Source organism: Ranitomeya imitator, chromosome 1, assembly GCF_032444005.1.
Source record: "Ranitomeya imitator isolate aRanImi1 chromosome 1, aRanImi1.pri, whole genome shotgun sequence".
Lineage (NCBI taxonomy): Eukaryota > Metazoa > Chordata > Amphibia > Anura > Dendrobatidae > Ranitomeya > Ranitomeya imitator.
In genome coordinates, this window is record NC_091282.1 from 993,601,909 (window position 1) to 993,673,997 (window position 72,089).

Here is a 72,089-nt window from a genome sequence, read left to right on the forward strand (position 1 = left end):
TTGCATCCTGGTAAAGTATTATACTGGGTGTTAGCTTTAGGGTAGGTTGCTGTATAGCTGTTTTAGCTACTTGGTCATTTTGCCGGTGTAATCTATAATTCTTCTGCTGGATAGAAACCTGTCTTATTATAGGCCTGGTGTGGTACTGGGGGGGTATTGATTATTTTTGGGATCCAATTTTTGATAATGTAACATAGTAACATAGTAACATAGTTAGTAAGGCCGAAAAAAGACATTTGTCCATCCAGTTCAGCCTATATTCCATCATAATAAAAACCCAGATCTACGTCCTTCTACAGAACCTAATAATTGTATGATACAATATTGTTCTGCTCCAGGAAGACATCCAGGCCTCTCTTGAACCCCTCGACTGAGTTCGCCATCACCACCTCCTCAGGCAAGCAATTCCAGATTCTCACTGCCCTAACAGTAAAGAATCCTCTTCTATGTTGGTGGAAAAACCTTCTCTCCTCCAGACGCAAAGAATGCCCCCTTGTGCCCGTCACCTTCCTTGGTATAAACAGATCCCCAGCAAGATATTTGTATTGTCCCCTTATATACTTATACATGGTTATTAGATCGCCCCTCAGTCGTCTTTTTTCTAGACTAAATAATCCTAATTTCGCTAATCTATCTGGGTATTGTAGTTCTCCCATCCCCTTTATTAATTTTGTTGCCCTCCTTTGTACTCTCTCTAGTTCCATTATATCCTTCCTGAGCACCGGTGCCCAAAACTGGACACAGTACTCCATGTGCGGTCTAACTAGGGATTTGTACAGAGGCAGTATAATGCTCTCATCATGTGTATCCAGACCTCTTTTAATGCACCCCATGATCCTGTTTGCCTTGGCAGCTGCTGCCTGGCACTGGCTGCTCCAGGTAAGTTTATCATTAACTAGGATCCCCAAGTCCTTCTCCCTGTCAGATTTACCCAGTGGTTTCCCATTCAGTGTGTAATGTGTCTTATTCTATGAGGGCTCTTTCAGATTGGCAGCACAGTGTATTGAATATACATGCTTATTATTGCATTAACCTGCCTATCTGTTTAGGGGTTCCTTGTATCACTTGTATCATTTGTATATTGCTATATACTGTCATGTGGATCCTTGTTACTGCATTTGGGGGGATGTGGGTAGGTCCTATTTGTTTTTAAATGTTTTTAAATGTTTGTCTTTCCCTTTCTTGCTTTTGTATATGGTGGATTGTTATAATATAATAAAATTTATTAGGTTGATCCCACTGTGTGCATATTCTCTTTTTTTTTCTTTTCTTAACTCTGAATGATCAAGCGCAATAGGTTAGTCAGCCCTTTTACATGGGTCAACAATTGTCCAAACTAGATTTTGTAAAACGGCTCATTTATGATAGTCCCAACATTAACTCTCTCTGACCCTGCAGTCTGTTGCTGGGCAGTCTTAACCTTTCACCTACATTCTATGCAAATGACGCCAGGGCCGTGGGGTACCCAGAATCGGACTGGACAGTTCTATGGGGGAGGTCATGGGGCCTTGATCCGTTTCTGTGGCCCTGGCTGTGTAATAAAAAGGAGGATAATTATGTGGTGTTTGGTTGTGATGGCACCCATGGTTTAGGTCCACTGGGGCTGATGGTGACGCAGCAAAGATGGTTCAGCTCCCCACGGGTAGAGCTGGGTCCCAGGGCAAATATATTTGATTGATCAGATGGTGGTGAACGTTGTTGTGCAGAGAATAAGTGAAGGACACAGAGAGGTGCAGTCTACCTTTTCCTTGAAAGTAGATGCAATCTTGGGTACCAATTGCAGATGATGGATTGAGTCCGGTTTGCTTGCAGGCTTTTCAGGGGATCCACCCTGCCAGGTGGGGTTGGGGACTTTCCTTCTGCGCTCTCTTTTAGGGTCCCTGCTGCTTGTAGCTGCTTGTGTGATGATTTCTAACCTGTATTGCAGACAGCGTGAGCCTATTTCACGGGCACTGTCCTTTTCACTGTCAACCCCGGGCTCTTGGTCTGCTACCGTGCCTTCAGGTGTTCGGAGTGGCCAGGGAACTTGCAGTCCCCTGCCCTCCAGATTCGGCTGTCAGGGCATACAGCACCCACCCAACCAAGGACTCTGCTGTTTCTTTTTATCAGTGCTTTGCTCTGGGGTCAGCTCTATGCAGTATTTATTCCCTTGAGCTCTTGTCTCTGCTCCGGTCACTTCTCTCTCCACAGACGAGCTGCCAAATCTCCTCTCTCACTGTCCTGTCACGGGCTCCGGCTGGCTCCCGTTTCCATGACAACTCCCCCGTTTATGCTCTCAGCTGACTTCTTTCTGACTCAATGTCACCGTGGCAACCGGACTCTGGGGTGCCACATATCTACCTCCTCTTCTGCATATGGTACTCCCCTATTGTGTGTGCTTTTGTCCCTATCTAGATTTCTTCATTTCTGATCATTAACACTTGCAACCGTGGCAGTTATTAGCCAAAAAATGACCAAACTGATGGAATCCTTTGTATGGTCTCAAAAAAGTTTATATGTAAACATGATGTATATTGATAACAATGTGCAAACTGCAAGTTGTCAGAACTACTGAACGCCCTCCCCTTAGTGAAATCTTAGGGGGGGCACATGATAACACGGCCACCAGGTTATTTTATGTATGTGTTTTTATGAACAGTTTTGGACCCCTTCAAGGGTTAATTTTATTGCCCTGGTAAGCTGTGCCATGCATGAGCAGGTTTGTTGCTGGGCAAATTTGTGTTTATGCCAGATATGCTTCCCGCAATTTTTATGGACTTTCATTGGTGGATGACCCTGAGCGGGGGGGGGGTCATTTTCCTATAAATCAGCTGTTTTGGGTGCGCTCAGCACAGTTACCTCAAGAAACTTTTGAAGATAAGAAGATACAAGAGGACAGAGGATGGAGGAGCTGTTACAGCAGCTGCTCCGAAGGGCAGAGGATGAGGGTGGAGTAGAGTGGCTGCGGAGCTGTTTAGCTGATAATCCGGCTATAAAACCTACCTCCTCCCTGGAGGCTTTATCAGCTCCTGCGCCGCAATCTCCGCTCTGTCCTCCAGTCTCTTGTGAGCTGCTACCTCCGCCGCCTCCTTGCCGCAGCTCAACCAGGAGTCGCCGACCCAGGAACTCCTATTCACCGCCGACGGCATCGAGAGCTCCTGACCGGACGCCGGAGCCACGCAGAGGAAGTAGAAGCTCACCGGAAGTCCCGCAGCCCATCGCGGGAGCCCGGGTAAGCTTGTCGCATCCGGCCGGCGCCGTCGATACCTCCTGCCGGAACCTCCGCTAGGTGTCGCTCTCCATTTTCGGTGGCACCGGGTGCGGATCATCCTGCGCAAGGCTCATCTAGCCACCGCGGCCATAAAAGAGCTGCTGTGGCCCAGGGAGCTCCAGCGACAGCCTGCCGACAGTCTAGGAGTTCGCGTCCAACCGAGGTGAGCGCAGCTGCCGCTGCAGCAGCATCCTGGAGGTCGGGGTCTCCGGCCTCTGAATATGATGTCGACTACAGCCCGCATTCACGTCACCGGTCACCAGCTCATGGGGTCCCGAATGCCAAAGTCTCCATGGAGCATGAGGTCGTCCAGCAAGAAATGGGTGAGGTTATTACTGTCCCCCCGTCTGTCTCTTCCTCAAACTTTAAGACTTTTATCAGAGATGTTATCTTAGAATGCTTTTCTAGCAGTTCGCTCACTTCAATGCCTAACCTTGCTTCTTGCAACGATCCTGCCTCAGGGAGTGTTGTTATGAAGCCCGGTTTACCTGAGGTGCTGCTGAAGGAGTCACTGACATGTGATGTATCCCCTCTGGGATTTCATCTGAGTCCCTCCGTGAAAGAACAAATTTGGAAAAGAGATTATGTTGACATTTTCTCCTTGTTACCTTCTGTTAAGGAACAGCAGCATAGATTTGACAAAAAGGAGGAGTCTGAGTAAAAGAAAAAGGTTGTTAACAGTAAATCATTTAACAATTGGCTCCAAGCGTTTTCCATCTATGCTGCTGTTTTAGGGGAAAAACATCCCAATGTGTGTTCAGGCCTTTTCCAACACCTAGATGCAATTTTGGAAGCTTATAGGAATTTTGGAGGGATGGCATGGCTGCAGTACGATGAATCTTTTAGGCAAAAATTAGCTATGTATCCTAATTTAGCTTGGGGTAAGAAAGATATTGGTCTTTGGATAAATTTAATGTTGCCTCAGAGAGTCACAACATCTCGGCAGAATGTGAATGCCCCTCTCAAGAAAGGTTTCTGCTTTGCTTTTAATGAAGGTAACTGTAAGTGGGCTCTTAATTGCCGCTTTCGGCATGAATGTTCCTTTTGTGGGGGCAGTCACCCAATGTCATAGTAACATAGTAACATAGTAACATAGTTAGTAAGGCCGAAAAAAGACATTTGTCCATCCAGTTCAGCCTATATTCCATCATAATAAATACCCAGATCTACGTCCTTCCACAGAACCTAATAATTGTATGATACAATATTGTTCTGCTCCAGGAAGACATCCAGGCCTCTCTTGAACCCCTCGACTGAGTTCGCCATCACCACCTCCTCAGGCAAAAAATTCCAGATTCTCACTGCCCTAACAGTAAAGAATCCTCTTCTATGTTGGTGGAAAAACCTTCTCTCCTCCAGACGCAAAGAATGCCCCCTTGTGCCCGTCACCTTCCTTGGTATAAACAGATCCTCAGCGAGATATTTGTATTGTCCCCTTATATACTTATACATGGTTATTAGATCGCCCCTCAGTCATCTTTTTTCCAGACTAAATAATCCTAATTTCGCTAATCTATGTCGAAATGTTACAGAAAACAATTTCAGTCTGGACAACAGGGGGCTATTAAGGAGCCAATGGCAAAAAGCGCAGACTCCAGTGAAGCTCCAAAACATGGTCCCATGGCTAGAGGCTTTTCCAAATCAGGAGATTAGTTCTCTGCTATTTCAAGGGTTTAGTGAGGGATTTTTTGTTCCTCAATTTAAAGGTGAGGGGTGTCAATTGGTTCGTAATTTGCCCTCTGCAGCAGAATATCCTTTGATTGTCAAAGAGAAACTTCTAAAAGAGCTGGAGTTAGGTAGATTGGCTGGGCCATTTGATTCCCCTCCATTTAGAAACTTTAGGATCTCCCCGATTGGGGTGGTGCCTAAAAAAGAGCTGGGCTCATTTCGGTTAATACACCATCTGTCTTATCCGAAGGGAGCTTCCCTGAACGATGAAGTCAACACGGAGGTATGCTCAGTTAAATATTCTTCTTTTGATGAGGCCATTGAAATCCTTCAGAGGTTCGGTAGAGATGCTCTTATGTCTAAATCTGACATAAAGTCTGCTTTTAGATTGTTACCAGTTAATCCCTTAGGTTTTAATTCTCTCGGTTTAGTTTTTGATAATGAATTCTTTTTTGACAAGTGCCTTCCTATGGGGTTTTCACTGTCATGTTTTTATTTTGAAGCATTTTCTTCATTTCTGCATTGGGTTGTTGAATTTTCCGTTGCTAGAGGGGGAGTTTTACATTATTTGGATGACTTTTTATTTATTGGCCCTTCGGGTTCGGACGCGTGTTCTTCTCTACTATCTACTTTTTTGAAAATTTGCGAGTTTTTTGGAGTTCCGATTTCAGAGGAGAAGACGGTTTGTCCCTGTTCTTCTCTGGAATTTCTTGGTATTCGCATTGACTCTGTCTCGATGACGTGCTCTTTACCAGACGATAAAATTGCTAGGCTGCGTTCTTTAATTCTTAGTTTTTTAACTAGGGATAAGGTTACTCTCAAAGAGCTCCAGTCGTTGTTAGGAATGTTGAATTTTGCCCTAAAAGTGATACCTATGGGCAGGGTTTTTTCTAAGCGACTTTATGATCTTACTGCTGGTCACTCCTCTCCTCACGCTCATCTGCGTCTCGGCAAGGATACGAAGGACGATTTACAAATTTGGTGGCAGTTTCTTTCAGATTTTAATGGTAAGACCCTTTGGCAGTCTCCCTTCGTATCCTCTGAGGAGCTGAATTTATCATATTTCACTAGCAAAACCCTCGGTATGGCTTTGTCATTGTCTTCCAATTGGGCTTTTGAGTCTTGGCCTCAATTTTGGATTGATGCCAACATTACTAGGAATGTAGTATTTTTAGATCTTTTTTCCATTTTTCTAGCTGTCAATTTTTGGAGTGTGCACTTAGCCGACAAGCGCATTGTTTTCCGGTCAGATAAGCAGGGCCTTGTGTTCATGATAAATACTCTCTCGTCCAAGAACCAGTTCTGTGCAATAATTCTAAGGCAACTAATTTTTCTTTGTTTGAAACATAACATTTGGCTCAAGGCCGTTTTTTCTTCAAATGTCAAGAATGATGATGCACGGCTTATTTGTCACCGTCAGGCATTTCAGTCCTCGGACCGACTGGCAGAATTAAACGACGGAAGATCAATTTGTCCTATTCAGATATGGGAACTAATCCGAGTGTGATTCATTCGTTTGTGGAGAATTCTTTAGCACATAAAACATGGGCCGATTACTCGGCCGCATGGAATATATGGGTCAGATTCTGTCATGTGAATAATTATTCTTATCAGGATGTGAATCCAGCTGTTGCCATCTGTTTTGCTGAGCATTTAGTTAGAAACGGCCTATCCTTCTCAGCTCTCTCAAAAAGTCTTGCGGGTGTTTCATTCTTTCTAAAAATTTTGGGTAGAAAAGGTCTAACTGAAATTTTTGTCGTGAAGCAGTTTTTAAAAGGTTTTCGGAGAGCTACATTTTTACCTGACAAGCGTCGTCCTATTTCGGTGCATTTACTAAGGGACATTTGTCTTTCTCTTACCTCGGTTTGTAATGACCTTTTTGAGGCGTCTCTGTTTTCCGCTGCGTTTTCGTTCGCGTTTTTTGCAGCTTTGAGAGTGAGTGAAATTGTTTCTTCCAAAAAAGCCGCCCCGGCGGGTTTGTTTATAGAAGATGTTTCATGTGTCGGGAATCATCTGATTCTATTTATCAGGAAATCTAAAACTGATCAGTTGGGCAGAGGTTCTTCGATCAAACTTAATGCTATTTCTGACCCGGTCATCTGTCCTCTTGCCAATGCTAAGAGATGGCTGTCCGTTCGTCCTAGTTTTAGGGGCTCGTTCTTTTTACATATGAATTTAGAGCCAGCAACGGTTTTTCAATTTAATTTCATTCTCAAGAAATCTTTAAATTATCTGGGTCTGGGAGATCTAAAAATATCATCCCATTCGTTTCGGATTGGGGCAGCTACTGAGGCTGCTAGAGTTGGCCTCAGTGACTCCTCAATAAAGAAAATTGGTAGATGGGAGTCGAATCGCTTTAAATTATACATTTGTCCTGAATTATATGATTAACTTGTTATTCATCTTTCAGGTATTTCCACTATTTGGATCGTTGGACATTCCTTTGTGCATTGGGCTGAGAAGAGGGCATCCGTACGATGCTATACAGAGAATTTGTCATTTGATAATTCCATCATCCAGATTTTTTGGCATAGTAAGAGGGGGATGTTATGGCGGAACCTGATTTTTGAGTTTCGTGAGTTAGTTAAGAAGAGGCCTTATCCGAATTTAGTAATTATCCATCTAGGTGGCAACGATCTTGGTAAAGTGAAAACTCTTGACCTCCTTTCTTCCATTAAGAGGGATTTGTGTTTTTTGAAAACTGAGTTTGCTAAAACTACATTTGTTTTTTCGGAAATTGTTCCTAGGCTAATATGGTTCCAGAAGAGTTCTTCGTTCTTGGAACGTATTAGGAAACGGGTTAATAGGAATATGCAGAATTTTATGCCATTAATTCACGGCTTTTCTTTCAGGCATGTTAATCTTGAAGACGGAGTTCCGGGATTGTATAGGCGGGACTTGGTTCATCTGTCTGATATTGGCCTGGATATCTTCAATTTAGATCTCCAGGCCATTATTGAGAACTGGCTGGGGCGTTTGGGGGTGCCTTGCCTCGATGAGGCTTGGCGTTTGGGAATATCGCCCTGATTTTGGGTGGATTTGGACTTTATATGGTGAAGTTTATTCTGTCTATGGAAATTTTACACAAAAGAATGTATTGGTTATTATTATCAAATTAAATTATTTGTTTAGTTACTCAAAAAATAAACGCCACGGCCAATTTATATTCCAAAGTAAATGCTGTGTTTGTGTCTTATTTTATTGGGAAAGGTGGGGATTGTGTTACCATGAACGCCCTCCCCTTAGTGAAATCTTAGGGGGGGCACATGATAACACGGCCACCAGGTTATTTTATGTATGTGTTTTTATGAACAGTTTTGGATCCCTTCAAGGGTTAATTTTATTGCCCTGGTAAGCTGTGCCATGCATGAGCAGGTTTGTTGCTGGGCAAATTTGTGTTTATGCCAGATGTGCTTCCCGCAATTTTTATGGACTTTCATTGGTGGATGACCCTGAGCGGGGGGGGGGGGTCATTTTCCTATAAATCAGCTGTTTTGGGTGCGCTCAGCACAGTTACCTCAAGAAACTTTTGAAGATCCCACCCGCCCTCCCCCTTTTTCTGTATTCCCTTGTTCTAGTCGTGCGTTTATTTTTGTGGGAATATCGCCCTGATTTTGGGTGGATTTGGACTTTATATGGTGAAGTTTATTCTGTCTATGGAAATTTTACACAAAAGGATGTATTGGTTATTATTATCAAATTAAATTATTTGTTTAGTTACTCAAAAAATAAACGCCACGGCCAATTTATATTCCAAAGTAAATCCTGTGTTTGTGTCTTATTTTATTGGGAAAGGTGGGGATTGTGTTACCATGTAATTAATCGGGTGGTCTGGCACTAAAATTTATTTTCTAAATATCTATCCTTCTACCCTATCCACTTTTGTTATTTTGCTTTTACACAATACCCTACACTTTTTTTTATCTAGCTAATCCCTAAATGTGTTTTTTTTTTCTTTACTTCCTGTGGCAATTCATTTGAGAGTAGCCTCAAACGTGATAGCACAGGAAGCAGGGGTTGTGCTCTCTGCAGTGTCCATTGCTCCTCCTGGAACAGGACATAATTTGGGCAGCACTGCAGTTACTTACTGGTTTCTTGCATTGCTGACCTCTGAAAACATATTGGATCCTGGGTGACACATGCTGCAGGAGAGATAAGTGCAGCACCGGCACTCTGCTTCTATCTCCTCTGCCACTGTAGCTTCAAACTGAAAGAAGATCAGCAGGAATAGAAGCAGTGAGTGGCACCAGCACCACCCCACAGCTTCTAGCACAACCCTCAAATGAATAGCCATAAGGAGAAGATAATAAAATCAGTTAAGTGACTCTAGTGTCACACCCTAATTACTATTTGTATACGGGCTAGAAGCAAGGAGCCGTTGCTGTACTCACCACTCCCACATCTTCCATCACCATGGATCCACGATCTTCAGAGAGGACTGCAATGCATGATACTAGACAGTAGCCGCAGCACAATGTAAGCTGCGGGTAGTGAGTGTAGTCCCAGCCACCTGTGACGTCACATTTGAGATTCCTTTCAAATGAAACATCACAGGAAGTATAGAAAAAAAACACATTTCTGGTTTGATATATATTGAAACATGTACATTATTGTGTAATACAGCAAATTACAAAATTGGTTAGGGTATAAGGATACATATTTAGAAAATTCATTTTAGGTGCTGGAACAACACTTCAACTAGAGTGGACCCAATAAAATGTGCATCTTTCAACTAGCATCAATCAACTTCATATATCGTTGATCGGTGATCAATATGAATAGAAACCTGACTGTGTAATGTGCCTTTAAAAACATGCAATAAGAAGTTGGAAAAAGAAGGATGAAGGTATGATTTGGCAGGACATAGAGTACTATCTTAGGCCTCTTTCAGACGTCAGTGTTTCCGGTACTTGTGGTGACAGTTTTAACGTGAAGAGACACTTACACACGTAGACCCATTCAAGTGATTGGGTCGGTACACATGTCAGTGTGTTTCCACGGACCGCGTGTCTGTTGGCAAAATACGCTGACATGTCCATTGTTTAACAGCAGCACAGGCTGCAAAATGTCCAGCACAGGTGCACATGGATGGCACACGGATGACATCTATGTGTCACCAGTGTTACACGAACCGGCACCTGGGAAGCAGCGGAACAGTTAGCGATATGCTCTATTTATTTATAGCACAGGCAGCCGCTCATGAATACTCCCCTGCTCTCACTGTTATTATCGGAAGCAGGTGTAGGCTGATGGGAGTAGTGTACTCCCATGAATACAGCTGTTTCACAGTCACAACACATGCATGGAGAACCCAACAAACAGGCTCTCCATTTATGTGTTGTGACTATGATACAGCTGCGACACGTGCAGCTGTGGCACCAGACAGCTCATCAGAAACAGCGATCCAGGTATCCAGGTTCCCTCTGCATCTTATTAGGTAAATGCTATAGCTTGCCAAATAAGGAGGAACCTGAACATATTCGCTCATCTCTAATCATAAGGTGAACTCAGTGACTTTTTCTCACAGTTGATGAGGTCAACGCTGCTCATTGATGCTGCTCTCGCAGCAGCTCATTCATCAGTGATTCTCTGTTTATCACCAGACATGAATTACAGCATTGGATAGAATGTCTGACAGGTGAGACATACTGATTTTTTTATTTTTGTATTATTACAGGAAAGGAGGGCTTCCATGAACTGTGCGTTAGGTGAGTATAACTGTGTTTGTTATTTTAAAATAGAAATGGAAACGTGTTTTATTTTTATTTCAAGCAAAAGACTTTATACTTGTTGTCTGTTTATTTATACAACTATAGGATTAATAATGGATAGGTGTCTTATAGATGCTTCTCCATTACTAATCCATGGGCTTGATGTCACTAGACAATGCAAGGTGACATCAAACCCACAAATATTACCCCATTTGCCACTGCCACACTGCAAATGGAAAGAGCTTGGCCAAGTGCTACAATTGGCGTATCTAATAGATGTGCCTTTTCTGGGTGGCTGTGGGCTGCTATTTTTAGATTGGGGGGGTCAAAATCCATGGCCCCTTACCAGCCTAAGAATACAAGCCCCCAGGTGTCTGCTTTAGCAAAGCTGGTTGTCAAAAATGGGGGGGCCCCAAGCCTTTTTTATTATAATTTATTTAAGTAATTCAAAAAAACAGCATGGGGACCCCTCCATTCTTGATAACCAGCCTTGCTGAAGCTGACAGCTGAGAGTTTCAGTCTGTCATGTGTGGAGAAAACCAGGCACTGATCAGTACCTGCCCAATACAATCCCAACAGTGAAACATGGTGGTAGCAGCATCATGCTATGGGGGGTGGTTTCAGCTGCAGGGACAGGACGACTGGTTGTCATTGAAGGAAACATGAATGCGGCCAAGTGCAGAGATATCCTGGATGAAAACCTCTTCCAGAGTGCTCTGGACCTTAGACTTGGCCGAAGGTTCACCTTCCAACAAGACTATGACCCGAAGTACACAACTAAAATAACAAAGGAGTGGCTTCAGAACACCTCTGTGACCATTCTTGACTGGCCCAGCCAGAGCCATGACCTAAACCCAACTGAGCATCTCTGGAGAGACCAACGTTCACCATCCAACCTGATGGAACTGGAGAGGATCTGCAAGGAAGAATGGTAGACGATGTCCAAATCCAGGTGTGAAAAAATTGTTGCATCATTCCCAAGAAGACTTATGGCTGTACTAGCTCAAAAGGGTGCTGCTACTCAATACTGGCCAAAGGGTCTGAATACTTATGACCATGTGATATTTCAGTTTTTCTTTTGTAATACATTTGCAAAAATCACAACATTTATGTTTTTTCAGTCAAGATGAGGTGCAGAGTGTACATTGATGAGAAAAAAATGAACTTTTTTTGAATTTACCATATGGCTGCAATCAAACAAAGAGTGAAAAATTTAAAGGGGTCTGAATACTTTCTGTGCCCACTGTATATATATATAGGGGAACACAGCCTCAGTGACCAGACGTAACCTCAATTATGTTCATTCCCCAGTGGTTCTCAACCTGCACAGTTGCATCTTTGCACTGTCCAGGTTGAAAACTATTAATCCCCTAGACATGGATTACGGTGTGGGACAGAATGACAGAAAGGTATGGTATATTGTTGTTTTTATTTTAGTTTTATTACTGGATAATGAGAGCTTCTGTGGAATTAGGCATTAGATGAGTATAACTGTGCTTGTTGTTTTTAAATAAAATGGAAAACTGTGTTTAGTCTTATTTCTAACAAAAAAGGACTTTATTCTGGCTGTGTCTTATTTACCATGTAACTATAGGATTAGTAATGGATAGGTGGCTTATAGACATTACTAAGATGTGGGCTTGATGTCACCTGATAATACAAAGGTGACATCAACCCCACAATCATGAACCCCACTTAACACCGCTACAGAGCAAGTAGGAAGAACTGGGCAAAGTGCCAGAATTGGCGAGTCTAATAAATATGCCTTTTCTGGGCAGCTGCAGATGCTATTTTTAGGCTGAAGGGACAATATCCATGGCCACTTGCCAGCCTGAGAATACCGGCCCCCAGATGTCTGCTTTAGCAAGGCTGGTTGTCAAAAATGGGGACCCCATGATGATTTTTTAAATTATTTAATAATTAAAAATACGGCATGTGGAACCTTCTATTCTTGATAACTAACCTTGCTGAAGCTGACAGCATAGGGTTGCAGCCCCCAGCTCTGAGTATTGCATGGCTGGTTATCAAAACTACAGGGGAACCCATGCAGGGTTTTTTTTTAATTATTTATTTACAGCGCAGGAGCGGCTCCCATTCGCCACTCCTGCTCTCACTGTTATTAGTGGCAGCTGATGGGAGCTGTAGTCCCATCAGCTGACACCAGTGACCGGAGGTAAACTTTTTACCTCCAATCACAGCTGAGCGCTCACGCTGTCTTCGGACAGCGTGAGAACCGTGGCTCTCAGAAGCGCTATGCAGGTGTTTCCAACGCTGTCACACAGCTTGGGAAACACTGGCTTTTGTGCTGTGTATGTTCAGCTATATTCGGCGATTTAATCGACAATTAAATTGACAAATATTGCAAATTAACGATCGTGAGCCAATCCGAATATTGAAATATTCGCTCATGTCTGTTTCGTAACTACAAGATTATCTTGTTTTTCACACTGAGAGCTGAGAGCATTATTTTTTCAACTGGCTAACACGGTACCAACCCCCTTTTTTTCTTTTAACTATATATTGCAATAAAACAGCATTGCAGTATATCGATGAATTCATGACATGGCAACTTTGAGGGACTTCATCAGGCCCAAGGTAACTTGTCAGCAACCCTTGTTTACTTTTCAGGGTCTTATGTGCAGCAAGAACAGAGCATCCTTAGGACCGCATACCTTAAATGCTGCTGTCATACTGTACATTGACTGCGGTATTTAAGAGATTAACAACAGTGATTGGAACTTAGCTTCAAACGCTGATGTTACATGCAGATGCTGGCTGTATAATACAGCTGGGATAGAGAGATGGGAGCAAAAGTGTCTGATAAGTGGAGAAAAAATATTTCTTTGATTATATACTTTTCATTGATGCAAAGTTTGTTGAAAGTACAGTTCCCTTTTGAACATTTACAAGATTTTTTTAACCCCAAAAATGCTGTATACTCATAATTACGCCGATTTTTATGATTTTGACTCTTTTTCTAGACACATTGCAAGTGGCTAGTAACCCCTTTCCAAGTTTAGACATATAGGTATGTCTAAGGTTACCTCCCTGTATGCTGCAGCCTCCGACGATGAGCCCGCAACTTTTCTGGCTCATGTCAGCTGATTTAATTAGCTGACATGTGCCCTTAATAGCTGAGGGTGGAAGCGCGATCCACCCGTGGCTGCAACATTCTAAATGCCGCAGTCAATCTCCAACAGTGACACTTAACATATGCGTGCTGGAAGTGCATCACTAATCCTGCCCATTGGCGCCCATGTCTCATGATGGAGGGTCGCCGAAGGGTTGGCATGACAATTTGGGATCTGCAGGAAACAAATGAAAAATGGAGCCCTGCTCTGTGTAGCACAAGCGATCAGATGATCACAGCTTCTAGTCTCCCATGGAGAGTATTGAAGCAAGTGTAAAGTAAACAAAAATGTTTTTAAAAATATAAAAAAATATATATACAGCTCTGGCAAAAATTAAGAGACCACCACATCAAAACCCTGTCATGAGCAGCCCAATCTCCAGACCTGAACCCCATTGAAAACCTCTGGAATGCAATCAAGAGGATGATGGATAGTCACAAGCCATCAAACGAAGAAGAACTGCTTAAATTCTTGCACCAGGAGCAGTGTGAAAGGCTGGTGGAAAGCATGCCAAGACGCATGAAAGCTGTGATTAAAAATCATGGTTATTCCACAAAATATTGATTTCTGAACTCTTCCAGAGTTAAAACATTAGTATTGTTGTTTCTAAATGATTATGAACTTGTTTTCTTTGCATTATTTCAGGTCTGGAAGCACTGAGTTTTTTTTTTAATTTTGAAGATTTCTATTTTTCAGAAAAAAAATACAAAATTTATTGCTTGGAAATTTATAGACATGTTGTTAGTAGTTTATAGAATATATAAAAAAAATTACATTTTACTCAAAAATATACTTATAAAGAGAAAAATCAGACAAACTGAATATTTTGCAGTGGCCACTGGTCTCTTAATTTTTGCCAGAGCTGTATATATAAAAGTTTATATAAAATCACCCCCATTCGCCCCATGCAAAATAAAGCAATACAAATTTAAAAAAAGACCCATGTTTGGTATCTCCGTGTTCAGAAACGCCAGATTTATCAATATATTAAAAGAAATAATCCGATCTGTAAACGTCGTAACGAGAAACAAAATCGAAACGCCAGAATTAAATTTTTTTGGTCGCCGCAACATTGCATTAAAATGTAATCACAGGCGATCAAAAGATTGTATCTACACCAAAATGGTATCAATAAAAACATCAGCTCGGTACTAACAACATAAGCCCTCACCCAGCCCCAGATCATGAAAAATGGAGACGCTACGGGTCTCAGAAAATGGCAACTTTTTGGGGGGGCAGAAACTTTGAATTTTTTTTTTCACCACATAAATAAAAAATAACCTATACATGTTTTATATCTATGAACTCATAATGACCTAGAGAATCATAATGTCAGGTCAGTTTTAGCATTTAGTGAACATGGTAAAAGAAACAAAAAACAATTGTGGAATTGCACTTTTTTTGCATATTCACTGCTCTTTTAATTTTTGTTTCCCATTTTCCAGTACACTATATGAGAAAACCAATGCTGTCATTCAAAATTACAACTCGTTGATGGAAAAATAAAAAGTTATGGCTGGCTCTGAGAAGTAGGGGTCCAAAAAATGGAAACTGAAAAATGGAAAAACCCAAGGTGGTTGAAGGGGTTAATGAACAAGACGTGTTTTAAGCCATTAACAAGAAATTGTCAGCATGAAAATACAGTCCAACATGCAGGCACCATGTTATAGAGCGGAGTGAGCAGTGTTTATTGATAGATTGTTTTCTGAGAAAAGATTCAGTGTAACTTGTGTTTTATTAATTTAAACCACTTTATGGGATTTTTTGTTCAGTGGGCGGTCCTATTAGTGATTGACAGCTATATCTGTATGCACACCTACAGAGAAACCTGTCATTCACTGAGAGGACCTCCTACGGGACCAAAAACCATAGCTCTAAATGATAAAAATACAGGTTATACTAAACCTTTTTGCATAAAATTATATATCAATCTGCTCAGCTCCAACTGCTCTATAACCTGGGGCCTGCAGATTAGACTGCATCTTCAGGGTGACAGGTTCCCTTTAACCATCGTGGTGCCCTACATGTGCACTAAATTCCCAGCTTATTTTTATTAGGACATCTGCCCCTATGTTTGTGAGCATCTGAGGTAATAGGTAATAATGCAGAAAAATGCAGAAATGGGCATTTTGTACATTGCACATGGACTGCCCAAAGATCACTTACAGGTTTTTGCCATTGTATTTTAGCTAGTGTTTTGATCATAAATTCTGAAACATCTGGTACATATTAACAGATGTGGCATGCATATTAATGAGCACTCAGGTTTTATTACAAGTCATTGTGCACTTGGTTTAAATTTCAGGAAATTCGCTTTAATTGAGGAACAGTTTATCTTCATTTACATTCTATTTTCTTAATTTACAGTCTTGATTGGCAACAAGAACTCAGTATTACCTTACGTCTATTTCTTGGTCGGCTGCTGTAGACATCCTTTTGTGGTGGAATTATTCCATCTTATGATAATATAGAACTACTTGCCTGCACAGTACTATGCTTGCTAGAGCTGTAGCCGATGCTCCACAGCTTTAAGGGTGGACAGGTCAATGTTACCTTCATCTGACACGCAATAACATCCGTCAAATGATATAAGAATACAAAATATGGTATTGTAAGCCAATTTACATTTCTAGTATCTTGAGAAATTCTGAATAAAGAGCTCAAAATGATACTGGGCTCAAATTATAAAAATGAAAAGTACCTCATTACCTAATATTTGCATACTGTATAACAGTTTGTGGTATACAGAGGTAAAAGGTGAGGTGCAGACGTAAAAATGGCACCCAGACACTGCAGTGTATGAAAATACCAGTATAAATGGCCAATCCTCTACACCAATATTTGTATCATGGGCATACATTGTGGTGGGAAAGATTTTGAACCTGTGACGCCAACTACACCCATACTGGTATCCTGCTAATTTCCATGAATACTGATTTTTAGATTGTGAGCCCCATCGGGGACAGCGATGATAATGTGTGCATAAACTGTAAAGCGCTGCGGAATATGTTAGCGCTATATAAAAATAAAGATTATTATTATTATTATTATTATTAATTACATAGCATTTCCCCTGCAGCAGGAACAGACATACCATTGGTGCAACTGGGCAGTCATACAAGGCCCCCCAAGTAAGTGGGTCCACATCCACCTCCAAAGCAGATGCAGCTGTGCATTATGATGAGCTATGAGACTGCAATGGGTCCATATGCTGATTGGTACTTGGACAGGGGCCCTCTTCTGTCTGTGTCTGCTTCTACTCCGCAGCATCATTGCAAGGGAAATCTGCAGGTGCCAATAGCTAGCCCCAGAAAGAAAAGTCAGGGATTTCCAATTACAGGACCCCTTACATACAATCACTTCACGATAGGAGAAACTCTAACAAGGATTCACTACATGGAACAACCCCTTAGACTGCTGATAAGGTAAAGCAAGTTTTCCTGTAATAGAATGTACAATAGCATTCTGGTTACAATGAAGTGCTGGAAAGTCTTAAGTTGCAAAGCAAGCCTGGATAACCTCCCTGCAGATGTAACAGCAGCAGTTATTTCCCGACATATGTCTCCACACAAGTCATTTATGCATTCAGGTAAATTAGGGACAGTTGTCTGTCAGTAATCACCCTAGAATTTTAAGTCATACTGAAATTAGTTGTTCCATTTCTATGTTCTGTTGTTTTCTACATTTATTTATTGTAACCGTTGCCTTGTTTGAGAGCGCGCACTTGTCTCTTCTACTAAAGTCCTCAAACTTTAACAGCATCCTGACAGCTATTTAATCAAAAGCAGTAATTGTAACTATCTACTAATGCTTTGTGTATTCTCAGACTTTCCAGCCCTATTAGACAGACCTCAGAAGAGACTTTGTGGCCAGATCCAAAAAAAAATCAGTGCAACGAGAGTTGGTTCTTGCTCCTTTGTCTTAGTCACTCAGTGGTGAGCACTATTGGTCTGTAACCCCAGGGTTCTGGGAGAAAATCCCACCAACGACAACAACAGCAAGGAATCTGTATGTTCTCCCCGAGTTTGCACGGGTTTCCTCCGGGTTCTCCATTTTCCTCCCACACTCCCAAGACATACTGAAAGGGAATTTAGATTGTGTATCGCAATGGAGACAGTGATGATAATATCTGTAAAGCGCTGTGGAATTAATGGCGCTGTATAAGTAAGTTTAAACCCTTAATGACCAGGGGTATGTTTGGTTTTCCATTTTCATTTTTTGCTCTCCTTCTTTCCAGAGCCATAACTTTTTTTATTTTTTTTTGTCAAAATGGCCATGTGAGGGCTTGTTTTTTGCTGTACGAGTTGCACTTTTGAAGGACACCATTGGATTTTCCATGTTATGTAATAGAACTTATATTTTAAAAAAAAAATTTAATATTTTTAAAAACATTTCTTTTACTTTTTACTTGCGTCAATAGTCTTCATGGGAGACTAGAAGCTGCATTTGGTCAATTGCCTCTGCTACATAGGGCTGTAGTCCTGCTCAATTTAGCAGATATGCTCACTTGCTACTTGCTATGACCCGCCAACCACCAGGCGATGCTCATAGCGATCCAGCAATGACAATGACAGGGGTATCCTGCTGACCCCGAGTTGTCATGCCAACCCATAGTCGACCCGCTGTCATGTGACATGGGCGCTGATGGGAGGAGGTAATGAAGCGCTTCCTGGGCGTGCGTGTTAAATGCCGCTGTCAGCGTTTGACAGCATCATTTAACATGTTAACAGCCGTGAGTGAATCACGATTCCACCCGCGGCTGTTTCAGGCACATGTCAGCCGCCCGACCTTTCTGCTCCAAATTGGAGGAAGAAGACAACATTCCAGCTCAGCCTTTGGCCTGAGGACAGGCCATACACCTCAAAGCCTTGTTGGGCCAGTGTCCTGTGAGTCCCCCACCCAGGCTGGACATTCCATCTCTGACTGCAAAGGTCTCCCCTCCAACATCAGAAGCACCTTGCCCAAAATTGGAGGTAATACTCAGCCATCATGTCGCTAGAGGAATGGATTGTGAGAGTGACCCAGGCTAAAAAGGAGGGATCAGGGGGTCTAGTCCTGAAGGAGAGGAGCTTGCCTAACAGATTACCGAAGGCAGAGTGAGGCATTATGATGATGAACAGGGTGTCAGATATGTCATGGAGGAATGGACCAGACACAAGGTCTACATCAATGCCAGCTCCCTCTAGTAGGGGCCAAGCCTACAGAAAGGAGAACGCCTTCAGTTCCTCCAAGAAGATGACCAGAGGAGCTGATTCACAATTGCAGGCTCCAGGACCCAGTCTCAGGCAGAGGAGGCACCTGTGGATATGCCACCTCGTCGGGAGGCAGACGTACCTAGGGCCGCCCAATTCTGGTGAGTCAGAGTATGGAATGACAAAGAGTAAAATGTTTCAAGTTCCTACAGGCCCTCAGGAGTATGGGACTGTCAGAAATGGCGACCAATCCAGCCATATTATATATGGTCCAGAGAGCCCATTCGGCCATGTACGTAAAGAGGATGGAAGCCAAGGAAACCTAGGAGTGAACACAGTCTCCTGAGACAAAAGAAAAGAGTCAAAGCCTCGCCCACGGCCACTGTCCTGCACTGTGCTATAAGTACTCAAAGCACTAAAGGTTGGGTTTGTATCCCAAATCAGTAGAGACCAATTGCTAAGGATGTCTATTACCAAATAATGATTGATATGTTTGATATCTTCATAAATTATAATACAAGGCAGTTTGTTATGGGCTCACCAAGAAACGTTGCATTACTAAACTGTAAGGCTGGCCATACACATTAGATGACTGTCGGCCAAATAATAGTAATAATTTTCTTTTAAATTGATTATTAATATACTCTGTATTTTTACCTCCATTCTGGTTGGAATCACTTCTTGTCTGGTGGCAATTGCACCACAACAGACACCTTGTTGATGTATCATCTCTTGATTATCTATCAGCACACCAATCACACCAGGCTGAAACATCCTTTTGGGAATATTTAATGTTAATCAATTACACTTTTGCTTCTTTTGAAAATTGTATATTGAGTTTTGTGTATTTCTACAACCAGAAAAGCTTATAAAGAGATGAATGTTAAGATGCTCCAGTCATTTGGCTGAAAAGTAAACACGCCTCATAGATTTTCATCTGGGATCCACAATGTGAAGGAAATGGTTTAAGGCCAGATGCAGGATGAGGAGACTGTCTACATGTGGTTTGTGTTGGATTTGTGGCTCCATTCATACAGTCAGACAGTCATTGCAGTGTCTGTCCTCTATTACCATATTCCTTCTTAATCAGACTATTATCATAAACAATGTAATATGAAGGCCCTGAGGTGACAGAATATTACAAGCCAGACAGTAAGATATCTCTAATCTTGCTATATGTCAGTGCTGTATGACAGAACACTCAGAGTCAATAATCATCACAGTTATGGTGCTCCAAACAAAAACTAGTGCATTGCTTTGTTCCTTAACTGAAAAGAAAAAAATTCTGAAAACTTACATTTTAATTATCATTGAGACGTAGACTAAAATAATTCCAAAGGAAATATAAACCATCATGAGATAAATTTTAATCTTAAACAGTGAGAACTCTATCGATCAAGTCGAGCTGGGAAAAGCCATTCAATGGGCCTTTCTACCCTCGCCCGGACTCTTCTCTTAAGCTGGAGTCACACATAACAATATCATTAACGATATCGTTGCAACGTCACGCTTTTGGTGACGTAGCAATGATCCCGCTAACGATCTGGTTATGTGTGACAGCGACCAACGATCAGGCCCCTGCTGGGAGATCGTTGGTCGTTGTGGAATGATCAGAACCATTTTTTGGTCGCTGATCACTCGCTGTCATCACTGGATCGGCTTGTGTGACTGGATTGCCTGGATTCCTCACAAATTACACTTAAAGGGAGCCTTTCATGTCCCCCAACTCAGCAGCATGCTTATGTGTATTACTAAATTCCCACCAGCCCATTCAAAAGTTAGTCACTTAAATTGATGTTTTAAAAAAAGTATTTATAAGCTCATTGTTTCTTATGTTAAATAGGGCTTTGACTAGTCAATGGGGCGTTAGTTTCCCCAGACTAGATGGCCCTCTTTGCATGTTATCATGTCCCTAAGGGGTTGATATAACATGATTTTCGAGAGACGACATCATCACCAGCTACCTGCAAATCTGATGTGGTTCTATTTGGCAACATCATTGTGCCTCTGATGCTGGGTGCACGCTTCCCAGCTTCAGAGGCGCACTGCGCATGACCAAAAGTGCACAAGATGTGCGTGAGCTGTCATCTGCACTTCTAGTCATGCACAGAGCACCTTTGAAGCCGGGAAGTGATGAGGTTGAGTCTTGCAAATCATGTTATCACTCCCACAGGGACGTGCTAATATGCAAAGAGGGCAGATTAGTCTGAGAAAACTAATGCCCCATCAACTTGTCAAAAGTCTAATTAACATAAGAAAAATGGAGCTTTTAAATACTTTTTTAAACATGGATTTATGTGACTAATATTATAAAAGGCTGGTGAGGCAGGGAATTTAGTAATGTATATGTGAATTCTGCTCAATTGAAGGGTATGGGGGACTTGATAGGTTCTCTTTAATTAATTGTAATCAGCCAAGGAACCTTTCTAATAGATAGGGATAGCATATGTGTAATATAAAGGAAAGTCTGGTGCACCAACTTGAAAACTCTCTTTGAAGATGCTCTCTCTTCCATTGGATAAAGAGGATCTCCAGACATCCCTTTATTAACAAGATTTACCTTCAGAGGTTGTAAAAAAATATATGTGGAACAACCCCATAACATTCATAAAGCTAGTTAAAGGGAACCTGTCACCTGAATTTGGCGGGACTGGTTTTGGGTCATATGGGCGGAGTTTTCGGGTGTTTGATTCACCCTTTCCTTACCCGCTGGCTGCATGCTGGCTGCAACATTGGATTGAAGTTCATTCTCTGTCCTCCATAGTACACACCTGCACAAGGCAAGATTGCTTTGCGCAGGCGTGTACTACGGAGGACATAGAATGAACTTCAATCCAATATTGCAGCCAGCATGCAGCCAGCAGGTGAGGAAAGGGTGAATCAAACACCCGAAAACTCCGCCCATATAACCCAAAACCAGTCCCGCCAAATTCAGGTGACAGAGTCCCTTTAAAAGAAAATGAAATATAAAATAGATGAATGATACAAGTCACTGCAGCTTCTTTGAAGAAATAAAAAAGTAAAAACATTTTCCACAAAAAGAAAAATAGAATATCATTGTTAATCTTTGTGGGGGGAAATGAATATTATAAACTTTAGGGTTATTTTAATGTAATTTTTAACAGCTGTTGTAGTCTTTTCAAAATTAGTGTATCTCATGAGTTGTGAGGTATCTTGGTATATAATAAAATAGGTCAGGAATCCAACATGTTATACGTTCCGGAAATTAAAATTATGTATGATTCAATGTACTTCAATCTATTAAATTAATTGGATATGAAAATGTAAGCATACTAGACTTCTTATAGCTTAAAAATTTCAAACAAGCATGCCAATGCTCTCATTTAATGTGCTCATTTATCTCACACCTAATATATTTGCCTAGATATACATTATACTTTAGTGTACTGTATCATTAGAGAATAGTATGAAGCAATTTCTTTTATATTTAGTTATGCCTATGTATATTTTTTATATTTAAAAGGGTTATCTGTTTAAAAAATTATAGCAAAAGGGCTCCACCTCTTCTCTGCTGCTCTTGGTCTAAGGGGTTAATGGTATTTTTGTATTGAGTGCCATGTTGTAGGCCACACAATGTTCCCTAAAGAATTTAAATAGGCAAACAGCTACTTCAGAGAGATAGAGGACAGGAACTATAGTGCCAACTATTGGACATAGCAATTCAAAAGTCAATATAGACCCTTTAAGAACATAGTCACATGATTTAGAATAAGAAGTCAAACCAGAAACTCCATTTGCGAATATGCGTTTGGAGTTGTTTGTCTCTCATCGGTGCAAAGCAAAAGAACTGGTTTAGTTGGGTGAAAGGCCACTGACAAGCAGTCAAAGAGGTAATATTTCTACTTTTGGCTTCTGCCTGTAACATCCATTGCCATTCCATAGCTCTCTGCATGCAGGAATGCCTACATGCTCACCGCCTCTGCAGTAGCAGCATTCTTTTGCTCCCACCCCCCTCCTTCCCCTGTGCATGCCACACAGGCTTCCCGTGGCACTTGCAATGATTTCCCCAGCCAATTGCTGGGAGGCATCTTGTATAAAAAGCTCCTCCCCAAGAGGAAGGTGCCTTGATAACCCCTATAGTTACTTAGTGGTAGTTTGTATGTGCAACTGTATTTTGCCAGGTCCCTCATCCTCAGCCTATTATAGTTATTCCCCATCCAGTTTTGTCCCTTTAGTCTTGTGTAGTGTGTATGTGATCCTGAAGCTGCTCCAGCGAACCTGAATCCTGAAGCCACGTCGGCTGTACCTGAACCTTTTTCCTAGACCTGTGAGTCTGAATATGAACCAATCCCGAAGTCCACATTGAACTTGTCTTATTTATGGACTGTGAATACCCGTTAGATGACCTGACCATGGCTGCTTCTTCTGCTCCAGCTCAAGTTACAGCAGCTGTGGCTGAGTCTACTCTGCCTGCAAACTATGCTCCGGGAGTTAATCTTCATTTTTCAGCTTCACCACGATTCAACGGAGACTCCAAGCAGTATTGTGGATTCTTGAACCAATGCACTGTGCACTATAAACTTTTGGCCCATCAGTTTCTGTCTGATCGGGCAAAAGTGGGACTCCTGATGTCCCACCTTGATTGAGAAACCATAGCATGGCTCAACACCTTGTGGGAGGGATGGGACCCTGTGATCACGGATCTAGAGGCCTGCCAGGTTGTCTTCCTAAAAGTCTTTGATTTTGATACAGGAAATAAATATATCTTGGCACCGTGTTAGCCAGTGGATAGAAAAATATTTAGAATTGAGAGTCCTCAGTGGTTGATTTTCAGAAGTGGTTTTAGTTCCATAAAGATGCGGTACATTCTGGTATCCTCCATTTTGATACAGGAAAGAAATATATCTTGGTACCGTGTTAGACCAACCACTGAGGACTCTCAATTCTAAATATTTTTCTAAAAGTCTTTGATGAGCCTAATCATGTAGCCACTACTGCATCTTCCCTTCTCAGACTGTTTAATGGAAATCTGTCAGTATGTCAATATGCCGTACAGTCCGCACCGTGTCTTCCAAACGAGGTTGGAATTATGAAGCATTGGTAGCCACATTCTTAAAGGGAAGGTGCCATCAAAAAAAATTTTTTCCAGCAATTGAAAAATTGTAAAGAATTAGTGTTTACATTTTCTTAAAAAATATTATCATTTGTTTATAACTTAGTAAAATATGAAAAATAATTTGAAAAGGTTTGGCATTTCCACTTTTAAACACTAGGGGGAGCAGGGATCCACCCCCCCACGCTCCGATCCACCCCCCCATTCTCCGATCCCCCCCCGTGCTCCCCCCCACCCCATCATACTTACCGATCCTGCCGGGGTCCGTCCGTCTTCTCCCTGGGCGCCGCCATCTTCCAAAATGGCGGGCGCATGCGCAGTGCGCCCGCCGAATCTGCCGGCCGGCAGATTCGTTCCAAAGTGCATTTTGATCACTGAGATATAATCTATCACAGTGATCAAAATAAAAAAAATAATAAATGACCTCCCCCCCTTTGTCACCCCCATAGGTAGGCAAATGAAAAAGAAATGGGGGCGCACCAATATCCTATGTAAGCTAATAAGCATAAGGGGGTGCAATACCGAGTCTGTATGTCACAACAGGTCAAGAGCCGAGAAAAGGACAGACTCATATGGTATGCACAACCGCACAAAAAACATATTAAAAACATTTAAAACAGGATATACACATCTATACATACACTATACCCCAAGGCAAATAGAAGCCTAATAAATGTGCCACTGGCATAATAAATACCTCCAAATCAATCTATATACTCCATATACAAGATCCCACATGGAAAGACCCTAAAGGCTGTGTCTGAACAAGCCATCCATGCAGGACAGGTGCCCTTACTGCCCGTATATATGTACAGCGTGGTGAAGTTTAGGTAATAATACCCAGGGCCATCAAAATATATACAACCTGTCGATGGTCAGATGACGGCATGAATGAAGCTGATAGAAAAGAGCAATATTGGTGGTACAGGGTAATCAGCCAAAATTAAGTCTCCATGTGGCAAGTGGAGGAATCGGTAAGATAGCCCAAAGAGATACAGGGGGTATGGTGAGAGCAGGCACCACGCGTATCGCTGCCGCAGCAGCTTCGTCAGGGGAAGTGACCAAAGGTGTACTGAACAGGTATATGTAGAACACAAAATCGCAATCATTACATACCGCTGTGTGTGGAACATCAGGAGGCGCCAGGAAGAGCGGGGGAAAGGAGCACCGCACGCGCCATGTCGGATACACAGGCATAATGCCGGAAGTAGTGCAGCGTCCATCGGGTACACTGCGCGTGCGCACACCGCGATTCCTGATAGGATCGCGTTGCGCATGCGCTGTCCCAGGCCGGCCGGACGAAGCAAAAAGTAAAGGGAACATAAGATGTAATCGGTGGTGAGGGAGTAGAGCTGAGGGGATAAATATAGCGGCTAACCCAAGGGAAATATGCTGATCTAGCAAAGGGAAGAGAGAACGCTCATAGGAGGTTTAGAAGGGAGCAGAAAAAAGTATATTAGTATAAGCTATGGTAACACCAAATGGAGCACCAATGAAACCATATCACCTGAAGGGGAAAACCTGTTAATAGGCAGAGGATATATACATAGCAGTAATCCATAGATGTACATAGACATATATATGCATACAGTGCATGATATTGTGCCCATCAAAATCCATAATAAGATAATGATTAGTAATTGATTATTGACCCACCACGGTGTATCTAAGTCCATAATAAGGTGGTAATAAACCCACCACGGTGTGTCCCAAAAAGGGAACGCCACATACATTAATGAAAAGCATATATAATTTATTTATTTGAAATGACTCATTTACACATACATGCACAGTTAGTTAAATCGATGTATATCCTCCTGCTACAATAGCCCCAAAGTGCTAAGACACCCACGCATTCAGGCCCCGATAGTAAAGGAACCTCTCCCGTGAAGGTCCTTCGTAAGACTCTATTAATGTAGGTCAGACTAAATCAGTCCTTGAACTGTCCAAATGAAGGATGAATATGGCTATAATTGCCATATTGTAGAAACTGGAACTAGTTCCATCCGCTTCCAATGTGCTTCTGTTCTCCTAAGTCACCATCCACATCCACCATCCATCAGTTTGTCTGTGATCCAATGTCTTGAAGCGCTGTGGGTCGATACTGGCCTCCAGGATTGAACAGTAGTTCCCAAAGTGATGGTGTCCATTATGCGTTCACGTCATCTCATTCCATGTGCCATCAATTTCCCTGGGAGAAATAAAGGGCAAGTAATCAGGAGAGGAGGCAAATATCCACAAGATCACATACGCCCAGGTTCGTGCTGATAATCTATCCAAGGAATCCCGTGAAGAGAAGCTCTTCATTGAGTCCCAGTGGTGTAACCACCTGAAGGTCAAAAATCCACCTGGATTCCATGCGCAAAAGATGGCTGTGTATATTGCCACCCCTTTCACCACAAAAGACTCTCTGTAACCCCACAATTTTGATATTAGTGGGGGAGCCCCTGTGAGTCGATAAAAAGTGTGCTGCCACAGGGGTAAGTATTTTACCTTTAGCTTGATCTGTGGCTGCCAAACGTATGGTGGAAATGTGCTTCTGTGATCTTTTTCGTAATTCTTGAGACGTTTGCCCCACGTAGATCCTGTTACAAGGGCATACAAGAGCATAAATAACATTCCTGGTCTTACAGTTAATGTATGCTTTTAGGGCATGTGTACTGGAGTTGGTAGGATGAATAAATACGTCTTGGGTGGGCACCATAAAGGGACAGACATTACATTCCCCACAAGGGAATGACCCCTTCAGAATGATGCCCCTATTTAATCTAACCGTGGGCCTAGAAAAATGACTCCTGGTCAGCAGCTGTCTCAAGTTCGGGGCCCTTCTAGATGTCAAGAGTGGCCTGCTAGTGATGATTTGTGTTGTTTGAGTATCTGTTTGTAGCACCGGCCAGTGTCTAGTAAGGATGGCTCTTACCTGTCCCCAATTGTCGTTGAACTCCGTGATGAATCTTGTTTGTCGTTGCCAAGGGCGTCCAACCGAGGTCAGCAGGGAAGCCTGGTCCCTTTGTCTTGCACGCTGAAAAGCCGTGGAAACCACACGTTTCGGGTAGCTCCTCTGTCTAAAACGATCCGTCAATTCGCGAGCTTGTGTTAGGAAATCCTGATCCAACGTACAGTTGCGTCTAATGCGCAGAAATTGCCCCGTAGGGACACCCACCTTGGTATGCCAGGGATGGAAGCTGTTAAATTCAAGAAGCGCATTCATCGCTGTAGGTTTCCGAAACAAGTCCGTCGCCAGTCGATTACCCCTCACAAAAATCTTCAGATCTAAAAAGTTAATCGAACTGTTAGAGATCGAATGGGTGAGAAAGATGTTATGGGAGTTGGAGTTAAGCATAGGTAGGTAGGGACAATAAAAAAATAAAGAATTTTTTTTTCCACTAAGGTTAGAATAGGGTTAGGGTTAGGGTTAGGGTATGGTATGTGCACACGTACTCTGTTCCTCTGTGGATTTTTCCGCTGCGGATTTGATAAATCCGCAGTGCTAAACCGCTGCGGAATTATGGCGGATTTACCGCGGTTTTTCTGCGCATTTCACTGCGGTTTTACAACTGCGATTTTCTATTGGAGCAGTTGTAAAACCGCTGCGGAATCCGCAGAAAGAAGTGTCATGCTGCAGAATGTAAACCGCTGTGTTTCCGTGCAGTTTTTCTGCAGCATGGGTACAGCGATTTTTGTTTCCCATAGGTTTAGATTGAACTGTAAACTCATGGGAAACTGCTGCGGATCCGCAGCGTTTTCCACAGCGTGTGCACATACCTTTAGAATTATGCTATGTGCACACGGTGCGGATTTGGCTGCGGATCCGCAGCGGATTGGCCGCTGCGGATTCGCAGCAGTGGTCCATCAGGTTTACAGTACCATGTAAACCTATGGAAAACCAAATCCGCTGTGCCCATGGTGCGGAAAATACCGCACGGAAACGCTGCGTTGTATTTTCCGCAGCATGTCAATTCTTTGTGCGGATTCCGCAGCGTTTTACACCTGCTCCTCAATAGGAAGCCACAGGTGAAATCCGCACAAAAAACACTGGAAATCCGCAGGTAAAACGCAGTGCCTTTTACCCGCGGATTTTTCAAAAATGATGCTGAAAAATCTCACACGAATCCGCAACGTGGGCACATAGCCTTAGGGTTAGGGTTGGAATTAGGGTTGTGGTTAGGGTTGTGATTAGGGTTATGGCTACAGTTGCGATAAGGGTTTGGGGTGTGGGGGGGGTTAGTGTTGGAGTTAGAATTGAGGGGTTTCCACTGTTTAGGCACATCAGGGGTCTCCAAACGCAACATGGCGCCACCATTGATTCCAGCCAATCTTGTATTCAAAAAGTCAAATGGTGCTCCCTCACTTCCGAGCCCCGGCGTGCGCCCAAACAGTGGTTTACCCCCACATATGGGGTATCAGTGTACTCAGGACAAACTGGGCAACAAATATTGGGGTCCAATTTCTCCTGCTACCCTTGTGAAAATAAAAAAAATGCTTGCTAAAACATCATTTTTGAGGAAAGAAAAATGATTTTTTATTTTCACGGCTCTGCGTTTGTAAACGTCTGTGAAGCACTTGGGGGTTCAAAGTGCTCACCACATATCTAGATAAGTTCCTTTGGGGGTCTAGTTTCCAAAATGGGGTCACGTGTGGGAGGTTTCTACTGTTTAGGCACACCAGGGGCTCTGCAAACGCAACGTGACGCCCGCAGACCATTCCATCAAAGTCTGCATTTCAAAAGTCACTACTTCCCTTCTGAGCCCCGACGTGTGCCCAAACAGTGGTTTACCCCCACACATGGGGTATCAGCATACTCAGGAGAAACTGTACAACAACCTTTGGGTTCCAATTTCTTCTGTAACCCTTGGGAAAATAAAAAATTCTGGGCTAAATAATTATTTTTGAGGAAAGAAAACGTATTTATTATTTTCACGGCTCTGCATTATAAACTTCTGTGAAGCACTTGGGGGTTCAAAGTGCTCACCACACATCAAGATAAGTTCCTTTCGGGGTCTAGTTTCCAAAATGGGGTCACTTGTGGGGGGTTTCTACTGTTTAGCCACATCAGGGGCTCTGCAAACGCAACGTGAAGCCTGCAGAGCATTCCATCAAAGTCTGCATTTCAAAACGTCACTACTTCAATTCCGAGCCCCGGCATGTGCCCAAACAGTAGTTTACCTCCACATATGGGGTATCACCGTACTCAGGAGAAACTGGACAACAACTATTGGGGTCAAATTTCTCTTGTTACCCTTGGGAAAATAAAAAATTGCAGGCTAAAAGATCATTTTTGAGAAAATATTTTTTTTTTTTCATGGCTCTGCGTTATAAACTTCTGTGAAGCACTTGGGGGTTCAAAGTCCTCACCACACATATAGATTAGTTCCTTTGGGGGTCTAGTTTCCAAAATGGGGTCATTTGTGGGGGATCTCCAATGTTTAGGCACACAGGGGCTCTCCAAACGTGACATGGTGTCCGCTAATGATTGAAGCTAATTTTCCATTTAAAAAGCCAAATGGCGTGCCTTCCCTTCCGAGCCCTGCCGTGCACCCAAACAGTGGTTTACCCCCACATATGGGGTATCAGTGTACTCAGGACAAACTGGACAACAATATTTGGGGTCCAATTTCTCCTATTACCCTTGGCAAAATAGGAAATTCCAGGCTAAAAAATAATTTTTGAGGAAAGAAAAATTATTCTTTATTTTCATGGCTCTGCGTTATAAACTTCTGTGAAGCACCTGGGGGTTTAAAGTGCTCAATATGCATCTAGATAAGTTCCTTGGGGGGTCTAGTTTCCAAAATGGGGTCACTTGTGGGGGAGCTCCAATGTTTAAGCACACAGGGGCTCTCCAAATGCGACATGGTGTCCGCTAACAATTGGAGCTAATTTTCCATTCAAAAAGTCAAATGGCGCGCCTTCCCTTCCGAGCCCTGCCGTGTGCCCAAACAGTGGTTTACCCCCACATATGAGGTATCGGCGTACTCGGGAGAAATTGCCCAACAAATTTTAGGATCCATTTTATCCTATTGCCCATGTGAAAATGAAAAAATTGAGGCAAAAATAATTTTTGTGTGAAAAAAAGTACTTTTTAATTTTTACAGATCAATTTGTGAAGCACCAGAGGGTTTAAAGTGCTCACTAGGCATCTAGATAAGTTCCTTGTGGGGTCTACTTTCCAAAATGGGGTCACTTGTGGGGGAGCTCCAATGTTTAGGCACACAGGGGCTCTCCAAACGTGACATGGTGTCCGCTAACGATGGAGATAATTTTTCATTCAAAAAGTCAAATGGCGCTCCTTCCCTTCCGAGCATTACCATGTGCCCAAACAGTGGTTTACCCCCACATGTGAGGTATCGGTGTACTCAGGAGAAATTGCCCAACAAATTTTAGGATCCATTTTATCCTGTTGCCCATGTGAAAATGAAAAAATTGAGGCTAAAATAATTTTTTTGTTAAAAAAAAGGACTTTTTCATTTTTACGGATCAATTTGTGAAGCACCTGCGGGTTCAAACTGCTCACTATGCATCTAGATAAGTTCCTTGGGGCGTCTAGTTTCCAAAATGGGATCACTTGTGGGGGAGCTCCAATTTTTAGCCACACGGGGGCTCTCCAAACGTGACATGGTGTCCGCTAAAGAGTGGAGCCAATTTTTCATTCAAAAAGTCAAATGGCGCTCCTTCCTTTTCAAGCCCTGCCGTGCGCTCAAACAGTGGTTTACCCCCACATATGAGGTATCATCGTACTCAGGACAAATTGGACAACAAATTTCGTGGTTCAGTTTCTCCTTTTACCATTGGGAAAATAAAAAAATTGTTGCTAAAAGATAATTTTTGTGACTAAAAAGTTAAATGTTCATTTTTTTCTTCCATGTTGCTTCTGCTGCTGTGAAGTACCTGAAGGGTTAATAAACTTCTTGAATGTGGTTTTGAGTACCTTGAGGGGTGCATTTTTTAGAATGGTGTCACTTTTGGGTATTTTCAGCCATATAGACCCCTCAAACTGACTTCAAATGTGAAGTGGTCCCTAAAAAAATGGTTTTGTAAATTTCGTTGTAAAAATGAGAAATCGCTGGTCAAATTTTAACCCTTATAACTTCCTAGCAAAAAAAAAATTTGTTTCCAAAATTGTGCTGATGTAAAGGATACATGTGGGAAATGTTATTTATTAACTATTTTGTGTCACATAACTCTCTGGTTTAACAGAATAAAAATTCAAAATGTGAAAATTGCGAAATTTTCAAAATTTTCGCCAAATTTCCATTTTTATCACGAATAAACGCGGAATTTATTGACCTAAATTTACCACTAACATGAAGCCCAATATGTCACGAAAAAACAATCTCAGAACCGCTAGGATCCGTTGAAGCGTTCCTGAGTTATTACCTCATAAAGGGACACTGGCCAGAATTGCAAAAAACGGCAAGGTCTTTAAGGTCAAAATAGGCTGGGTCGTGAAGGGGTTAAAGTAATTAATTTAATTTTGTGTTAAAAATAATTGATTGTATAATCAATAATTATTAATACAAATATTAAAATCACGGCACCTTCCCTTTAAAGGGATTATCCAGAAGGATCAAGGACAAATTGGCTAGTCGTAACATCCCTGCTAGTCTAGACAAATTGATTTCACTTGCAATCTGGCTCAACCTAAGGTTCCATGAGCCGAACAGAGAGCTGACACGCGAGAGGAAATCATTGCGTTTGGCTCTGTCTTTCCAGGGACCACATGTTTCCCCTTTCCCGAGATTGCTATCTACTCTGAGCCCTTGCAGGTCGATCGTGTAAGGCTGGTGGTGCAGCAGCCGGAATGTGATCATGCCAATGGAGTGTGCTTCTGCTGTTGTAGCATGGAACATTTCATTCCTTGCTGTCCAGAGAGGTCTGAAAAATTCCAAAACCTAGGACCAGAAGGTGAAGCTTCCCTGAGTGGGAGTGGAAATACTTCCCCAATGACTCTGAACGTGTCCGTTTCCTGTGGAAGTATCCAGTTCATCAAGACTCTGGTTCAGCGGGAAATTTACTGCAGCAGGCCATAGTGGATTGCTACCAGATTCCAGTCTGAAACCTCTAGCATCATCTGTAGAAGCAAAGGACCTATCCAAAGTCGTTCAAGTCATCACAGAATAAGTAGAGCTCCAGATAGGAGCATTGCATAAGAAGAAAATTGCCTGCATTAGACCTTATTCTACTATAGTTGTTGTTCCCTTATTCAGTTTCGTCCCTTTAGTCTTGTGTAGTGTGTATATGATCCTGAAGCTGCTCCAGAGGAACCTGAACCCTGAAGACCCGTCGGCAGTACCTGAACCATTTTCCAAGACCTGTGTGTCTGAACAAAAACCAATCCCTGAAGTCCACGTTGTCCACAATGTCTGTCAGTCTCCGAATCCTTCCTGCCTGTGACTCAACTCCTGTCCAGAGAACCAGAACACCAGCTGACTGTCAGTGACAGAGCAATCTTCAATGACCAAGCCTGAGTGAGGAGCCCTCTGGGTGCGGTGGTGCTTCTGCTGAGTTCATTATCCTGGTGCTTTGCAGCAGAGAAAGCTAAGTGTTTATTTCCTCTTCCATTTCGTGTTTGTCACTATCCCTCGTGTAGTAAGATCTGCAGTGGTGAGGCAAGCGCCCCTCGTCGGCCAGTGCACTAGCCAGGGCAGAGTTAGGTGGCAGTTAGGGATGAGGTATCCTGCCGGTGGTGGGGGAAGGACCCATTTAGGGCATTAGGAGAGTGCAGGGACAGGCTCAGGCTTGAGCTCAGTGGTGTCCCTTCCTTCATTTCACTCTTGGTAGGGCCTTCCTCCCCCCTTTTCCATCCCGGGGTTGGTGTGTTGTGCTGTATGCTTACTGACCCCTCCATAGGGGTCGCTTTGTATACCGTGACATATATCCTCAATTAATCCATGAGGGTTCACTTGAGCACATGAAGTTTCACACACATATACAGTAGGGGAAATAAGTATTTATAAGTATTTATTAAGTATCCCTTCCTGATTTTGTAAGTTTTCCCACTGACAAAGACATGAACAGTCTATCATTTTAAGGGTAGGTTAATTTTAACTTTGAGAGATACAATCTCAAAAATAAAATCGAGAAAATCACTGCTCAAAAAAATAAAGGGAAGACTAAAATCCCACATCCTAGATATCACTGAATGAAATATTCCAGTTGTAAATCCTTATTCATTACATCGTGGAATGTGTTGAGAACAATAAAACCTAAAAATTATAAATGTAAATCACAACTAATATCCCACGGAGGTCTGGAGTTGAAATGATTCTCAAAATTAAAGTGGAAAATGAAGTTACAGGCTGATCCAACTTCAGTAAAAGTGCCTCATAACAAGGAAATGATGCTCAATAGTGTGTGTGGCCTCCCTACAATGCCTGGGCATGCTCCTGATAAGGCGGCGGATGGTCTCCTGAGGGTTCTTCTCCAGACCTGGACTAAAGCATCCACCAACTCCTGGACAGTCTGTGGTGCAACATGATGTTGGTGGATGGTGTGAGACATGATGTCCCAGATGTTTTCAATTGGATTCAGGTCTGGGGAACGGCGAGCCAGTCAATGCCTTCATCTTGCAGTAACTGCTGACACACTCCAGCCACATGAGATCTGGCATTGTCCTGCATTAGGAGGAACCCAGGGCCAACCGCACCAGCATATGGTCTCACAAGAGGTCTGAGGATCTCATCTCGGTACCTAATGGCAGTCAGGCTACCTCTGGCAAGCACATGGAGGGCTGTGCGGCCCTCCAAAGAAATGTCACCCCACACCATTACTGAGCCACTGCCAAACCGGTCATGCTGAAGGATGTTGCAGGCAGCAGATCTCTCTCCACAGCATCTCCAGACTCTGTCACGTCTGTCACATGTGCTCAGTGTGAACCTGCTTTCATCTCTGAAGAGCACAGGGCGCCAGTGGCGAATTTGCCAATCCTGTTGTTTTGTAGCAAATGTCAAGAGTCCTGCACGGTGTTTGGCTGTGAGCACAACCCCCATCTGTGGACTTCGGGCACTCAGACCATCCTCATGGAGTTGTTTTCTAACCGTTTGTGCAGACACATGCACATTTGTGGCCTGCTGGAGGTCATTTTGCAGGGCTCTGGCAGTGCTCCTCCTTTTCCTCCTTGCACAAAGGCTGAGGTAGCGGCCGGTCCTGCTGCTAGGTTGTTGCCCTCCTACAGCCCCCTCCACATCTCCTGGTGTACTGGCCTATCTCCTGGTAGCGCCTCCAACCTCTGTACACTACACTGACCCGGGGAAAGGCCTGGCTATTCACTGCTTGCGTCGAGAAACACGTGATGGTGTCTCCGCAGCTTCTTTACATGCACTACACTGACAGACAGCAAACCTTCTTGCCACAGCTCACATTGATGTGCCATCCTGGATGAGCTGCACTACCTGAGCCACTTGTGTGCGTTGTAGAGTCGGTCTCATACTACCATGAGTGTGAAAGCACAACCAACACTCAAAAGTGACCAAAACATCAGCCGGATAGCATTGAGATGTGGTCTGTGGTCCCCACCTGCAGAACCACTCCTTTATTGAGTGTGTCTTGATAATTGCCAATAATTTCCATCTGTTGTCTATTTTATTTGCACAACAGCATGTGAAATTGATTGTCAAACAGTGTTGCTTCCTAAGTGGACAGTTTGATTTCACAGAAGTTTGATTTACCTGGAGTTATATTCTGTTGTTTAAGTGTTCCCTTTATTTTTTTGAGCAGTGTATAAATTTATTTGCAGTTTGCAGTGAGAAATAAGTATTTGATCCCCTGCCAACCATTAACAGTTTTGGCTCCTACAGACCAGTTAGACACTCCTAATCAACTCCTTACCTGCATTAAAGACAGCTGTCTTATATAGTCACCTTTATAAAAGACTCCTGTCCACAGACTCAGTTAATCAGTCAGAATCTAAGCTCTACACATGGGCAAGACCAAAGAGCTTTACAAGGATGTCAAGGACAAGATCATAGACCTGCACAAAGCTGGAATGGGCTACAAAACCATAAGTAAGACACTGGGTGAGGAGACAACTGTTGGTCAAATAGTAAGAAAATGGAAGAAATACAAAATGACTATCAATCAACATCGAACTGGGGCTCCATGCAAAATCTCACCTCATAGGGTATCCTTGATCATGATGAAGGTGAGAGATCAGCCTAAAACTGCATGGGGGAACTTGTTAATATTCTCAAGGCAGTTGGGACCACAGTCACCTAGAAAACCATTGGTAACACATTATGCCCTAAAGTTTTAAAATCCTGCAGTGCCAGCAAAATCCCCCTGCTCAAGAAGGCACAGGCCCATCTGAAGTTTGCCAGTGAACATCTGGATGATTCTGTGAGTGATTGTGAGAAAGTGCTGTGGTCAGATGGGACACAAATTGAGGTCTTTGGCATTAACTCATGTCGCCATGTTTGGAGGAAGAGAAATACTGCCTATGACCCAAAGAACACCATCCCCTCTGTCAAACATGAAGGTGAAAACACTATGTTTTGGGGGTGTTTCTCTGCTAAGGGCACAGGACTAATTCACGGCATCAATGGGACAATGGATGGAGCCATGTACCGTAAAATCCTGAGTGACAACCCCTTTGCCTCCGCCAGGACATTAAAAATTGGTCATGGCTGGGTCTTCTGGCAAGACAATGACCCAAAACATACAGCCAAGGCAACAAAGGAGTGGCTCAAAAAGAACCACATTAAAGTCATGGAGTGGCCTAGCCAGTCTCCAGACCTTAATCCCATAGAAAACTTATGGAGGGAGTTGAAGCTTCAAGTTGGCAAACAGCAGCCTCAAAATCTAAATGATTTTGGCGATGATCTGCAAAGAGGAGAGGACCAAAATTCCTCCTGACATGTGCGTAAACTTCATCATCAACTACAAAAAGTGTCTGACTATTGTGCTTGTCAACAAAGGTTTTGCGACCAAGTAATAAGTCTTGTTTGCCAAAAGGATCAAATACTTATTTCTCACTGCAAAATGCAAATACATATATTTAATTTATGCAATGTGATTTTCTGGATTTTATTTTTTATATTCTACCACTCAATGTTAAAATTAACCTGCCCTTAAAGTTATAGACTGTTCATCTCTTTGTCAGTGGGTAAACTTACAAAATCAGCAAGGGATCAAATACTTATTTCCCTCACTGTATATATGACCTGTAAATCACCCTTTTCAAACTACATATATCTATAACTCTTTAGCCTAAAATGACGTACATGGATGCCAGCACTGGGAGTGTGTGAGAGGCTCAGGAGTTAATCTCCCTCCACATGGGGTAGATGCTAGCTATGTTACACAGCCACCATCTGTCTGCAACAGTAGTGCCGGAAGCTGAGCTCTAAACTTTGATGTTAACCTTTTGGATGCTGTTGTCAATCTCTGCCAGTCTCTGGCACTAATGGTTTACCATGGCATCCAAGGTTAGCTTTTGCCCAGCCGAGACAGTTGGGCATGTATCTGTTGTGTTGTGTAACCTATTTCTAGTGCTTTCTGGGAAGAGAGAATGAACAAACAGATATGATAGGAAGGGTCCCTGCGTTAGGAGTTCAGACAGGTGCAGAAGTAAGTCTCATTACAGCTAAATTGAGAGGTGCAATGGGTCTGACAAAAAGAACATGATAGTAAGAAAGGGCCCGGAAGAAAAATTAAGAGGTAAGTGTGAGAATCAAACTATTAAATCAGACATAAACTGCCAGCACAGTCCATCATACAATTGTTACATATATAGTAAATGCAATAAAATTGTTACATGCTGTATGTTCAATCAAATGTCTAAAAAGAAAAGATTCCTAAAAATAATAATTTACCAGAAATCCAGAGCTCAGTAAATATCCTTAATAAAGTAATGGCTTGTTGTGACAGTATAGCTGAAGATCTTTTTGAATGCAATGACGATTTCATTAAGTCAGTTTATACCAGCAGTCTATTAAACCATGCGTCATATCTCTTCATCCAAACAGTTAAAACACATGTTGAACATCCCTCATTTATCCTGAGGTGTCCTTTCTATTTCAGTACATATCCTACAAGACTGGCATTGTGAATCAGGAATGTTTATGAGAAAGTGCCAAATTCCTCAAAGATTCCTATGGTGCTACTTGTGTGTTAACGGTAGAGTATTGCACCCAAAGGCCAACATCTATAGACAACTCAATGTTTAGTATGTTTACTGAAAGTCTATAATGTTCAGTAGACAACCATGGTGTTTTTGAAATTTGATTTCATATGCCATAAAGCTATACAAATAGCAGTCTGTCTTCAGATTACCTCTGGAGGTTAAGACTTAAGTTGGCACTTGAGGATTCAAGTGATGATATAGAGAAAATTCAGAAAATTAATGGCTAACCTAATGCTTAAGCAGGAATATTGGATACATTCCTTGAAAGAAACAAGGTAAAATACATTTTGTGTTTAAGATGATCGTTCAGATGATGGGTACAGATGATGAAGGTATTGCAGAATTAACTATGGACACAGAATGAAAATGGTGGCACTAATGCAAAAGGATACATTGCATCCTGTTACAGTGACTTGCGAAAGTATTCAAGCTCTTGGATTTTTAACTATTTTGTTACATTAGTACCTGTGTCTAAATATTTTTGTAATCCACTTGGTGTGAAATGCATCAGCACTAAATAGTCTAAGCTGATGAAGTAATAAAAATATAGGCATAAATTAAATTTATCGGTTTTACTAAATGAAATTTTCACTGCACAATCGGTAATAATCCCAAAACGAAGGAAGAATTGGAAGCATTGAAAGAGACAAGGATGGATGAACACAGAACTTAATCACTTCTTAAAAAAAGAAAAAAGAACTGTATATTAAATGGATAGAGGGGGGCATATCTAAAGAAGAATACAATGCTGTTTGCAAGGAATGCAGCGCAAGTGATAGAAGAGCTAAAGCCAGTAATGAAGTGAGGCTTGCAAGGGAGACCAATAGCAGGAAAAAGGACTTTAGGGGTATGTCAAAAGCAAAAGAAAAGTCAAATGCTATAGGATTTTTACAGGATGAAAAGAGTGAAAGGGTCAAAAAAGATGTTGAAAAGGCCGAACTTTTAAATTCCTATTTTGCATCTGTGTTCTCTAAGAAAGCAAATGTAACATTGAAGGAATAAAAGAATCCACACTATCTATAAACAAAGAGAAGGTGAGGGAACACTTAGCTAATTTAAATGAACTTAATTCAGATCAATTACATCTTAGGGTACTGAAAGAGTTAACAGAGGAAATTACAGAACAACTAGCAGAATCTTTGAGAAATCCTGGGGAACAAGAGGAGTCCTAAAAAATTGGAGAAGGGCAATTGTTGTCCCTATCTTCAAAAAACAAAAGAAGATGAAGCCAGGAAATTGCAGGCCAGTGAGTCTTACTTCTATACCAGGAAAGATCTTTGAAAAATTATTAAACAGCATGAATGCAAGTACTTGGATAAGAATGCGGTAATTAACTACAGTCAGCATAGGTTTGTAGCAAACAAGTCATGGCAGACTAATCTAATTTCCTTCTGTGATGGAATCACTGACTGCGTGGATCGGAAAAAGTGGTAGATATAGTATATTTTGAAATCAGCAAAGCATTTCATAAAGTATCTCATACTATCCTTATTGAAAAAAATGACCAAGTATGGGATTAACGAGGCTACGGTTATGTGGATTCGTAACTGGCTCACTAATCGTACTCAAAGACTGGTAATAAATGCTTGCATGTCCAGTTGAAAGAGTGTTTCAAGTGGGGTCCTGGCCCCAGTGTTGTTCAACATTTTTATACATTATCTAGATAAAGGAATTGAAGGTAAACTAATCAAATTTGCAGATGATACAACGCTAGGAGGGATTGCTAACACTAGAGAAGACAGTGAAATGATTCAGAAGGATCTAGATAAGCTTGAACAATGGAAAGCCACTAATAGAATGGTATTTAACAGAGAGGAATGCAGGATTCTGCATCTGGGCAAGAAAATCAAAATACATCTACAGAATGGGAGGAATAGAACTAAGCAACAGCATGTGTGAAAAAGACTTTGGTATACTAATAGACCACAGACTGCACATGAGTCAAAAGTGTGTTACAGCAGCAAAAAAGGTAAACACAGTTCTAGGATATATTAAGAGAAGCATAGATTCTAGATAACATGAAGCAATTATCCCCTTATGTATCCTTTGTCAGGCTTCATCTGGAATACTGTGTCCAGTTCTGGGCACCACATTTTTAAAAAAGACATTGAAAAACTGGAGCAAGTTTAGAGAAGAGCTACCAGGATGGTGAGCGGACTGCAAAGTGTTTCATACAAGGAACAGTTAAAGGATCTGGGAATCTTTACCTTGCAATAAAAGAAGGCTAAGAGGATACTAAATATCGTTCTACAAATATCTGAAGGGATGTTACAGTGTAGAGGGATCATCCTTATTCTCATTTGCACATGGAAACATGAGAAGCAATGGAATGAAACTGAAAGGGAGAAGAGACAAATTAGATATTAGAAAAAACTTTTTGACAGTGAGGGTGATCAATGAGTGGAACATGCTGCCAGGAGAGGTGGTGAGTAGTGTTGAGCGATCCCTTCCGATACTCAAAGGTATCGGTATCGGATGGGATCGGCTGATATTCAAAAAATATCGGATATCGCCGATACCGATGCCCGATACCATTGCAAGTCAATGGGACACGAGTATCGGAAGCTATCCTGGATGGTTCCCTGGGTCTGAAGGAGAGGAAACTCTCCTTCAGGCCCTGGGATCTATATTCATGTAAAAAATAAAGAATAAAAATTAAAAAATCACCTGACCGCGACGTCATCGAAGGTCCTTTACTCTCTGCATTCTTAGGAACGGAGGCAGACACTTGCAGCGGTGACAGCCAGGGTTCGTTGGAGGGGTGAGTATATCCATATTTTTTATTTTAATTCTTTATTTTTTACATGATTATGGATCCCAGGGCCTGAAGGAGAGTTTCCTCTCCTTCAGACCCTGGGAACCATACACACCGCACACGCCAAAGATGACTGGGAACACTTCCGATTCCGATTTCCGATATCGCAAAAATATCGGAACTCGGTATTGGAATTCTGATACAGCAAATATCGGCCGATATCCGATATTTGCAGTATCGGAATGCTCAACACTAGTGGTGAGTTTTCCTTCAGAGGCAGGACAGACATCTGTCTGACATGGTTTAATGAATCCTGCGCTGCATTAAGCAGGGGGTAGGATATGATGACTCCTGAGGTCCCTTTCAACTCTAACATTCTATGATTCTATGAGGTTTGGATTGTAAAAAAAAATCCCAATTTCTGATGATTACCTGGAGCACCATCAAATCCATGATTATCAAATGGTAAGAATATGGTACCACAACAAACCTGCCAAGAGAGGGCCCCCCACTAAAACTCTCAACCTGGGTAAGAAAAGCATCAAGCAGACAGACAGCACAGAGACCAAAGGTAACCATGAAGGAGCTGCAGAGTTCCCAAGCAGAGAATGGAATATCTGTCCATATGACCACAATAAGCCATACACTCCATAAAGGTGGCCTTCATGGAACACTGGGCAGAAAAAAAGCCTTTACTTACACACAAAAATTGTAAGGCTCATTTTGAGTTTGCCAAAAGACATGTGAGAGACTCCCTAAATGTATGGAAGAAGGTGCTGTGGTCAGATGAGACCAAAATTGAAATGACCAAAGATGTGATAACTTAAGCCACAGTTAATTTATGTTTTAACGGGGGGGAAACAGTTTTTCACACAGGATTTGGTCTTCATTTTCCCTTAATAATAAAGACCTTCATTTAGAAACTGCATTTTGTGTTTGCTTGTATTATCTTTGTCTAATATTTAATTTTTTGGGGTAACATAGTAACATATAGTAACATAGTTAGTAAGGCCGAAAAAAGACATTTGTCCATCCAGTTCAGCCTATATTCCATCATAATAAATACCCAGATCTACGTCCTTCTACAGAACCTAATAATTGTATGATACAATATTGTTCTGCTCCAGGAAGACATCCAGGCCTCTCTTGAACCCCTCGACTGAGTTCGCCATCACCACCTCCTCAGGCAAGCAATTCCAGATTCTCACTGCCCTAACAGTAAAGAATCCTCTTCTATGTTGGTGGAAAAACCTTCTCTCCTCCAGACGCAAAGAATGCCCCCTTGTGCCCGTCACCTTCCTTGGTATAAACAGATCCTCAGCGAGATATTTGTATTGTCCCCTTATATACTTATACATGGTTATTAGATCGCCCCTCAGTCGTCTTTTTTCTAGACTAAATAATCCTAATTTCGCTAATCTATCTGGGTATTGTAGTTCTCCCATCCCCTTTATTAATTTTGTTGCCCTCCTTTGTACTCTCTCTAGTTCCATTATATCCTTCCTGAGCACCGGTGCCCAAAACTGGACACAGTACTCCATGTGCGGTCTAACTAGGGATTTGTACAGAGGCAGTATAATGCTCTCATCATGTGTATCCAGACCTCTTTTAATGCACCCCATGATCCTGTTTGCCTTGGCAGCTGCTGCCTGGCACTGGCTGCTCCAGGTAAGTTTATCATTAACTAGGATCCCCAAGTCCTTCTCCCTGTCAGATTTACCCAGTGGTTTCCCGTTCAGTGTGTAATGGTGATATTGATTCCCTCTTCCCATGTGTATAACCTTACATTTATCATTGTTAAACCTCATCTGCCACCTTTCAGCCCAAGTTTCCAACTTATCCAGATCCATCTGTAGCAGAATACTATCTTCTCTTGTATTAACTGCTTTACATAGTTTTGTATCATCTGCAAATATCGATATTTTACTGTGTAAACCTTCTACCAGATCATTAATGAATATGTTGAAGAGAACAGGTCCCAATACTGACCCCTGCGGTACCCCACTGGTCACAGCGACCCAGTTAGAGACTATACCATTTATAACCACCCTCTGCTTTCTATCACTAAGCCAGTTACTAACCCATTTACACACATTTTCCCCCAGACCAAGCATTCTCATTTTGTGTACCAACCTCTTGTGCGGCACGGTATCAAACGCTTTGGAAAAATCGAGATATACCACGTCCAATGACTCACCGTGGTCCAGCCTATAGCTTACCTCTTCATAAAAACTGATTAGATTGGTTTGACAGGAGCGATTTCTCATAAACCCATGCTGATATGGAGTTAAACAGTTATTCTCATTGAGATAATCCAGAATAACATCCCTCAGAAACCCTTCAAATATTTTACCAACAATAGAGGTTAGACTTACTGGCCTATAATTTCCAGGTTCACTTTTAGAGCCCTTTTTGAATATTGGCACCACATTTGCTATGCGCCAGTCCTGCGGAACAGACCCTGTCGCTATAGAGTCCCTAAAAATAAGAAATAATGGTTTATCTATTACATTACTTAGTTCTCTTAGTACTCGTGGGTGTATGCCATCCGGACCCGGAGATTTATCTATTTTAGTCTTATTTAGCCGGTTTCGCACCTCTTCTTGGGTTAGATTGGTGACCCTTAATATAGGGTTTTCATTGTTTCATTGGGGTGATATGAAACATTTACGTGTGACACACATGCAAAATAGGAAATCAGGAAGGGGGCAAACACTTTTTCACACACTCCAGCGTGTTGCATCCAGCAGTACCAGCTAACCTCAAGGGTCTAAGCCATTAATCCAGATTTTTAGACATGGCAGGACAGGTCCAGCCTGTGCAGACAGGACAGCCACCTGGGACAGGTTCAGACACACAGGTCTCAGTTACAGTTTAGGTACCAATACGGTCACAGGGTACAGATACTGCAAATGCATTTTCAGGATACAGACACCACTGAAGCGGTCACAGGAAACAAGGACAACGTATACTGGACTAACGGGACATAGGATAAGGGAATATTTGTAACAGACTAAGGAAGGGGGACCTGGCAACATACAATTGTATACACCAAACCACTTAACTATAGGGTTGGCTCAGGCACACTCCTATTGGGGAGTGTGCCTTTTATAGAAGATGTCTCCCAGCTATTTGCTAGGAGACATCTTGCAGGTGTTTAACATTAAGCAAATACCTCCAGACAGCTCGGGGGCATTATACGATGTGTGTACGCTGTCCCTATAAAAGCTGGGGAGGGAGCGCAGTAGCATACTAGGCGCGTAGCTGGACCACAGTGCGGCACGCACAGGAGGAGGAGACAGCTTCTGGGAACATTGTAGTGGCCAGGGTGGTGAGTGAGCTAGTTAACCCCTTCAGTGAACACCTTAAGAAAAAAAAAACGAGGCAAAAAACAACGCTTTATTATCATACCGCCGAACAAAAAGTGGAATAACACGCGATCAAAAAGACAAATATAAATAACCATGGTACCGCTGCAAATATTTTTTGCAATAAAAAGCGTCTTTCAGTGTGTGACGGCTGCCAATCATAAAAGTCCGTTAAAAAACCCGCTATAAAAGTAAATCAAACCCCCCTTCATCACCTCCTTAGTTAGGGAAAAATGTAAAAATTAAAAAATGTATTTATTTCCATTTTCCCATTAGGTTAGGGTTAGGGCTAGGGTTAGGGTTAGGGCTAGGGTTAGGGCTAGGGCTAGGGCTAAGTTTAGGGTTAGGGCTAGGGTTAGGGCTAGGGTTAGGGTTAGGGCTAGGGTTAGGGTTAGGGCTAGGGTTAGGGTTAGGGTTAGGGCTAGGGCTAGGGTTAGGGTTGGGGCTATGGTTAAGGCTACAGTTAGGGTTGGGGCTAAAGTTAAGGTTAGGGTTTGGATTACATTTACGGTTTGGAATAGGGTTGAGATTAGGGTTAGGGGTGTGTCTGGGTTAGAGGTGTGGTTAGGGTTACCGTTGGGATTAGGGTTAGGGGTGTGTTTTGATTAGGGTTTCAGTTAGAATTGGGGGGTTTTTCTGTTATGGACCTGGTGGTTAGGAGCACCCGGAACGACCTGATGGTTAAACTAACACAGGACAAGCTCTGGGAAGTGGGAGCTCTGCTGACCGCAACCCCTAATCCTATCACACACACTAGAAATAGCCGTGGAGCGTACCTAACTCTGCCTAGACGCCTCTTCACAGCCTAAGCGCTAACTAGCCCTAGAGATAGAAAATAAAGCCTACCTTGCCTCAGAGAAATTCCCCAAAGGAAAAGGCAGCCCCCCACATATATTGACTGTGAGTAAAGATGAAAGTCACAAACACAGAAATGAAACAGGTTTCAGCAAAGGAGGCCAGACTAACTAAACAGACTGAGGATAGGAAAGGTAACTTTGCGGTCAGCACAAAAAACTACAAAAGACCACGCAGAGTGTTAAAAAAGACCTCTCTGCATCCCAGAGCTTCCAGCTAGCAAGGCAAATTCATGAAGCTGGACAAGAAAACAATGAACAAATAATTAACTAGTAGGGACTTAGCTTCTGCTGGAGTAGACAGGTCACCAGAAAGATCCAAGAGCGAACTGAACCAGTACAAGAACATTGACAGCTGGCATGGAGTAACGATCTGAGTGGAGTTAAATAGAGCAGCCAGCCAAAGAATAAACTAAGTCACCTGTGGAAGGAACCTCAGAAGCAGCAGCTCCACTCACAGCCACCAGAGGGAGTCCATGGACAGAACTCGCCGAAGTACCATTCATGACCACAGGAGGGAGTTCGATAACAGAATTCACAACAGTACCCCCCCCCCCTTGGGGAGGGGTCACCAAACCCTCACCAGAGCCCCCAGGCCGATCAGGACGAGCCAAATGAAAGGCACGAACTAGATCGGCAGCATGAACATCAGAGGCAAAAACCCAGGAATTATCTTCCTGACCATAAACCTTCCACTTGACCAGGTACTGGAGTTTCCGTCTAGAAATATGAGAATCCAAAATCTTCTCCACCACATACTCCAACTCCCCCTAGACCAACACCGGGGCAGGAGGATCAACGGAGGGAACCATAGGCGCCACGTATCTCCGCAATAACGACCTATGGAACACATTATGGATGGCAAAAGAAGCTGGAAGGGCCAAACGAAACGACACAGGATTGAGAACTTCAGAAATCTTATACGGACCAATGAAACGAGGCTTAAACTTAGGAGAGGAAACCTTCATAGGAACATAACAAGACGACAACCAAACCAAATCCCCAACACGAAGTCGGGGACCAACACAGCGCCGGTGGTTAGCGAAACGTTGAGCCTTCTCCTGGGACAATGTCAAATTGTCCACCACATGAGTCCAAATCTGCTGCAACCTGTCCACCACAGTATCCACACCAGGACAGTCCGAAGGCTCAACCTGCCCTGAAGAGAAACGAGGATGAAAACCAGAATTACAGAAAAAAGGCGAAACCAAAGTAGCCGAGCTGGCGCGATTATTAAGGGCGAACTCATCCAAAGGCAAGAAGGACACCCAATCATCCTGATCAGCAGAAGCAAAGCATCTCAGATATGTTTCCAAAGTCTGATTAGTTCGTTCGGTTTGGCCATTTGTCTGAGGATGGAAAGCCGAAGAAAAAGACAAATCAATGCCCATCTTAGCACAAAAGGACCGCCAAAACCTCGAAACAAACTGGGAACCTCTGTCTGAGACGATGTTCTCCGGAATGCCATGCAAACGAACCACATGCTGGAAAAACAATGGCACCAAATCAGAGGACGAAGGCAATTTAGACAAGGGTACCAAATGGACCATCTTAGAGAAGCGATCACAAACCACCCAAATGACCGACATCCTTTGAGAGACAGGGAGATCTGAAATAAAATCCATGGAAATATGCGTCCAGGGCCTCTTCGGGACCGGCAAGAGCAAAAGCAACCCACTGGCACGAGAACAGCAGGGCTTAGCCCAAGCACAAGTCCCACATGACTGCACAAAAGAACGCACATCCCGTGACAAAGAAGGCCACCAAAAGGATCTAGCCACCAAATCTCTGGTACCAAAGATTCCAGGATGACCAGCCAACACCGAACAATGAACCTCAGAGATAACTCTACTAGTCCATCTATCAGGGACAAACAGTTTCTCCGCTGGACAACGGTCAGGTCTATCAGCCTGAAACTTCTGCAGCACCCGCCGCAAATCAGGGGAGATGGCAGACAAAATTACCCCCTCTTTGAGAATACCCGCCGGCTCAGGAACACCCGGAGAGTCAGGCACAAAACTCCTTGACAGGGCATCAGCCTTCACATTCTTAGAGCCCGGAAGGTACGAAACCACAAAATCAAAACGGGAGAAAAACAGCGACCATCGAGCCTGTCTAGAATTCAACCGTTTGGCAGACTCGAGATAAGTCAAATTCTTGTGATCCGTCAAGACCACCACGCGATGCTTGGCTCCTTCAAGCCAATGTCGCCACTCCTCGATTGCCCACTTCATGGCCAACAACTCTCGATTGCCAACATCATAATTGCGCTCAGCAGGCGAGAACTTTCTAGAAAAGAAGGCACATGGTTTCATCACCGAGCCATCAGAACTTCTTTGCGACAAAACAGCCCCTGCTCCAATCTCAGAAGCATCAACCTCGACCTGAAATGGGAGCGAAACATCTGGCTGGCACAACACAGGGGCAAAAGAAAAACGACGCTTCAACTCCTGAAAAGCCTCTGCAGCCGCAGAGGGCCAATTGACCACATCAGCACCTTTCTTGGTCAAATCAGTCAACGGTTTAGCAACACTAGAAAAATTAGCGATGAAGCGACGTGAAAAAGTAGCAAAGCCCAGGAACTTCTGCAGGCTCTTCACAGATGTCGGCTGAGTCCAATCATAAATGGCCTGAACTTTAACAGGGTCCATCTCGATAGTAGAAGGGGAAAAAATGAAACCCAAAAATGGAACCTTCTGAACTCCAAAGAGACACTTTGACCCCTTCACAAACAAGGAATTCGCACGAAGGACCTGGAACACCATTCTGACCTGCTTTACATGAGACTCCCAATCATCTGAAAAGACCAAAATATCATCCAAATATACAATCATGAATCTATCCAGGTACTTTCGGAAGATGTCATGCATAAAGGACTGAAATACAGATGGAGCATTAGAAAGCCCGAATGGCATAACCAGGTACTCAAAATGGCCCTCGGGCGTATTAAATGCTATTTTCCATTCATCGCCCTGTTTAATACGCACAAGATTATACGCCCCTCGAAGATCTATCTTGGTGAACCAACTAGCCCCCTTAATCCGAGCAAACAAATCAGACAGCAGCAGCAAAGGGTACTGAAATTTGACTGTGATCTTATTAAGAAGGCGGTATTCAATACAAGGTCTCAAAGAACCATCCTTCTTGGCCACAAAAAAGAACCCTGCTCCCAACGGTGATGACGACGGGCGAATATGACCTTTCTCCAAGGATTCCTTTATATAACTGCGCATAGCGGCGTGCTCTGGCACAGATAAATTGAACAGTCGGCCCTTAGGAAACTTACTACCAGGAATCAAATTAATAGCACAATCGCAATCCCTATGAGGAGGTAGGGCACTGGATTTGGGCTCATCAAATACATCCCGGTAATCCGACAAAAATTCAGGGACTTCAGAAGGAGTGGAAGGCGAAATTGACAGCAATGGAACATCACCATGTACCCCTTGTCAACCCCAGCTGGACACAGACATAGATTTCCAATCCAATACTGGATTATGGACCTGTAGCCATGGCAACCCCAAAACGACCACATCATGCAGATTATGCAACACCAAAAAGCGAATATCCTCCTCATGTGCAGGAGTCATGCACATGGTCAATTGTGTCCAGTACTGAGGCTTATTCTTGGCCAAAGGCGTAGCATCAATTCCTCTCAATGGAATAGGATACTGCAAGGGCTCCAAGAAAAAACCACAGCGCCTGGCAAACTCTAAGTCCATCAAATTCAGGGCAGCGCCTGAATCCACAAATGCCATAACAGAATAGGACGACAAAGAGCAAATCAAAGTAACGGACAAAAGAAATTTAGACTGTACCGTACCAATGGTGGCAGACCTAGCGAACCGCTTAGTGTGCTAAGGACAATCGGAGATAGCATGAGTGGAATCACCACAGAAAAACACAGCCCATTCCGACGTCTGTGTTCTTGCCGTTCAGCTCTGGTCAAAGTCCTATCACATTGCATAGGCTCAGGCCCATGCTCAGAGAATACCGCCAAATGGTGCACAGCTTTGCACTCACGCAAGCGCCGATCGATCTGAATGGCCAAGGACATAGACTCATTCAGACCAGCAGGCGTGGGAAATCCCACCATGACATCCTTAAGGGCTTCAGAAAGACCCTTTCTGAAAATTGCCGCCAGGGCACACTCATTCCACTGATTAAGCACAGACCACTTTCAAAACTTCTGACAATATACCTCCGCTTCATCCTGACCCTGACACAAAGCCAGCAAGATTTTCTCTGCCTGATCCACTGAATTTGGTTCATCATAAAGCAATCCAAGCGCCAGAAAAAATGCATCTACATCACGCAATGCAGGATCTCCTGGCGCAAGGGAAAATGCCCAGTCTTGAGAATCGCCACGCAACAAAGAAATAATGATTTTTACTTGTTGAACGGGGTCACCAGAGGAGCGGGGTTTCAAAGCAAGAAACAGTTTACAATTATTTTTGAAATTCAGGAACTTAGATCTATCCCCAGAAAACAAATCAGGAATTGGAATTCTAGGCTCTAACATCGGATTCTGAACCACAAAATCTTGAATGTTTTGTACCATTGCAGTGAGATGATCCACACAAGAGGACAGACCTTGAATGTCCATATCTACACCTGTGTCCTGAACCACCCAGAGGTTAAGGGAAAAAGAAAGACAAAACACACTGCAGAGAAAAAAAATGGTCTCAGACCTTCTCTTATCCCATTATTGAGATGCATTAACACTTTGGGCCAGCTGTACTGTTATGGACCTGGTGGTTAGGATCACCCGGAACGACCTGATGGTTAAACTAACACAGGACAAGCTCTGGGAAGTGGGAGCTCTGCTGATTGCAACCCCTAATCCTATAACACACACTAGAAATAGCCGTGGAGCATACCTAACTCTGCCTAGACGCCTCTTCACAGCCTAAGAGCTAACTAGCCCTAGAGATAGAAAATAAAGCCTACCTTGTCTCAGAGAAATTCCCCAAAGGAAAAGGCAGCCCCCCACATATATTGACTGTGAGTAAAGATGAAAGTCACAAACACAGAAATGAAACAGGTTTCAGCAAAGGAGGCCAGACTAACTAAACAGACTGAGGATAGGAAAGGTAACTTTGCGGTCAGCACAAAAAACTACAAAAGACCACGCAGAGTGTGCAAAAAGACCTCCGCACCTACTCACGGTGCGGAGGTGCCACTCTGCATCCCAGAGCTTCCAGCTAGCAAGGCAAAATCATGATAGCAAGCTGGACAAGAAAACAATGAACAAATAATTAACTAGCAGGGACTTAGCTTCTGCTGGAGTAGACAGGTCACCAGAAAGATCCAAGAGCGAACTGAACCAGTACAAGAACATTGACAGCTGGCATGGAGTAATGATCTGAGTGGAGTTAAATAGAGCAGCCAGCCAAAGAATAAACTAAGTCACCTGTGGAAGGAACCTCAGAAGCAGCAGCTCCACTCACAGCCACCAGAGGGAGTCCATGGACAGAACTCACCGAAATACCATTCATGACCACAGGAGGGAGTTCGATAACAGAATTCACAACAGTTTCCACTGTTTAGGCACATCAGGGGTTCTCCAAACGCGACATGGCGTCCGATCTCAATTCCAGCCAATTCTGCGTTGAAAAAGTAAAACAGTGCTCCTTCCCTTCTGAGCTCTCCCGTGTGCCCAAACAGGAGTTTACCCCAACATATGGGGTATCAGGATACTCAGGACAAATTGGACAATAACTTTGGGGGTCCACTTTCTCCTGTTACCCTTGGGAAAATACAAAACTGGGGGCTAAAAAATAATTTTTGTGGGAAAAAAAGATTTTTTATTTTCACGGCTCTGCGTTATAAACTGTAGTGAAACACTTGGGGGCTCAAAGTTCTCACAACACATCTAGATAAGTTCCTTGGGGGTCTAGTTTCCAATATGGGGTCACTTGCGGGGGGTTTCTACTGTTTAGGTACATTAGGGGCTCTGCAAACGCAATGTGATGCCTGCAGACCTTTCCATGTAAGTCTGCATTCTAAATGGCGCTCCTTCCCTTCCGAGCCCTCCCATGCGCCCAAACGGTGGTCCCCCCCACATATGGGGTATCAGCGCACTCAGGACAAATTGGACTACAACTTTTTGGGTCCAATTTCTCCTGTTACCCTCCGGAAAATACAAAACTAGGGGCTAAAATATAATTTTGGGGGGAATTTTTTTTTTATTATTTTCACGGCTCTGCCTTATAAACTGTACTGAAACACTTGGGAGCTCACAGTTCTCACAACACATCTAGATAAGTTCCTTGGGGGGTTTAGTTTCCAATATGGGGTCACTTGTGGGGAGTTTCTACTGTTTAGGTACATTAAGGGCTCTGCAAACGCAATGTGACGCCTGAAGACCATTCCATCTAAGTCTGCATTCCAAATGGTGCTCCTTCCCTTCCGAGCCCTCCCATGCGCCCAAATGTTGGTCCCCAACCACATATGGGGTATCAGCACACTCAGGACAAATTGGACAACAACTTTGGGGTCCAATTTCTCCTGTTACCCTCGAGAAAATACAAAACTGGGGGCTAAAAAATAATTTTGGGGGGAATTCTTTATTTTTTTTATTTTCATGGCTCTTGGTTATAAACTGTAGTGAAACACTTGGGGGCTCAAAATTCTCACAACACATCTAGATAAGTTCCCTGGGTGGTCTATTTTCCAATATGGGGTCACTTGTGGGGGTTTCTACTGTTTAGGTGCATTAGGGGCTCTGCAAACGCAATGTGACGCCTGCAGAACATTCCATCTAAGTCTGCATTCCAAAGGGCACTCCTTCCCTTCTGAGCCCTCCCATGTGCCCAAACGGTGGTTTCCCCCACATATGGGGTATCAGCGCACTCAGGACAAATTGGACAAAAACTTTTTGGGTCCAATTTTTCCTGTTACCCTCGAGAAAATACAAAACTGGGGGCTAAAAAATAATTTTTGTGGGAAAAAATTTTTGTTTTATTTTTACAGCTCTGCATTATAAACTTCTGTGAAGCCCTTGGTGGGTCAAAGTGCTCACCACATATCTAGATAAGTTCCTTAGGGGGTCCACTTTCCAAAATAGTGTCACTTGTGGGGGGTTTCAATGTTTAGGCACATCAGTGGCTCTCCAAACGCAACATGGCGTCCCATCTCAATTCCAGTCAATTTTGCATTGAAAAGTCAAATGGCGCTCCTTCGCTTCCGAGCTCTGCCATGTGCACAAACAGTGGTTTACCCCCACATGTGGGGTATCGGCGTACTCAGGACAAATTGTCCAAAAACGTTTGGTGTCCATTTTCTCCTGTTACCCTCCGTAAAATAAAACAAATTGGAGCTGAAGTAAATATTTTGTGAAAAAAAGTTAAATGTTAATTTTTATTTAAACATTCCAAAAATTCCTGTGAAACACCTGAAGGGTGTATAAACTTCTTGAATGTGGTTTTGAGCACCTTGAGGGGCGCAGTTTTTAGAATGGTGTCACACTTGGGTATTTTCTATCATATAGACCCCTCAAAATGACTTCAAATGAGATGTGGTCCCTAAGATAAAATGGTGTTGGAAAAATGAGAAATTGCTGGTCAACTTTTAACCCTTATAACTCCCTAACAAAAAAAAATTTTGGTTCTAAAATTGTGCTGATGTAAAGTAGACATGTGGGAAATGTTACTTATTAAGTATTTTGTGTGGCATATCTCTGTGATTTAATTGCATAAAAATTCAAAGTTGGAAAATTGCAAAATTTTCCAAATTTTTGCCAAATTTCCATTTTTTTCACAAATAAACGCAGGTAATATCAAAGAAATTTTACCGCTATCATGAAGTACAATATGTCACGAGAAAACAAAGTCAGAATCACCAGGATCCATTGAAGCGTTCCAAAGTTATAACCTCATAAATGGACAGTGGTCAGAATTGTAAAAATTGGCCCGTTCCATAACGTGCAAACCACCCTTGGGGGTAAAGGGGTTAAGATATTTAACAATTCATGTCAAAATCAGCATAGTGGCCAAATATCATATGGCTATAAATTTCAAAAACCCAGCATTCTTTGTCAAAGACTGATCAGAAAGTTTATCCAGCAATCCTAAATATCCAGACCGGCCAAGGGGAACAGAATATTAGGATATATGATTAGAATAACTAATTAAAAACACAGATATGACTAGCACAAAAAAAGAAAAAGAAAAAAAAAACACAACAAGCATAAACATGGAATATATCAATAATGATATATATTTTCTTTATGTAGATTGAGACCTTCTGTAAATCTGGAATTAAAGGGCCACTGTCACCCCCTCCAGCCGTTATAAACTAAAAGAGCCACCTTGTGCAGAAGTAATGCTGCATTCTAACAAGGTGGCTCTTTTAGTTTTTGGTGCATTTATTCCCAAAATAAAGCGTTTTATAACTTCTCCAAAATACCTGTCTTTATCCAGGGAGGCAGGTCCTCACCCCCCTGCTGGAAACGCCACACTGCCATCACTCAAATCTTCAGGGGCGCCGGGCGCCGCCCCTTCCGTGCTGTTTTCACTTGAAATCCGGCGCCTGCGCTGTGTACTACTGTCTGGTGCAGGCGCAGTAAGCTCTGGCCGTGTGACGTCACAGCCAGGCTTGCAGACTGCGCCTGTGCGGCCAGTGCGGCTACCCACCTTGGGAATCCAAGCCCCGCAATGTGTTATGCATTATGCACAGTGCGTGGCTGGGTTTCATAGGCAGTGCAGCCGCACAGGCGCAGTCTGCACCAGACAGTACTATACAGCGCAGGCGCCGGATTTCATGCGAAAACAGTGCGGAGGGGGCGGCACCCGGTGCCCCTGAAGATTTGAGTGACGGCAGTGTGGCGTTTCAAGCAGGGGGTGAGGACCTGCATCCCTGGTTAAAGACAGGTATTTTGGAGAAGTTATAAAACGCTTTATTTTGGGAATAAATGCACCAAAAACTAAAAGAGCCACATTGTTAGAATGCAGCATTACTGCTGCACAAGGTGGCTTTTTTAGTTTATAACGGCTGGAGGGGTTGACAGTGGCCCTTTAAGATTAAAAATCCAAAAAACTTCTCTGGCTAGAAAGTCTTTTAATGTCACCACCCACTGCCAGCTTGTTAAGCTTTTCAATGACAAAAATTTGAGATAATGAAACCTGTATTTGGTGACTCTGTACAAAATGTTTAGCAACAGACACATTGAGGTTAGAATTCCATGCATTGGTGATATCATTAAGGTGTTCATTATTGTGAACCTCCATTTGGGGAACAGTACAACCAACATAAAGGTATTGACATAAATGACATGTTATTCAATGAGTGCATTGTAATGCATGTGTGCAAGTTTTGCATCTACAGTATTGGCCCCGCATTTATAAAAACCTTTACACTCAAGCCATGTTTTCTTTCTGTCAGAAATGTTACTAAAAAAATAGGAAAAATAATAATACCCAAAGTTGGGGCTTTTTTAGCTGCTATGTGACATCCACTGTGTAACAAAGTGGCCAAAATATTGTCTTCATATAGAACGGTCAAATATTTATTAATAATACAAATATGTGAAGGTGAACTGGAAAAGGTGTTGCAAAGACAAAACTGATTTCAAAGGCTTACATTAGGTTTTAGAAAGACATGCTCTGTCATATTTAATAAAATCAGAGCATTTTGGTCTGTGCAATGCGTTTTCCTCTTTTTAATATCCAGTGAGGATAACCACGATTACTCAGTCTGATATATGAATTTTCAATATCACTTGCAGAGATAAGAGGGTCACTATAATTCCTCATAATTCTAGCAAACTCAACTACAGCTAAAGCACTAGAAACATGCTTGGGGTGGCTACTTGCAGCATGTAGAATAGTGTTGCCTGATGAAGGCTTGCCATAGAAAGAAGTGAAAATGATTTGCAATGGAGTACCCAGTAATCACAAATTTAAAAAAGAAATAACTGAGGAATTATGTGAAATTGTAAAATTTAAATTAAATGAATAAGAATTAATATAATCAACTTAGTGTGGCACGACAGACACATCTCCCCTCCAAATGAGGAGCATATCATCAATATATCTTCCATACCTCATGATGTGAGATAGAAAAGGATTATGTACAGACTGTATAAAATAAATGCTCCCAATAAGCCACAACCAAACTGGCCCAAGAAGAGGAGTATTTAGCCACCATGGAAACTCCTTTATGCTGTAAATATTATATTTTATCAAATACAAAAAAAGCTGTGTATAATCAGGAACAAAGTCATTTGAATTACCATTTTTTGCAAAACATCTATATGAGGGCTGAATTTGTTCAAATGAAAGATTAATGCTTCAATGTTGAGGCATGGAGGTGTACAGGGAAACAATGTCACAACTAATTGATGCCATTCTCATTGGACATTTGTTCATGAATATCACACGACACGAATGTCTAATGTGTCCCAAAGTTCTCTGTGCTAAAGGCTGCAAAAGGCAATCAAGCCACTCACCTAAGTGTTAATTGATGTAACCAATACCAGTGATAATTGGTCTCATAGCTGGAGGGTTGAAGCTCCTGTGCACATTGGGAAGTGCATGTAATTTCCACACAGACTTTCCTCTGCTCCTAGCATTCACATGGTATGTTCATGCACCCACCTCTCCAGCCTGCTCTCCTGCCTTGTCTGCCTATGAACTGCACATAGTACACCACCCAACTTTCCACACAGACTTTCCTCTGCTCCTAGCATTCACACGGTATGTTCATGCACCCAGCTCTTTGCTCTCCAGCTTTGTCTGTCTATGCAGTGCACATAGTACATCACCCAACTTTCTACACAGACTTTCCTCTGCTCCTAGCATTCACATGGTATGCCTTTCAGCTAACCCCAGCTTTCCCCAGTGTTATTTATGACCTTGTTTACTCAATGCTTGATTGTATGCATCTGGTCCACCCTTAATTCTCTGACCAAGATGAGCAGAGACCACTCCTCTCTGCTTAACACCTGTATGCACATAGTTGTAAATATATTGCATAGTACAAGTCTGCAATGACTTTGGTCTGCTGTGTAATTCCTATAAGTGTGTCCTAGAAGTGTGACGATTAATTTAGAATTAAAACCAGAATTGAACCAGAAGGGAACTGAAGGTAACTGGCCATTCACTGTAAACAATGTTTCTGTTTGTTGTCACTCTCACCCCTATAATCCTTCACTTTCTGCTATCTCCCCTAATCCCTACTCATAGTAAAGAACTGTTCATCTCTTTCTCAATCCTCCCCATTCATCTCACCTCCTCCTCAGAACTGTTCCTTAACATACAATCCTCTGTCTCCAAGCACAGACAGCTACCTCATGCCCTCTCCTGCTCCCACCTGCTAACATATTCTCTGCTCCTTCTCACTGCTGGTGATATCTCTCCAAATCCTGGTCATCCCCACCACATTCCCACAGTCAGTTCTACCTCCCATACATGTTCTATCACAAATTTCCGTAACCTCTCTAACCTTATACCCATTTGCCCAGCCCCCACTTCCCCAGTCCCACTAACAGGAGCTCTGTGGAACGCTCGATCTGTCTGCAACAAGCTTTCCTACATCCACGATCTTTTTGTTACTACCAAACTTTCCTTCCTCCCCATCACTAAAACCTGGCCACCCCTTCTAACACAGCCTCTCCTCCTGCACTTTCCTATGGTGGCTTCCACCTTTCTCACACACCCCACCCCAGCAGCAAGCATGGCGGAGGAGTTGGAGGAGATAACTGCTCCTTCACCCCAATCCCACTGCCACCCTCACTTATTCTCCCTTTCTTTGAGGTGCACTTTGTGCGCATCTATGCCCCCACCAACCTCCAACTGGCTGTCATTTACCGCCCCCCAGGGCCAGCCACCACCTTCTTTGACCACTTCACCACCTGGCTACTTCATTTCCTTTCTGCGAACATCCCCACTATCATCATGGGCGACTTCAACATCCCCATTGACACTTCCCTGTCAGCTGCCACTAAACTTCTATCTCTCACATCCTCCTTCGGCCTCACTCACTGGTCTTCTGCGGCCACTCACAAAGATGGTCACACATTGGACCTCATCTTCACCCACCTCTGCTCCCTATCTAACCTCTCTAACTCACCTCTTCCTCTTTCTGACCACAATCTACTCACATTCTCTTCTCTCTCCACCCATTGTCTACAATCCCCACCCCACAAACTTGCACACCCTTGCATATATCATAAACACCTTGATCTACATTCACTCTCTGAATCCCTTCTCCCTGTCACAGACATAAGTTCCCTACACAATGCGTATGACGCTGCCGCTCTATATTACACCACAATAGCTGCAGCTTTGAAATCTCTTGCCCCTCTCACATATACCAAAGCTCAAAAAATCAACAGACAGCCCTGGCAAACCAGCCTGACCAAAGAACTGAGGCAAGCTTCCAGGGCTGCAGAGCGGAGATGGAAAAGATCCCACTCCAGCGAGCACTTTATTGCATTCAAACAGTCCCTCACTAATTTCAAGACCACACTCGCCACAGCTAAACAAACCTACTTCTCATCTCTCATATCCTTCCTGTCTCACAACCCTAAACAGTTATTCAACACCTTCAACTCTTTCCTCCATCTCCCAGCACCTCCTCCCTCCCCACTTATCTTAGCTGAAAACTTTGCCTAATTTTTCAAGCAGAAGATTGAGAACATCAGAGACAGTTTTAGTCGACAACCCCAGAGCCCTTTCTCCCAACTACCCAGCCCTCCACCTCGAAAACCAACTGTAGGGATTCGAACTGAAATCTAAGAGTGGACCCTCTGGGTCGTGACTCTAGAGCCCCCGGGGTCGAGCGGACCAGATGGAGTCACCCCCTATACAGGGAGCGTTAGGAGCAGGACCTCGGGGGAATGGAGACACAACAGCTAGAGCCAAAGGGACGACCCAAGATAGAGACTACAGAGCTATTAGAATGACGGGGAATAATAGGAAAACAGGACTTAACTGATAAAGACAGGAACACAGGCGATGACGGGCAAGGCTGGACCACAGGACTAGGCAGGAGACGGCAGGAACACGGAACTTGGCAGGTGACGGCAGGAACACGGAACTTGGCAGGAGACGGCAGAAACACGGAACTTGGTGGAACACAGCAGGAACACGGAACTTGGCAGTAGACGGCAGGAACACGGAACTTGGTGGAACACAGCAGGAACACGGAACTTGGTGGAACACAGCAGGAACACGGAACTTGGCAGTAGACGGCAGGAACACGGAACTTGGTGGAACACAGCAGGAACACGGAACTTGGTGGAACACAGCAGGAACACGGAACTTGGCAGTAGACGGCAGGAACACGGAACTTGGTAGGACACAGCAGGAACACGGAACTTGGCTGGACAAAACACTGAAACAAAGCGAAGACTGAGCAGGGGAAACAGGAATGGCGAAAGGGAGCCTAGGACATAGGGACACTGACGGCAGACAGTGCACCTACAAAGCAAAGGCGTCTTACCTAGGGAGACGCCGGGAAGAAATACCCGATGGGCGCCGCCATGTTGGGGCGGAGCCACCGGGTCGCGACCTCCCAGATGGCTCAGCGGCGGAGGAGACGCGACTGCGCATGCGCAGGGAGACTAGACGCCGAGAGCCGGCGAAGGAGGAAGCAGAGCGGCGCTGGACAGGAGAGCGAGTGCGCCGAGGGATGTGAGAAGCCGGGTAAGTATGCGCAGCGATCGTAACAGTACCCCCTTCCTTAGTCCCCCTCTTTTTAAGGCTAGAAAGGAATCTTTTCATGATGAGAGGAGCATTGATGTTCTCTCGAGGTTCCCAGGACCTCTCCTCAGGACCAAATCCCTCCCAATCAATCAAAAAGTAGGTTTTACCCCTGACTACCTTTTTGGCAAGAATATCTTTAACATTAAAGACTCCATCAGAAGTACAGAGCTGAGGAGAGGGAGAGGTAGCGGAGTGAAAGCGATTAAAGACTGCAGGTTTGAGAAGAGACACATGGAAGGCGTTGGGAATGCGCAAAGAGGCAGGTAGCTTCAACTTATAAGAGACATCATTAATGCGACTCAAGATGGGAAAAGGACCAATATAGCGGGGACCCAGTTTGCACGAGGGAATTTTAATCTTGATATAGCGAGAGGAAAGCCAAACTTTATCACCCGGAGAATATGGCGGAGCATCCAAACGCCTCTTGTCAGCAAACTTTTTCATATTAAGGCTAGCTCTCTCAAGAGCCACCTTGGTCTCATTCCAAATTGTAGAGAATTCCCGGGACAAGAAATCCGCTGCCGGTACCCCCGAGGAAAGAGAAACTGGAAGAGGAACGTTCGCATGTTGACCATAGACTACAAAAAAAGGAGTTTTGGACCAAGACTCGCTGGGAAGATTGTTATATGAGAATTCGGCCCAGGGGAGAAGAGAGACCCAGTCATCTTGGTGAGCATTGGAGAAATGTCGCAGATATGTAGTCAGAACTTGATTAAATCGCTCCACTTGTCCGTTGGACTGAGGATGATAGGCGGAAGAAAAGTCCAAGTTAACCTTCAATAGACTGCAGAGAGCTCTCCAAAAACGTGAGGTAAATTGTACTCCACGGTCTGAGACGATATGATGTGGAAAACCATGAAGACGGAAGATTTGGTGTAAAAAGATCTTTGCCAACTCAGGAGCGGAAGGCAGACCAGGTAAAGCGATGAAGTGAGCCATCTTAGAGAACCGATCTACAACAACCAAGATGACAGAGCAATTCGAGGAACAAGGTAGATCAGTGATGAAGTCCATAGCTATATGACTCCAAGGAATGGAAGGCACAGGCAGAGGATGCAGGAGACCGGAAGGAAGTTGCCTAGGGACTTTATTTTTTGCACAAGAAGGACAAGAAGCGATGAATTTGGTGACGTCTTGTCGGAGAGATGGCCACCAGTAGTGCCGAGAGATCAGAGAAAGTGTCTTCTTGACTCCTACATGTCCTGCAATTTTGGAGGAGTGACCCCAACATAAAACTCTCTCCTTGTCTTGATTAGCCACAAAAGAGTCTTGCCAGGAGGAGTTGAGAACACTCTTAGAGGAACAAGAGTGACGATCTTCGCAGGATCAATGATGTGAGCCGGTGAATCCTCAATGTCTTGAGGCTGAAAGGATCTTGAAAGAGCATCTGCCTTGACATTGTTATTTCCGGGTCGGAAATGAAGTTCAAATTCAAATCGTCCGAAGAATAAAGACCATCTGGCTTGTCGTGGATTTAGTCTTTGAGCAGACTGAATATAGGCCAGATTCTTGTGGTCTGTGTAAATGGTGAATGGATGAAGGGACCCTTCAAGGAGATAACGCCATTCCTCCAAGGCTAGCTTGATGGCCAATAGTTCTTTATCTCCTATAGAGTAGTTACGCTCAGGAGCGGAAAAGGTTTTAGAAAAAAAACCACAGGTCACCAAACGTCCGGACGAGGATCTTTGCAGAAGTACAGCTCCAGCTCCAATAGAGGATGCGTCGACCTCAAGGACAAACGGTCTATTAGCATCGGGACGATGAAGCACAGGGGCCGTAGCGAAACTTTGTTTAAGAGACAAAAAGGACTCTTCAGCCTCAGGGGTCCAAAGACTGGAGTTGACTCCCTTGTGAACTAGAGCAGAGATTGGCTTGGTCATAGAAGAAAAATGAGGAATAAATTGTCTATAGTAGTTGGCAAAGCCAAGAAAACGTTGGATTGCTTTTGTTCCAAGAGGACGGGGCCAATTCAGGACAGCAGAAACCTTCTCTGGATCCATCTCTAAGCCAGATCTTGAGACAATATATCCAAGGAAGGGAAGAGAAGATTGTTCAAAGACGCACTTCTCAATCTTAGCGAACAGATGATTCTCTCTTAGCCTTTGCAGAACACGACGGACATCTCGCCTGTGAGTGGAGAGATCCGGAGAAAAGATGAGAATGTCGTCAAGGTAAACTACGACTGAGGAGTAGAGAAGATCCCGAAATACATCGTTTACAAATTCCTGGAAAACCGCGGGGGCGTTGCAGAGACCAAACGGCATAACTAAATATTCGTAGTGACCGTCACGAGTATTGAAAGCAGTCTTCCACTCATCACCTGCACGAATACGAACCAGATTGTATGCGCCACGTAGATCTAGTTTGGTAAAAATTTGCGCACCCCGAAGACGGTCGAAGAGTTCCGGAATGAGTGGTAGAGGATATTTGTTCTTCACCGTGATGTTGTTTAGGCCTCGATAATCAATGCAGGGACGGAGAGAACCGTCTTTCTTCTTAACGAAAAAAAAACCTGCTCCGGCCGGAGAAGAAGATTTGCGGATGAATCCTTTAGCAAGATTTTCTTGAATGTACTCAGACATAGCTTGAGTCTCAGCAGGAGAGAGAGGATAGATTCTGCCCCTGGGCGGATTAGTCCCAGGCACGCGATCTATGGGACAATCATAGAGACGGTGAGGCGGAAGCTCCTCAGCCTCCTTCTTGTTGAAGACATCAGAAAAAGCGCTGTAGACAGAGGGTAAGGCAGAAAAAGAAGAGGTAGGAGAATTAGAGGAAGATCCCACAGGACGCACCGGCAGCAGACAACGTTCCCGACAAAGCTCACCCCAGCGCAAGATATTACCATTGCGCCAATCTAAAATGGGCTCGTGGTTCCGTAACCAAGGAAGACCTAAGAGCATAGGATGAGACAGACCCGCTAAAACATAAAATGCAATTCTCTCCTTGTGCAGAGCCCCAACCTGAAGTTCCACCTCAAGTGTCACTTGAGTAATGGTCTCCTGTAAAGGTTTACCATCCACAGATGCAAGAATCACAGGAGCCTCTAAGGTTTTGACTGGAACGGAGAATTTCAAAACCTCTTCCAACCTGATAAAATTCCCTGCAGCGCCCGAATCCACATATGCATCCAGAGAAATGCCCTTGCCCGCAATATGCAACAGCACGGACAAAGTAAGGGGTTGAGAGGGATCACACACACCTAGGGAGGCCTCTCTTACCTGACCTAGGCGGAGGAGTTTTCCGGACGTTCAGGGCAAGAACGCAATAAATGAGCAGCACTCCCGCAGTAAAAACATAACCCCTGAGTGCGTCTCTCTTTACGACGTTGTTCAGACATCTTAAGACGGTCCACTTGCATAGGTTCCGGTGTGGACGCCTGAGAGGAAGCTCTAGGCTGTGGGCTGAGTGGCTTACGGGCGGCAGGAGAAGGACGAAGAGATCTCCGCTCGCGGGTGCGTTCTTGGAACCGAAGGTCAATGCGGGTAGCTAAAGAAATTAATTCCTCCAACACTGTAGGGGTGTCCCGACCAGCTAACTTATCCTTTATGCGCCCAGAGAGGCCCCGCCAGAAAGCACCTACCAAAGCCTCATTGTTCCAACCCAAGTCAGAGGAGAGGGTGCGGAACTGAATAGCGTACTGGCCTACGGATAGCGATCCCTGCTGGAGAGAAAACAGCGCCTCAGTAGTAGAGACCAGACGTCCAGGTTCGTCAAAGACCAGACGGAAAGTCTCCAAAAATTCTGACAACCGGGAGACTAGGGGATCGTCTCGCTCCCAGAGTGGATTCACCCATGCCAAGGCATCACCCTCCAGATGGGAAATGAGGAATGCAACCTTGGACCGATCCGTTGGGTAATGCTGGGGTAGAAGCTCAAAATGAAGACGGCATTGGTTTAAAAATCCTCGGCAAGATTTAGGATCCCCATTGTACCGAGGCGGTTTAGCCAAGCGGGGTGGAGGGTGAGAAGCAGGAGCAGAAGTAGAAGCGGCCGTCTGGATAGAAAGCAGCCGATCGTCTATTGAAGACATATAACTAAGTATATGGGCCTGGGTGTCACGCTGCTGAGCTAACTCTTGCTGTAAGCCAATGAGTAGAGCGGCGTTGCCAGGATCAGAGGGCAGGAGCGAAGACAAGCGAGAGTCCATAGCTTTCAAAAAGGACATTATTCGGGACTGATTCTCCCGCAAAAAGAGTAGTTCTTTTTGCGCAGCAGAGGCCCCAGCGGGGTCCATGGCCTTTGCTTACTGTAGGGATTCGAACTGAAATCTAAGAGTGGACCCTCTGGGTCGTGACTCTAGAGCCCCCGGGGGCGAGCGGACCAGATGGAGTCACCCCCTATACAGGGAGCGTTAGGAGCAGGACCTCGGGGGAATGGAGACACAACAGCTAGAGCCAAAGGGACGACCCAAGATAGAGACTACAGAGCTATTAGAATGACGGGGAATAATAGGAAAACAGGACTTAACTGATAAAGACAGGAACACAGGCGATGACGGGCAAGGCTGGACCACAGGACTAGGCAGGAGACGGCAGGAACACGGAACTTGGCAGGTGACGGCAGGAACACGGAACTTGGCAGGAGACGGCAGAAACACGGAACTTGGTGGAACACAGCAGGAACACGGAACTTGGCAGTAGACGGCAGGAACACGGAACTTGGTGGAACACAGCAGGAACACGGAACTTGGTGGAACACAGCAGGAACACGGAACTTGGCAGTAGACGGCAGGAACATGGAACTTGGTGGAACACAGCAGGAACACGGAACTTGGTGGAACACAGCAGGAACACGGAACTTGGCAGTAGACGGCAGGAACACGGAACTTGGTAGGACACAGCAGGAACACGGAACTTGGCTGGACAAAACACTGAAACAAAGCGAAGACTGAGCAGGGGAAACAGGAATGGCGAAAGGGAGCCTAGGACATAGGGACACTGATGGCAGACAGTGCACCTACAAAGCAAAGGCGTCTTACCTAGGGAGACGCCGGGAAGAAATACCCGATGGGCGCCGCCATGTTGGGGCGGAGCCACCGGGTCGCGACCTCCCAGATGGCTCAGCGGCGGAGGAGACGCGACTGCGCATGCGCAGGGAGACTAGACGCCGAAAGCCGGCGAAGGAGGAAGCAGAGCGGCGCTGGACAGGAGAGCGAGTGCGCCGAGGGATGTGAGAAGCCGGGTAAGTATGCGCAGCGATCGTAACACCAACTTCTCCACCATTACAGAAGATCGACTGTCCACTCTACTCTCAAGAGTACCACTTCATCCCAAACCTCGCCACAGTCTTCATCCCAACTCTAACCCATCTCTTCAACCTATCACTGTCAAGGTAAAAATATACGTTTTTATACTCTTTTGTACTTTTATATATTCTTATGCTGTGAAACAATAAGTTTTTCCCCTTTGCTTGCTAAATGCAAATTTAACTGTATTTAAGATGGCTGCCAGTATTCACTTTTGCCTTAGTTTTTGTACTTGCCAAGAATCTACTTTCGTTTCTGAAGCTGAAGTATCGTTTCTGGAGAAATGGAAACTTAACAAGATGTGGACAAAGGAAGATTCATCAGATGATGTCATAGCCAATCAGAGGGACTGAATACTAGATACATTGCTTAAACCCCGCCTAACCCCGCCCTCTGCACACCTTCCCCCAATGGACTATATAATGTTATGTATATGAAATAAACAGTTCAGTTGCTGTGACGTTACACACGAGCGTGCAATGAGTTTGAACCAGCATTGTGTCTGACTCATTCTTATCCGGTACCAACATGCTCCTAATCTGATTTGGAATGACTGGTGGATGAAGGGTATTGTCGTGACGACCCCGACAATTTGGCGCCCAACGTGGGGCGTGGCCCGCGATCCGAGACCCCCTGGACCCATGCCTGGACGTCCGTGGACGACACCCGTAGTGGCTGACCTCGAGGACTGATCACCCTCCAAACACGGTAAGTGGAGATCGCATACTATGTATGTGTCACACTTGCTAGTGTTTCAGCCATTATTGGTTAGTCTGTGGTCTCCTTGGGTCTGGGGAGTGACTGGTCGAGTGGTGAGACCGAGCGCGATCCCGTGCCACGCTTCGAACCAGCAACTGAGAGACGTCGCACTCTGCGCGTCCTCGTGTACACCACACCTCCTCCACCGGTCATTGTACACCATTCAACCACCCTACCCGTGACTGTTGCCTAGTAGTGATAGTGAAAGATTGAGAAGTTTGTGGATTGGGATAGGAGATGTAGCCTCTGTGATATTGCACGCACATACATCGGTAATTAAGACGTCCCAAGAGGGGGACCACCAGAAACACTTGCACACACTTGCACATATCGGTAATTAAGACGTCCCAAGAGGGGGACCACCAGAAACACAGTGGAGGGGTCTCACTAGGAGACAGCCTCCCAACGTTTAGAATATCGTGACAGGACAGACTGTAATCACTGGTGTTCAGGTTAGGGAAAAATATTGAGCGCGAGGCTCTTTATTCATAACACGTGGAGCGCGAGGCTCCGTGTTAGGACACACGTGTTGCTGTCGCTGTCAGCGGCCTACTGCAGAAGGGCGTAGTATTCTGTGAGTCATGTTACGTCTCTTAAAGAAGAAGTCCGTGCCCCACGAGTTAGATGAGGATGCTGTGGAAGTCAAGACAATAGTAGAGTCACGGGAGGGCAAGAAGGCAGTCAAGAATGTCGAGAAGGTGTACGAGCATGTAGGATTGCCCTCGACAGGGAGATTGCAGCTGTCTACATGGCACCATCTTATGAAGAACGAGCAAAAAGGTTGATGGAGAGGAAAGATGAAAGGATGCAGAGCCCGTGTTTGGCTATAAAATACCTCAATTATTAGTTTTTCTAGGGTGTTCTGGCAAATGAGTTGTGTGAAGGTTTTGTAGAAATTAATTGAGTCTGAGAACTGCTGTATTTTGTCACTCTGTGTGGTTTTCCGAGACACCCAATGGGAGGGTGGAGTCAAATAGCTGCGTTATTGTCTTCTTTTGTGTTAAGGAATGCTGTAAATTCTTGTCTGTGTGTCTGTGGCCGATGGGAGGGGTGAACCCCTGCGCGAATTGTTTTCTTTGATTTCTCCTTTTTGTGCTGCCGGCCAGAGAAAGGGGGGGCCAGAGTTTCCAGAAGAACTTAACCCAGTCTGTATCAGCAGCTGCAGCGATCCTCACTCGCTCTCTAGTCCCCCTCCCCTCGCAGCTTCAAGGACACAACTCGCAGCTCGCTTCCTTATCAGTGGCCCAAGAAGCAGAAGACTTCAGCTCCAGCTCCCCCTCCCTTACACAAATCCAGTCTTACGCTCCAATATTCATTTTAACCCTGTGTCTGGAAATCTCCCTCGCCATGTTAATTCTCAGACCAAGATAGGACAGATGGATTTGTAAATATTGCGGTCAGACAAACCCAGACTGAAGAAATACTTGTATAATCTGTGCTGCAACCTGACCTAAGTGAATTACGCTGATTCCTGATCACATGTAGTGATATAAAAAGCTGACACAGGATAGTGGGTAGTGGGGACATTAATTTTGGGAGTAAGCTGACAGTAATCCTTTTGGGAAGGAGCTGTAGACCAGCATGTCATGTCACCCCCAACCGGTTATCTAGTCACCCCCACCACCAGAGAACCAACCACACCAGGTAGTGTAAGACAGATACAGGAGTATTATCCCTGGAAGCCCTCTGACTAGCTAGCTACGCTAAAATAATTGGCTGACCCTGAGAACAAACCTTTCCCAATATACAGACAAAGACAATATGATGGACGTATAAGTGCACCTGAGCAGACCTAGAGAGTTGGTGAGCCAAGATGATGGTCAGATGGTAATTATGTTATATAACCCCTATGCAGATGAGTATAATGAGATGTATATCTTACATGCCCTTTCCACGGTTATGATGGCCCTGATAGGCCCAGATCCACCCTCAATAATTCCTGTAGAAAAAAAAAAAAAAAAAAAATAGGGGGGATAGTGTCTCTAACCCTGTCAGTTAGAATATGCCTATGTCACGTTACTTCAGTATGTGGGTAATTTTTTTTTGTTTTTTTGTTGTGTACACAGACAGAGCAGGAAGCCATTGTTGCCACTGTTAGTTTTCGCAAGTATCTGGCAGATCTGAACTGTCGGGCTTCGGCCTTGAAACTTCGGTTCTGCCTTGGTCAAGTGATATTTTTGGGTCACTGTCTCCTTCAGGGTGCCAGACACCTCACAGAAGAAAGAAAAAAATAGCCGTCAGCTCCCTTCCATTCCCAAAAGATGTGACTGAGCTCCAGCGTTTCCTTGGACTATGTACTTATTGTTGTCAGTGGATACCGGACGCATCCCGCATAATGCAAGCTCTCTACAAGGCCCTGAAAGACTGTTCAAGATATGGTGATGATTTTGGCAGATTTCACACATGATACGCTGTTACTACGGAAGATACTGTATTGCACGGAGCTGCACTCACTCCCTCCCACCCTGTCAGCGCAAGAAGCAGAATGTCAGGATCTGTCTACTACATGTACTTTGGCCAAGGACAGGCGGGCTAATAAATACACAGACTCACAGTATGCATTTGGTATTGTTCATGATTTCGGAGCCTATGAACCAATCGAGGGTTTGTTACTACCGCCGGGACTCAGTGAAGAATGTTGAAGCTGTTAAAGCCCTCATGGACTCAATCGAATTACCTACCCAGGTGGCCATTATCAAAGTTAAGGAGCACGGTACCATGGAACAGTCCACAGACTGTTGGTAATGCCTCTGCAGATATGCAAGCAAAAGCCGCTGCTCTCCTACCCGTTGAACTGACCATACCAGCTATGGTGACCACACGCTCTCTGCGTAAACAGTTACAAGAAACACTGACTCTACAGGAACCTGATGATCTATGCCAGACTGAGGTTTTCTGCCGGACCCCGCGAGACCGCTTAATGACGATGCAGAGAATGTCTCCAAAGGAAGAAGTGAAGCAGTGGAAAGCTGATGGAGCACGTATGGACATGGTCGCTGGAAAAAGGACCAACTTGTGTGTCTCCCTAAGTGGATGTACCCTGCTATTGTCACGTGGGTGCATGGTCCCACATATCGAGGTATCTGTCAGACCTGCAATCCCGGTCAACTTCAACATGTACCCCCGAAGTATCTTGCTAAGCCCGACTATCCTTTCCAAAGGCTCCAGGTGGACCTCATCATGTTGCCGAAGTCTGGAAGGTATGACTATTGTCTGGTGGTTGTCGACATGTTCTCCAGTTGGCCAGAAGCATTCCCCGTTACCAACGTGACTGCAAAGACCACAGCAAAGAAACTGGTGATGGAAGTTATATGCAGATATGGTGTTCCAGAAGTTGCTGAAAGTGACCAAGGCCCGGACTTTTCTTCTCATGTGTATCAGGAGGTTCTGACAATGCTTGGATCCACTGTAGCCCTCCATACTCTCCACAATCCAGTGGGAAAGTTAAGAGGCTGAACGGCACACTGAAGGGACAATTGACCAAAATGATGCAGGAGACTACGGCTCCATGGCCAGGGCTCTTACACATTCGTACTACCCCTATTGCAAAACATGGCCTGTCCCCATATGAGGTATTGTTTGGTGCTAGGTTCTCAGTTGTAAATTTTCAGTCTCAGTAGTTGTCAGAAGAAACTGACCGTGCTGTTCAATATGTTATTCAGCTTAGTAAGAAATGTTGCTAACACCCATGTTTTAGTTTTTTTCTTCCCTTCCAGGTTCAGCAGGAACCGATATTTGTCACAATTTGAAGCCTGGTGGTTTTATGGTCGTGAAAAGCTATGTCAGTAAAACTTGAAGGAAAGAGCACCTGGATCTACGCTTTACACTGCAAAAGAGACCGGACCAGTGTTTAGTCACAGTGGTGATCGAAGGAAAATGTTGCTGTTGTTTTTGGTCCTGAGGCTGGGGGCCATCCTCGCCCCTACCTCCTCGGCCCCTATTGTAAATAAGAATTCCGGTGCCACTATTCTTTGGGTAAACCTAACGGCCCCGGTAAATATCTGGAGATTTGATTTCTGCAATGTAGTCAAGTGCCCCGAGACTCAGCGGGTGGTAGAGGGAATTATCCAGTATTATATATGTGTTACCAGAGATAACAATTGTGCTGGGAAGATATTTTCATAATGTGTTTAATAGTGGATACTATGGGAATTTAGGCCACATACAGCTCCAGGATATTAGCTTCAGACCAACCAAGGCCCCCGTTACCAGTACAGCTAAAACAGGCCCAGGTGAACGTTTGCAAAATATAGTTAACGAAGTAATCCCCATTCCAGGTCTTAGTTGGCAAGAAGTCTTCTCTATAGAAACACAAACAGTCCCAAGGACAAATTTATGGTTAGAATGGGTAAGATACAATGTAAGAGTCCAGAATATCTCTGTAGGATGTGTTGCTTGTGCTGCAGCGAATACACATCTATACACACATGCATTGTTTTTTCCTGATGACAATACCACTGTCTGTGTTATGAATCTGTTGAAGGGTCTAAAGCCCACTGATTGCTCAGATTATGTCCCACTAATTCATGAAGCACCTAAACTAAAGGTCCCAGGAGGGATAACCGTGTTAGCTGATAATTATACCTGCTATAATTCCCATGACACTACAGGTACATCAGTAGGGGTCTTCAAGACAGGTTTCTGTAAAGAGAACAGTTCCCTGGATACTGATTTCCTAACTAAACATACACGGTATATGTACGACATTTATTGGTTATATGGAGATGGTAAGCTCCGTCCTAGGTTGCCTAATACCTGGACAGGTCAATGCACCCTTGTTAAACTAGCTATGCAGTTTAAGATTTTACCTTGGGATCCGGAGACACCTGATGAATATACCAGAAAGAGGAGAAGTCTCGATCAGCTCCACATGAGTTATGAAGAAGATCCATTGTTATATGTCGATGGCGTTGGAGTGCCAAGGGGGGTGCCTGACCAATTTAAAGCCGAGAACCAGATCTATGTTGGCTTTGCTTCTTTAATCCACAGGTGCAGATTAATAAGAATGTTGATTGGATCAATTACACATATTACAGTGAACAAAGGTTTGTCAATTTTACCTGTGATGCTTTCCAGGGTATAGTTGAGGAGTTGCGCCCTAACACTAGAATGACCCTCCAAAACCGACTAGCCCTTGATATGATCTTAGCTGAGAAAGGAGGAGTCTGTGGGATGGTGGGAGAGGAGTGTTGTACCTATATCCCTCAGAATTCTGGGGTAAATGGAAAGACCATGATAGCCCTTAAGAAGATAAATGGGTTAGCAGCAGAATTAAAAACTAATGCAGGAGTAGACACATCTTTCTTTTCCGGTTGGTTGGGTGGGCTCAAAGGATTCTTTCAACAAGCTTGTCTAGTACTGATTGCTCTCCTTGTAGTTGGATCGATAACCCTCTGTTATGTTATTCCCCTGTATAAAAAGGTTATTGCTGAAACAACTCCGACTAGCACCTTCCTCAACCAAGAAGTAGACCCACTAGAGTACAATGGTACTGATCCAGGGGAAATCTCTAAGTACGCCCCCTCAAGATGTTAGACAATACCCTATACTTTCAGATGATGCAAAGAGATTTAGTTTAGGGACAGCGGGAGAACTCCATGTGAAGCTAGTGAAGGGTTCAGCTGCCTGGAGGCCTCTCACAAGGGGAGAGCTTCTGAGGTGTCTGGATGAAGAAATCCACCTCCCCTTTCCCCATCACATGGACAGTCTCAAAGGATCTTTCTTTTTAGGGAAAAACTTAGTGTTTAGGGGGGATTGTCAAGGTAAAAATATACGTTTTTATACTCTTTTGTACTTTTATATATTCTTATGCTGTGAAACAATAAGTTTTTCCCCTTTGCTTGCTAAATGCAAATTTAACTGTATTTAAGATGGCTGCCAGTATTCACTTTTGCCTTAGTTTTTGTACTTGCCAAGAATCTACTTTCGTTTCTGAAGCTGAAGTATCGTTTCTGGAGAAATGGAAACTTAACAAGATGTGGACAAAGGAAGATTCATCAGATGATGTCATAGCCAATCAGAGGGACTGAATACTAGATACATTGCTTAAACCCCGCCTAACCCCGCCCTCTGCACACCTTCCCCCAATGGACTATATAATGTTATGTATATGAAATAAACAGTTCAGTTGCTGTGACGTTACACACGAGCGTGCAATGAGTTTGAACCAGCATTGTGTCTGACTCATTCTTATCCGGTACCAACATGCTCCTAATCTGATTTGGAATGACTGGTGGATGAAGGGTATTGTCGTGACGACCCCGACATCACTAACAACTGGTGTTTTCCCCTCAAGCTTTAAACATGCTTCAATCACACCTATCCTCAAAAAGCCCTCTCTTGACCCATCCTTTGTATCTTGCTATCGCCCTATATCACTTCTCCCCTATGCCTCAAAACTACTGGAACAACACGTCCATCTTGAACTGTCCTCCCATCTATCTTCCTGCTCCCTTTTCGATCACTTACAATCAGGCTTCTGGTCACACAACTCCACTGAAACTGCCCTAACTAAGGTCACCAATGACCTATTAACCGCCAAGAGCAAGCAACAGTACTCTATCCTCCTCCTCCTGGACCTGTCCTCTGCCTTTGACACAGTGGACCATTCCCTATTACTACAGATCCTCTCATCCCTTGGCATCACAGACTTGGCCCTATCCTGGATCTCATCATACCTAACTGACCGAACATTCAGCGTTTCCCATTCACACATCACCTCCTCACCTTGCCCCCTATCTGTCTGAGTCCCGCAAGGTTCAGTTCTAGGGTCCTTCTCTTCTCCATTTACACTTTTGGCCTGAGACTGCTCATAGAATCTCACGGTTTTCAGTATCATCTCTATGCCGATGACACACAGATCTACATCTCTGGACCAGATATCACCACCCTACTAACCAGAATCCCTCAATTTCTATCCGCTATTTCATCCTTCTTCTCCACTAGATTTCTAAAAATTAACATGGACAAAACAAAATTCATTGTCTTTCCCGCATCTCACGCGACCCCCCAACGAACCTATCCATTACAGTAAACCTCTGCCCACTCTTCCCAATCCCACAAGCTCGCTGTCTCGGGGTAATCCTCTACTCTGATCTCTCCTTCAAACCACATGTCCAAGCCCTTTCCACTTCCTGCCACCTTCAACTCAAAAATATTTCACGGATCCGTACATTCCTAAACCAAGAATCTGCAAAAACCCTAGTCCATGCCCTCATCATCTCCCGCTTCGACTACTGTAACCTCCTGCTCTGTGGCCTCCCCTCTAACACTCTTGCACCCGTCCAATCTATTCTAAACTCAGCTGCCCGACTAATCCACCTGTTCCCCTGCTATTCCCCGGCCTCTCCCCTCTGTCAATCAATTCACTGGCTCCCCATTACCCAGAGACTCCAGTACAAATCCCTAACCATGACATACAAAGCCATCCACAACCTGTCTCCTCCATACATCTGTGACCTCGTCTCCCGGTACTTTCCTGCACGCAACCTCCAATCCTCACAAGATCTCCTTCTCTACTCCCCTCTTATCTGCTCTTCCCACAATCGCATACAAGATTTCTCTCGCGCATCACCCCTACTCTGCAACTCTCTACCACAACATATCAGACTCTCACCTACCATCGAAACCTTCAAAAAGAACCTGAAAACCTAACTCTTCCAGCAAACCTACAACCTGCAGTAACCACCGATCGACCAAACCACTGCACGACCAGCTCTATCCTCACCTACTGTATCCTCACCCATCCCTTGTAGATTGTAACATAGTAACATAGTAACATAGTTATTAAGGTTGAAGAAAGACTTTAAGTCCATCTAGATCAACCCATAGCCTAACCTAACATGCCCTAACATGTTGATCCAGAGGAAGGCAAAAAAAACCCATGTGGCAAATAGTAAGCTCCACTTTGGTGGAAAGAATTCCTTCCCGACTCCACATACAGCAATCAGACTAGTTCCCTGAATCAACGCCCTTTCAAGGAATCTATATACCCTGTAACATTATACTTTTCCAGAAAGGTATCCAGTCCCCTCTTAAATTTAAGTAATGAATCACTCATCACAACATCATACGGCAGAGAGTTCCATAGTCTCACTGCTCTTACAGTAAAGAACCCGCGTCTTGGTATTGCAGACCCCCCAATCCTCTAATAACCTTGGTCGCTCTTCTCTGCATCCCACTAGTTCAGCTATGTCTTTCTTATACACCGGAGAACAGAACTGTGCACAGTATTCTAAGTGTGGTCGAACTTGTGAC

At 43.8% G+C, this 72,089-nt stretch overlaps 1 long non-coding RNA gene across 1 annotated transcript; it reads right to left on the reverse strand.

Moving 5' to 3' along the window:
* Positions 1-26,958: 26,958 nt before the first annotated feature.
* LOC138658255 (uncharacterized) lies at positions 26,959-57,274 on the reverse strand. The gene is made up of 3 exons (XR_011317415.1): positions 57,057-57,274; positions 27,190-27,299; positions 26,959-27,091 (listed from the first exon to the last, which is right to left on the reverse strand). It is a non-coding gene; the product is annotated as an uncharacterized lncRNA (long non-coding RNA).
* Positions 57,275-72,089: the final 14,815 nt, after the last annotated feature.